Source organism: Oryctolagus cuniculus, chromosome 7, assembly GCF_964237555.1.
Source record: "Oryctolagus cuniculus chromosome 7, mOryCun1.1, whole genome shotgun sequence".
Lineage (NCBI taxonomy): Eukaryota > Metazoa > Chordata > Mammalia > Lagomorpha > Leporidae > Oryctolagus > Oryctolagus cuniculus.
The window spans coordinates 93261900-93333988 of NC_091438.1; the positions used below are offsets into that span (position 1 = coordinate 93261900).

At 38.3% G+C, this 72089-nt stretch overlaps 1 long non-coding RNA gene across 1 annotated transcript; it reads right to left on the bottom strand.

Annotated features, from left to right (window-relative positions):
• Window positions 1-1424: 1424 nt before the first annotated feature.
• Window positions 1425-14734, bottom strand: LOC127493434 (uncharacterized). The gene is made up of 2 exons (XR_007923586.2): window positions 14487-14734; window positions 1425-2739 (listed from the first exon to the last, which is right to left on the bottom strand). It is a non-coding gene; the product is annotated as an uncharacterized lncRNA (long non-coding RNA).
• Window positions 14735-72089: the final 57355 nt, after the last annotated feature.

Genomic DNA, 72089 nt, shown 5'->3' on the forward strand with positions numbered 1-72089 from the left:
TCTCTCTCTCTCTCTCTCTCTCTGCCTCTCCTTCTCTCTGTGTAAGACTTTCAAATTAATAAATAAATATTTTAAAATATATACAGTGGTTATGAAGCATACTAAAATGATAAAAATCTGGGTTTGAGGGCAGGTCTTTAGTGCAGTAGTTAAGGGACTACTTGGGACATCTACATCTCTTTCGCGTTTCTGCCTTTCAAATAAAATATTTAAAAATAAAGAACTGGGTTTGAACATTAGTACTGTTATGTAAACTGTAAGCTTCAGTTTTCTCACGTTAAGGTAGATTATTTTTTAACTGGATAAAAGTTTAAAGAATAAATTATATGATGCATGCAAAGCAATTGAACGTGAACAGCAAAAGTTACCTTTTTTATTTTAGTTATTTACTTGAAAGATAGAATTATAGAGATAGAGGAAGAGAGAGATCTCTCATCAACTGGTTCATTCCCCAAATGACCACAAAGGCAAGGCTGGGCCAGGCAGAAGTCAGGAGCCTAGAATTCCATCCAAGTCTTCCAGGTGGATGGTAGGGGCCCAAGCACTTGGGGCATCATCTGCAGTTTTCCAGGCACATTAGCAAGGAGCTGGATTGGAAGTGGAGCAGCCAGGGCTGGAATAAGGGCTCACAGAGAATACCAGCATCACAGGAGGCAGCTTTACAAACCACTGCACCACAATGCCAACCCCAAAAACTACCTTCAAAGATTGCTCCTCTCTCTGTAACTCTTTCAAATAAATAAAATAAATTTTAAAAAAGATTGCTCTACAGAGTAAGTGATGCAATTTTTGTGAAGTAAGCCATCACTGAAAAGAGCCAGTAGAGAACAAAAGGTAGCAGCTCTGGCAGGGGCAGCTGGGACTCTGGGGCAGCTGGGACTAAAGGGTGTGTTCAGATTTCTACAGAGTACTGGTTCCAGTATTGCTCGGCTGCAGCATCCGCTCACCATTAAAACCAATGACTGCACGCTGTTCTATCTCTAGTCCAGTGAAAAGAATTCATTAAAATTAATGAATGGAAATCAACTAATATCATTCAATCCGATAGTTCTGATTCAGTGGCTCATTTGATCCCCTCACTCAGCAGAGCCATTGTCTAATTATCCCCACTAATTGTTACAAAGCAGGGCCTTAATCATCAGCCAGGAAGCCAGCCCCGCCTTTTGCTGCTCTGTCTTGGTCTCCCACACTGTAATTAACAAATTGCCAGTGACTAGATCCAATTAAATGAGCTCAGTCTCTATTTTTCCTAGTCATCCATTAAGCAACAGCTTTCATGTAATATTGTCCACTTTGAAAACTCTTGGCATTCTCTGTTTTCTTCAGTATACCTTATCAACAGCGTGATTGGACTTAACAGAAGTAAGAAGCAATTTGCAGCCCTCACTTTGGGTTGAAACAATATTATAAGTAGCTTACATATATTCATTCATAATGTTTATTCTCAGGACAGCGCTATCAGGCAAGTATGATTATTAGCCCAATACTACAGATGAGGAAATTGAGGTAAGAGAGGCTTAGTGAAAAAGAAAGAAACGCTTGTGTGCATAAATTTGCTGCAAATACAGTGTTTTGCTTTAAATATTTGTCAAACAAATTGATGAGGATTACATACTGCTATAATTTTAATGATTTTGTAACTATTTCAAAATTTCCATAAGTAAAGATTTCCAGAGTCTCAAAGTAAATACTAAGTAGGAGCTTGAGTGCAAACTCAGGCAGTAATGATTCAGAGCCCACATTCATAATCAAATTCTGCTGACGGAGTGCACAGCGAAGATATCCAAAGAAACTGTCATCGCTCTAACAAAATTAAAATGATTATAGAGAAAAGAAATACATAAGTATGGAGCTTTCCTCAAAAAAAGAATCTGTCCATTCCCTGTCTTCAGGAAGGTTAACTCTCCTTCCTCTGTGCTCATCCCAAATCTTTAATGATTTGTACTTGCGTCACTATGTACAGACCACCTGTAAGTTGACACTGTGCTAAACATGGGATGCAGTCCTGTTCTCTCACAACTAACGAATCCACACATTAGGACAGTACATTGCCTTCATGTGCTTCTTAACCTCATGCCAGCAGCCAAACTCATGCTTAACAAAGCCAGTGTGGAATCAAAGCTAAAACATGTCTCACCATGAATATTAAGAATGAAAGATTCTGCCAAAACTTAGAGCACAATTATTGTACAGTGTTGCCCATTTATGATATACACTCCATCATGAATTCATAATATGTTATCACATTATAATTTTGTACACTTTATATATTAAAACACTTTATGCATATTTATATTTTATTACATTATATATTCATAACATTTATCACATTACAAGTTCATTATAACTTCTATAACTTTTCCTCATTCCTTTTTAAGCCAGTCCATTTCCATAAAAATAATTACATAGTATTCCATTCTTTCACAAATTAAAAAATATGTATGAATGTTCTATTGAAATTCTCTGTTTCATGGTTTACAGAGGTCACTTCAACAGCTCTCTTACTTGTGTTGTCATCCAAGATGGAGAAAGAAGAAATCAGAGGTCTCAAGCCACTGAGCTCCATTCCACTCAAATCCATACATTTTTCATTGTGGTGGATAAGCAAAGTATATCTCTATGAAGTCATATCCATATACTGATTAACAACACAGGTCCTGGCACCAGTGTTCCTGTTGCAGCTCCAGCTTTGCTACATATTTGTTGTAACCTTAAGGAAATTACAGTTGGGTCTCCAGCCTGGAAATACAGGAAAATAAAATGATGTCAGTATTGAACATGTACAGGCTTTTAAAAATCATTGTTCCCCAAACAATATAGTATAACGACTATTCACATAGCATTTTTATTGTAGTAGTTATCGTAAATCATCCAAAAGTGATTTAAAGCATTCAGTAGGATGTGCAAGAAAATCCTATACCATTTTGAACAAGGCACTTAAACCCCCTTGGATACTGGGGCTGCTGGAACTAACTCCCCATGAATATCAAGTAGCCACTGTATTTGATCTCTCTGTGCCTGCATCTTTTTGATAGGAAAATGAGGAATAATAACATACTTCTTCTAAGTGCTGATAGTTCCTGGTCTGCACCAGCGTGGGAACTCTGGCTCTTAAAACTTTGAAATATTTTGGCTATTGTGAATGGTGCAGCTTTTCCTTTGATGATTGTATGTGGACCTTGCCTGTGTTACTGCTGAACTATGGTCCTTTTTGCTTTCTGTTTAACTAGTGGGGAACTCTTTAATTAGTGGGGAATTATGCCTTTTACCATAACGCTAATTGAAAATGTTACCTAAAAAATAAAAGCAATTTTAAAAATATTTAAGTATTTTCATGCCAATAAATATCTGGCTACTCAAGCACCCATACACACACAACTTCCACATAGGCCCCTACCCTGGGGTCACTTCTATAACCCACAGTGCTGCAGCTAAAAAATTTAAGCCTTGGATTACCAGGGTTCTCATGGCTCTGCTTCAGATTCATGGTATGAATTTATCCCAGTGGAACACAGCCCATGCTTATAGGCTAAGTATCTTGAATTTTACTTCAACATACCTCATGAGGTTGCCGCAAGAAGTAAATAAATTTCACACTTATTACAGAACATGTTCAATAAATGTGTGGTGCCACTTTAATCACAATGATAGGTAATATAATACAACAACCACACACACATGTACACACATATACACTTACATATATTACCCCTACTTTCAGATTTCCAAGGACTCTCTATACTGTCTTCCTTAATAACTGTAATAGATTACACTCTCACCAATAGCAGATTATAGTATGTTTTTCCCTACATCCTCACCAGCATTTATTGGTTTTTGATTTCTGTATGAGAGCCATTCTAACTTGGGTGAGATGAAACCTCACTGTGGTTATGATTTGCATTTCCCAGATAGATAATGATCCCAAGCATTTCTGTATGTGTCTGTTGGCCATTTGAATTTCCTCTTTTGAAAAAATGCCTGTTTATATTCTTTGTGCCCATTTCTTAACTGGATTATTTGTTTTGCTGTTGCTGAGTTTCTTGAGTTTTTATTGATTCTGGATATTAATACTTGATCAGTTATATATTTTTTAAATTTCTCCCATTCTGTCTGTAGCCTCTTCACTTTGCTGAGTGTTTCCTTTGCAGTGCAGAAGCTACGCTTCTTAGCTTGTCTATTTTTTATTTTATTGCCTATGCTTCTGGGGTCTTTTCCAAGAAGTCTTTGTCCAAATCAATGTCTTAATGTCTTCCTCTAGTAATTTGATGGTACCAGGTCATAAATAGATTTAGATCATTGATCCATTTTGAGTTGATTTTTGTATAAAGTGTAAGGTAGTGGCTTTTTTTCACACTTCTGCACTCAGAGATCTAATTTTCCCAGCACCATTTGTTGAAGACATTGCCCTCTCTCCAGGGATTGATTCTAGCTCGTTTTTCAAAGATTAGTTGGTTGTGAAAATATGGATTAATTTCTGGAGTTTCTATTCTGTTCCATTGGTCTACATGTCTATTTATGTGCCAGGCTGTTTTGATTATAACTGCCCTGTAACAAGTCTCGAAATCTGGTATTGTGATGCCCTTAGCTTTGTTTTTTTGTTGTACAAGATTGCTTTAGCTATTCAGGGTCTCTTGTATTTCCATATAAATTTCAGCAGTGATTTTTCTGGATATGATAAGAATTGCATTTGATTGTGATCTCTTTGAATCTGTAAATGGCTTTCAGTATTATGGACATTTTGATGATACTAATTTTTCCAATCCATCAACATATAAGATTTTTCCAATTTTTGTGCCTTCTTCCATTTCTTTCTTAAATGTTTTGTAATTTTCATTGTAGAGATCTTTGACTTCTTTGGTTAAATACATTCCAAGGTATTTAAAAAATTGTGTAGCTATAGTGAATGAGACTGATCTTACAAGTTATTCTCAGCCATGGCACTGTCTGTGTGTACAAAGGCTATTGATTTTTATGTGTTGGTTTTATATCCTGAAATGTTACCAAACTCTCTTATGAGTTCCAAGTCTCTTAGAGGAGTCATCTGCAAACAAGAATAATTTGACTTCCTCCTTTGCAATTTATATCCCTCTGATTACTTTTTTTGCCTAATGGCTCTGACTAAAACTTTTAGAACTATATTTAATAGTAATAGTAAAAGTGGGCATTCTTACCCGGTTATAGATCTTAGTGGAAATGTTTCCAACTTTTCCCCATTGAATATGATGCTGACTGTGGGTTTGTCATAGTTTGCCTTAGTTATGTTATGCCCAATTTGCTTAAAGTTTTTATCATGATAGGATGTTGTATTTTATCTAATGCTTTCTCTGTTTCTATTGAGATAGTCATATTATTTTTATTCTTTAATTTGTTAATATGATGTACCACATTTACTGATTTACATATATTTAGCCATCATCTCTGCACTTGGTCCAGGAGAATGATCTTTCTGATGTGTTGTTAGATTTGATCTGCTGAGTATTTTTGCATCTATATTTATCAGGGATATTGGTCTAGAGTTCTTTTTCCTTCTTGTCTCTTTTTCTGAGTTTTGAGTTAAGGTACTTCTGGCCTCATAGAATGAATTTGGGAGATTCCCTGCCTTCAATTGTTTTCAATAGTTTGAGAAGAATTTGAATCAGTTCTTCTTTCAAAGTCGTAGAATTCAGTAGTGAAGCCATCCATTCATGGGCTTTTCTTTGTTGGGAGGGTATTTATTATGGATTCAATATGCATCTTAGTTATTGGTCTGCCTAGCTTTTATATGTCTTCATGACTCAATTTTGGTAGATTGTATATATTCAGAAATCTATGCATTTCTTCTAGATTTTCCAATTTGTTTGATATTGCTGTTTGTAGAAATTCTTGATGATTCTTTTTAATTCTGTGGTATCCATTTTTATATCTCCTTTTTCATCCCTGATTTTATTAATTTGGGGTCTACTCCCATTTTTTAAGTTAGTTAGGCCAATGTTGTTATGTTATGTCTTCATTTGTTGTTATGTTAGGTCTTCATTTCACTGAACTCTTATATTTTTTGGCTTCAATTTTCATTATTTATACTCTAATTTTATTTTTTACTTTTTCTTACTAATTTTGAATTTGGTTTGTTATTGTTTATCTAGGACCTTGAGATGCATTGATAGCTCATTTATTTGATGACTTTCCAATTTCCTGATGTAGGCACTTACTGCTTTAAACTTCCCTCTTAACACCATTTTGGCTATATCCCATAAGTTTTGATATGCTGTAGTGTCATCTTCTTTCATTTTTCAGGAATTTTTATTTCTCTTTTGATTTTGTCTATGACCTATTGTTCATTCAGGAACATGTTTTATAGTTTCCTTGTGTTTGCATATTTTCTAGAAATTCTTAAGTTGTTAATTCCCAGCTTCATTCCATTGTGGTCAGAAAAGATACATGGTATGATTTTGATTTTTTTTAATATGCTGAGACTTGCTTTATGGCCTAATACATCTCCTGTCCTGGAGAAAGCTCCATGCACTGATGAAAAAATGTGTGTTCTTCAGCTGTGGGATGAAATGTTCTGTAAATAACAGGTCCATTTGGTCTATAGCATTGATTAGTTCTATTGTTTCTTTGTTGATTTTCAGTCTAGTTGATCTGCCCGTTGAAGAAAGTGGGGGTGTTGAAGTCCCCTGTTACTGTTGTGTTAGAGTCTATGTCTCCATTTAGATCCATGAACATTTGTTTCAAACAGGCAGGCCCCCTGGCACTGAGTACATATATATTTATTATAGTCACATCTTTCTGTTGAATTGATCCCTTAAGCATTACATAATGCCCTTCTTTGTCTCATTTAACAGTTTTTGCATTAATGTCTATTTGTCGCTTATTAGGATAGCCACACCTGCTCAGTTTTGCTTTCTAGTAGTATGGAATATGTTTTCCAATCCTTTCACTTTCAGTCTGTGTGTACCTTGGTTGGTAAGGTGTGTTTCTTTTAGGTAGTAAATAGATGGGTCTTGTTTTTAAACCATGCAGCCAGCCTATATCTTTTAATTGAAGAATTTGTGCCATTTAAATTTTTGATTATTATTGATAAGAAACAATTGGACTCCACCATTTTTCCATACATATTTCTAGTGTTCATTTTTATTTCCTTTGTACTTTTACTGGATGATTTCCTGCCTTCACATTCTTTCATAATATGTGTAATACATTCTTTTTTTTTTATCTTTTATTTAATGAATATAAATTTCCAAAGTACGACTCATGTGTTACAATGTAATACATTCTTAAGAATCATTTGTAAGGCTAGACAAGTGGTGACAAATTCAATTCAGTTTCTGTTTGTTTTTGGAAGGTCTTTACTTCACTTTCATTTATAATTGACAGCTTTGCTGGCTACAATATACTGGCTTGACAGTTTCTTTCTTTTCGGACTTGTACTGTGACTCTCCATCGTCTTCTAGCATATAGGGTTTCTGATGAAAAATTATCTGTTAATCTAATTGGGGATTCTTTGAAGGTAATCTGGCATTTCTCTTGTGCACATTTTACAATCTTTTCTTTATGTTTTACTGTTGAAAGTTTAACTATAATGTGTTGTCATGAAGGTCTTTTCTGATCATGTCTATTAGGAATCCTATGTGCTTCCTGTGCTTGGATGTCCCTTTCTTTCTCCAAATTAGGGATGTTTTCTGCTGTTATTTTGGTGAATAGACTTTATAGTCCACTCTCTCTTTCCATGCCTTCAGGAACTCCTCAGGCACATATGTTTGGTTGTTTGATAGTACTCCAATAAATCTTCAAGAAATTTTTCAGTTTTTGTAACTTTTTATTTTCTATTTTCCTTTTTTTTTGTCTGACTGAGACATTTCCAAGGATTTGCCCTCCAGCTAATACATTCTTTCTTTTGCCTCACGGAGTCTGTTGCTGTGGCTCTCAGCTGAATTTTCTATTTAACATATTGAATTCTTCATTTCTAACATTTTACTTTGATTTCTGTGCAATATCTAAATTTCTCCACAAAATTTTTCACTCATACCATGTATGGATTTTAATCTAATCAATTTGTTTCTCTATGTTTCTGAGCAATTTTATAATCATTCCTTTGAATTCCTTTGCAGGCATTTCATCCATCTCTTCATCTTCTCATTCTGATATTGGAATGTTGTGTTCCTTTTTGGAATTCTTGGTATCTTCCTTGTTCTTGTTGCATGTACTTGTACTTTGAGGATTTGTGGAAACACTTGTTGGTTATCTCCTCTGATGGGTTTTAACAAACAAAATGAAACCGCATACAAATGCATTATCTGTCCCCTCATGTTTATTGCAGCTCAATTCACAAAGCTAAGATACGGAATTAGCCCAGATGTCTCTCAAATGATGCAAGGTAAAGAAAATGTGGTATATATACACTATGTAATACTACTTAGTCATAAAAAGAATTAAATCCTATCTTTTGCAACAAAATGGATGCAACTGGAAGCCATTATACTTAGTGAAATAAGCCAGTCCCAAAAAGACAAACATCATATGGTTTTCCCTCATTTGTAATAACCAATATATTTGAGTGAAATTGACAATTTAATATTTGATTGTTGTTTACAGCCCTGTTTCTACACTTGAGGAACGATATTTTTCCCTCTTACTATTTGTTGAATGCTTTGCTTAGAAAATAATAAACTGAGAGCCAGCGCCGTGGCTCACTAGGCTAATCCTCCACCTTGCGGCGCCGGCACACCGGGTTCTAGTCCCGGTTGGGGCGCCGGATTCTGTCCCGGTTGCCCCTCTTCCAGGCCAGCTCTCTGCTGTGGCCAGGGAGTGCAGTGGAGGATGGCCCAGGTGCTTGGGCCCTGCACCCCATGGGAGACCAGGAAAAGCACCTGGCTCCTGGCTCCTGCCATCGGATCAGCGCGGTGCGCCAGCTGCGGCGGCCATTGGAGGGTGAACCAACGGCAAAGGAAGACCTTTCTCTTTGTCTCTCTCTCTCACTGTCCACTCTGCCTGTCAAAAAAAAAAAAAAAAAAAAGAAAGAAAATAATAAACTGAATAAACAATAAAAAACTGACAGTATTTCATCATAAAAATTAAAAGAAAGAATAAAAAAGGAAGTAGGGTGGAGAGTGAGAGCTTGGGCAGAAGGAGGGTAGGGTGGGAAGCATCACTGTGTTCCTAAATCTGTATATACAAAACACGAAATTTGGTTCACGGTGTACAAATAAAAATATAGGAAAATATATTATGCCTTAATGTTTCTTAGTTATTACATAACATCAATCCTTAAGGCTATTTGAAAGATAAACTAAGTGCTTCTCAGTAAAGTTAAGCAATGGAAAAATTTCTGTAAAAAACTCAAGTATAAATATATGTACTTTATGTACTTGTTAATTTTAATAATAAAAAACAAATAGCATTTCTCAGAATTACAAATTTGATGGGGTTAAGAGTATATACAACAATAAGTGATGCTGTTCTATGTAGACTTAGTTATAATTTTTTTCCAGTGTAAAACATGACTCTTTCTACTATAGTATTTGCAAAATGTCTTTCCTTAGAGCCCAATGAGAATGTGATTAAATAGTAAGATCTTTAACAGCATTGGAGAGCAAAAGCAAAGTTTCTAAATCATAGTACAGAGAAAATTTTTAAACATTGGACTGGGCCAGCACCACAGCTCACTAGGCTAATCCTCCGCCTGCAGCGCCGGCACCATGGGTTCTAGTCCCAGTTGGGGAGCCGGTTCTGTCCCCATTGCTCCTCTTCCAGTCCAGCTCTCTACTGTGGCCCGGGAAGGCAGCGGAGGATGGCCCAAGTGCTTGGGCCCTTCACCCACATGGGAAACCAGGAGGAAGCACCTGGCTCCTGGCTTCAGATCTGCACAGTGTGCCGGCTGCTGCGGCCACGTGGGGGGTGAACCAACAGAAAAATGAAGACCTTTCTCTCTGTCTTTCTCTCTCTCTCTCTCTCTCATTGTCTAACTCTGCCTGTCAAATAAATAAATAAAATAAACATTGGACTGAATACTTGTTTGAACAAAAAGCTGAAATCCATAGATCAACCCTTAGAAACATTTCATTTTAAAATCCAATGGAAAAAAACGTGTTTATAAAGTGAAATCTTTTTATGATTCTCCCAGTGGTCCCCAGGCATCTAAATTCAAACAGATTTTACAGGTGTGTGTGTGCATGAACATGTGCACAGTGAAGGGGTAGGGGTAGCTGAAGCTGTCAAGGTGAATTAACCATCTATGAATTAGAAGTGTTCTTTTAAAACCAAAAACTATTAGAAGCATTAACAGACTTAACCGCAAATGTGCTATTATATTATCCTACCATCATTTTCTCTCTAAAAGCATTGATGACTGGTTTTATGATTCATAGCACTAAAAATTCATCATTGGTATTTTTATGAGGCTTAAGATAATTTTATGAAAGCTGAAACTTACATCCTAGCTATCTTCCAGAAAACAAAGGTCTGGGGATCTACCAACATCATTCCAAAACCCAGGGAAGTAGAACAAATGATTCAGAAGGGCCGAAAGCAGAGGTCCAAAAACTCTGGGAGGATCCCCTAAATCACGGTCTTTCTCAGCAGCTGCAGGAGGCCAGCCATAAAGAACAGCAGTCTGGCACTGAAGGATCCTGTTCTCCACACACCAGGTCTGCGGGGAAAGAGTATTAAAATACTCTGAATTGGCAGAAGATTCCAGATACATGCTTGAGTCTCACTATCATTTTCCTTATTAAAAGGAGTAAGAAGTAAAAAGTTTCCATTTGATGATCAGTCACTGATTATCAAGCAGATTTTGAAAATATGTATGATTCCAATGAAATGTTCTTTTTATTCCAGCTTTTAAAAAATAGCAGCTTAGGGGGCAGCATTATGGCACAACAGGTTAAACCACTACCTGAACATGGCATCCATATGAGAGCAGGGTCTAGTCTCAAATATTCTGCTTCTGATCTGGCTCCCTGCTAATGTACCCCAAAAGCAGTGGATGATTACCCAAGTTCTTGGGCCCCTGCCAAATACCTGAGATACCCAGATGAGGTTCCAGGCTCCTAGTTTTGCCTTCCCCAGCCCCGGTCATTGAGACCATTTGGGAAGTGAACTAGCAGATGAAAGATCTCTCTTTGTCTCAATCTTTCTCTTTCTTTCTGTAACTCTCCTATCAAGTAAATAAAAAATCTTAAAAAAAAAAAAAACTCGACCATGGAAAATGGAAAATCAAGAGTTTGATATCAATACAGATTTTTTAAAATATAAGTTTTAAAAAATTAAAATATATAAATATGCAGCATTGTTAGGCTGAAACTATCTCCCAAAAAATAACAAGATAAATGTTCATGAAGAAAATATATGTTTACAAAGGTAAATTCCTGTTATGTTTTAATGAATATTACAGTATAAATGTGCACCTAAAAGAATAAAATACTGGGGTCAGTGCCATGGCACAGCAGGTTAATCCTCTGCCTGCAGCACCAGCATTCCATATGGGCACCAGTTCTAGTCCCAGCTGCCCCTCTTCCAATCCAGCTCTCTGCTATAGCCTGGGATAGCAGTAGAAGATGGCCCAAGTTTTTGGGCCCCTGCACCCACATGGGAGAGTGGGAAGAAGCACCTGACTCCTGGCTTCAGATCAGCACAGCTGTGGCTGCTGCGGCCATTTGGGGAGTGAACCAATGGAAGGAAGACCTCTCTTTGTCTCTTTCACTGTCTGTAACTCTATCTCACAAATAAATAAATAAAATCTTTAAAAAAAAAAAAGAATAAAATACTGTTTCAAAAAAGTCAGATCGCAACAAGTCACTCCCTTATTCCCTCTTTCCCTTCCTAAAATGAAAAAAATATTAATCAAAAGATCTTAGAAATATGAAACATAACTAAAAGGTAGACTGAATATTCAAAGCAGAGAGAACAACAGTGAACAAAATAGAGAAGGATCTTATGATAACATAAGTCAAGAAATGTGTGTCCTAACAAAAAGCCATAGGTTGGGCCAGAGCTTCTCTGATGCTGTGCCATGGCATGCTAGGGTGTCAGGAAGGTATGGCGAAACACTGAACTCTCCTTGGTCAATTGCCAGGGATCTCTGTCAGCTAGAATAGGGGGCAGGTTACTTCTGCTGGACAGTTAGCTGCTCATTTACCCTGCTATAAATACTATGATTTTTTTTAATTTGTTCTAAGTTGTGAGAAATATTGGAAAGGGAATCAGAGTCAAGTTTCAAACCTAGAACTCACACCCTTATTTTTTATTTTCTGCCCAATACTCTATGCCTTTTGAAATTTAGCTTCCCTGCCAGGAGAGCAGCCATTTTCATCATCATAACTTTCTAATGGCTACATTCTGTCTCTTTAACCAGACAGTGAGTACTCTGTGATAATTTATCAAATTATATACTTCGGGTTTTTGTGTCCTTCAGCACATATATTCCCATTTTGAAAGTTTTTTAAAACTCATGATTCTTTCTGCCTTGTAAAAAAAATGACTCACAGGAGCAAAATTGAAATCAGAAAGGCTAGTTAGAAGATATGTTTGCTTGATTGTAGATCATTTTCTAGTTCTAAAGATGGAACAAAGAGCAAATGTATTCCTCCTATTGCACGAACATTTATGCAGGAGGTGGAGACTCCCAAGGGAGTAGTACACCAAGAGCCAGTGTTAAATGTTTCCTACCATCTCCCTAGGATCAGTGAGCAGGAAAGTGAAGGGGCTCAGACAGGGTATGGGAGAGCTTGCATGATTGACTGTGAAGGAGAGTGGGTTGAGAACTTTCTAACAACACTGGTCCTGTGGTCAGCGAAGAATAAGATTGATCCAGAGAGTCAGCAGGTGCAGAATAAGTGGTATCTTGTTGCCTCCAACTTCCCTGAAGATACTGCCAAAGACAGCTGATTTTATGGACCTAATTTGGTGTCATGTCTTTATATATTAAGGATCTGCCCTTGGGCTGGCACCGTGGCTCACCAGGCTAATCCTCCACCTTGCGGCGCTGGCACACCGGGTTCTAGTCCCGGTCGGGGCACCGGATTCTGTCCCAGTTGCCCCTCTTCCAGGCCAGCTTTCTGCTATGGCCAGGGAGTGCAGTGGAGGATGGCCCAAGTACTTGGGCCCTGCACCCCATGGGAGACCAGGAGAAGTACCTGGCTCCTGCCATCGGATCAGCACGGTGCGCCGGCCGCAGCGCGCCGGCCGAGGCGGCCATTGGAGGGTGAACCAATGGCAAAGGAAGACCTTTCTCTCCGTCTCTTTCTCTCTCACTGTCCACTCTGCCTGTCAAAAAATAAATAAATAAAAATTTAAAAAAAAAGGATCTGCCCTTCACAAGAGTAATCTATATATCCTTTGAAAGCATCCTATTGCATTTCAATAATATTCTTATTGCAAACATAGCATTTGCACTTAAATTCAAAGTAATATGGTACATTGTTAATTTTCTTTCTATTTTCTAGAGGCATAATTTAATTCAATTATGTGATGAAAGGAAGAAAGTGTCATTAAAATCTGGCATTTAAATGAAAAGCAGGCCTCCAAATACATCTACTGATATTGAAGTCTCTGCAGAAATCCAGATGGGAGATAATAGACTAAGGTATAAGCAAAAGTGATAAAATGGATGAATGCACACAAAATATATTTTGGGAGTAGTAATGACAAGACTGCATGAGAGGTGAAGGAAATAGAAAACAAAAATAATTTCTAGGTTTCTATATTTTAAACCGGACAGAACATGGTACCATTTATTGAGATTGGGAAGGTATGTTTCAGACCAGGGTACAAGAATATCAAGAGTTTTGTTTCGAATGTTGTAAAATGTCTAAGAAGAGATATCACAGATGGAAATATCAGGTGGGAAGCTGGACATCTGAGCTCAGAGGATCAGTGAAAGGCCTGATACAGAGACAAACAATTCGAGATAGTTGAAATGTAGACAATATTCAAAGCCATAAAAAATAGTAAGATAACAGAGGGAGAATTGAAGAGGAAAGCCACTAACATGTTGAGCACAGTAGAAACAAAGAGATTGCTACATAAATACAACATAGAGATCATTAATTAAATTATTAAGTACCTCCATTTGTTATTCAAAAACATGTTTACCTAAAATAAAGATTTTTTTCTTGTTTTCAAAAGGGAAGTGACAATTTTTCTTGTTATTACAACAGCACATATTTAAAACTTCAGTCATGTGCATAATTGCAAGAGTAGTGGTAGGGCATATCCTCACACAGGCACCAAGTCAGGCACAGTAAGTAGCTACAAATCATTAGTGAGAGAATTCTTTCCTACCTAGAGCACTCTTCCATGTCTTGGAGTTAGGCTACAAAGTCAGCAAACCTCAACTCCATTTACTCCTCTATTAAAAAAAATCAGGATTAACCTGCAGTCTAATTAAAGCTAGTCACCAACTCCCGGCTTGAGAGATATCCACATTTCCTTTAGAACTAACAGAAGAGACTAGTTAACTAAGGGTGTACATTCCTAAGAGCCAAAAATGTGAGTTCTTAAATACAAACCTTGCAGGCGCAGATCTATTTCAGCCACTGCACTTGGAGGAAATGGAGGTGAGGAGGAGGACACAGACACTTCCCTGGCCAGGCAGAACGAAAGCGGTAGCAAGGACGAAACTAATGTGCCTGGCGGTGGGGGAGCCCCTGGAAGCACAAAATGTCATCCCACCTGTGCTGTTCACAAACCTGAGGCTTCCGGGTTGTTTTGAAGGTCACAGCGTCTGGTGTGACAAGGTAGAAGACAATTAGCATTTCAGGATTGCGTAAGAAACCCTGGTGTTTCCTGCCTAATCAGACTTGGTGCCTATCTGCTTTTTCCCTTATATTAGAGAACATAAAGATTTTAATCTTCGCTCCCTTCCCCACCCCCACCCCCGGGGTTCTTAGAACAACCCTTAGTTAACAATTCAGCTAGCTGTTAATGTTTCAAGGAAGCATAGGATTAGAGGTATGTGAAAAGTGTATATACCTGAGGGAAGACTGGGGCAGTTCAAGGATGTTGAAAATCAGCAATAACCTAAAGCAAAAACTATCAAATGTTGAACAAAATCTACCCTATCTGAATTCTAGTAGTTAATTGGCTCAAATGGAATCCACTGAACTACCCCTAAAAATTAAAAACACCTGTTATTTCATTCCCTATGAAATCTAGTATAAATTTAAGACCAGTATGTCCCTCTAGTTGTACAAATGTAATTACACTTAGCAAGTTGAGATTAACAGAGATTTTAATTGCCTGTATATCAAAAACAAATATTTATAACTGGGTCTGAAATGTTAAGTAATTCATCAAAACTATACTTCAAATTTACTTAACACAATTCTAAGATAATACCAAGCCTAAGGCTTATCTGTGTTCTCAACTTGCTGAGCCTTCATTGATTAAGTGATAAATTAAACTGTTGACTGTTAGTGTAAACTCAAGAATAATCACTGTGGAAACCAATATTTGCAAGTCTTTTATAAGCTGATTTTAAATACTCAAATATTTTATTTTCCAAACATTTTGAAAGTTGTAAAAGGCTTAATATTAGAATGCTATTGAACCACTGGTTTCTTTATACATCTGATTATTTCAAAATTACATATTTTAACAGTTATATAGACACACTGTATGGTGCATGTGGGTGCAAAATATTATCTACTACATTATTAAAAGTACAATGATTCATATGTCTTGACATTTTAGTCGTATTTCAAGAGGTGTACAGATGAGTGTCTTTCTTCCATTCCTAACTTCTTGAGAATTTCTTCCAGGATTAAGCTGCTCCAGTAATCATTGCTCTATAATGTGGCCTTTGTTCTATAACAACCAAAATCATAAAATTTCTTTATTAAATAAATCTGTGAATTTTTACATTCTTCCTTTCACTGTTCCAATGTTTTTCCAGACCTTTCAATTTTATCACAGAATTTTTCTATGAGTCAACATTAACCAAATTCCTGAGACTCATGCTTGGTTTTTAGACAGCGTTGCTTCCCAAAATTTTCACCAGTGATTTACTATTGTGCTAAAAACTAGAAAATCCTGTTTGAATTTATAAGTAAATTTTAATATTCTGTATCACACATGTGAGTATAATGTGAGTTTATATGTGTGCACATATACACATATATGTCCAATGTTGCTAACAATTGCTAACTTTCCTAGCACTTATTAACTTTACTAGCTCATAATGTAATATATTGCAATGTATTATAAGAGTAATATACATATCCCACAAGCAATTATGTTGTCCTACCTTGACTTTCATTTTAGATTCTTATCAGTTCTATATTTTGGCTTATTTTCTAAGCCTGTTATTCATGAGTCAGAATCACAGAACCTGCTGCCCCTACATAAACAGAATATAATTTAACTGTGCAGCCAAACCTTGACTGGTAGGGCGAGGTGGGTAGGTGGGGGAAGCGAGAGCTGCCAATTTTTTTTTTATCAGTTGAGCAGCAACTGAGCCTCTACTGTTGCTGAACAGGCCGGCCATAAAGACCTCTGGCATGGTTCCATTGCCTTGCAAGCTCTTTGCTGGTGAGGGACCATGGTCACACGGTCTAGTGAACACTGTGCCCATGAATTTATGCTCACGAAATAAAGGATACTTCTGCAACCCTATGGAGCACTGGCAAGGGATCTCACTCATCTTTGCACACTTACTTCCTAGCACACAACTTGTCTCACAAATGCTTGAGGAACGCATAAAGATAATGAAGACAGTGTCAATAGTGTATTCAATACTCCATTATAATCCTGTACCTCCTTTCCATCAATTTAATAACTCAAAATGTTTTCGGTTTCCGTAATTCTTCTCACTTCCCAATCCCCCTAAATGCTTCAAATGAAAACTAACTTGTCATGGCCTTCAATTTTAAACATGATCTAGGCTCCAACTACCCTATAATATTATATTAAAGACACAAATCAAAAGGGTAAAACACTTATCATTTACTAGAAAAGTCAAGTTCTGAGAAAAACAACTATCATTATTTCTCAGGTCAATAAAGAAAAGGAAAGGCAGCAGAGGATTTGAATAATTTGATAAGCTTGATTTATTACTATATAGTATTTTGCATCTGACAAACACCCATTCTTTTCAAACAGCATGGAATTGTATTTAAAAAAAAATAGAGTGAATTGGAAAGGAAATTGTAATAAACGCACGTGAGAGACCCATATGGAGTTCCTGACTCTTCCTGGCTTCTACCTGCTCCAACCCTGGCTGTCTCTCTTTTCTTCCCTCCTGCACTCCTCTGTCATTATGCCTTTTAAGTAAATAAGCCTTCATTATTAAAGAATTATCAAAATCACCACAGAAAAGGCTGAGAAAACATAGACTGATTCCAAGAAATAAAATCATAAAAATTTGTCCCATCCTAAAAGTCATCAGGCTTTTAACAGCTACCATCATTAACAGTATTGGCACTTCATAGCACTTTGACAGTTAACAACTACCTCACTCCATTTCATAATCAAAGAAGCAGACAGGGGCAGTTAAGTTGTCAGTGTTCCCAAGGATGATGAGTGGCAGGCCTAGCATTGGAAGATGGACTATGAAGAGATGACAAACCTCATCTTCATAACCTCTGCATTAAGTGCAGGAATGACTTGCCGTTGACAGAACATTGCTTTGAAGAATTAAAGAAGAAATAGCATAGGATATTTCAGTAAAACTTGAAAGGCATTTGATAAAATAAAATTATCAATTCCTGAAGGAAAAATGATAAAAAAAAAAACACTTAACTTCCTTTACATGAAAAAAAAAAAAAAGATTTCTCAGAAGCCAACAGCACAGTATTCAAGGTGAAACAGGAGACAAAGTTCCTCCAACTGGCATTAAGGGAGGAGATGTCCACAGGTATGTTTAGAGCAAATAGTCTAACCCAGAACAAATAAGGTTACTAACTAAACAGATTCCTTCTTTCTGGAGGATTTCTCAACAGTCTCATTATGCTAATGTTTTATTCTGTGACTCTCCTGCCAGGGAACTTAGTGTGCTATTTCCTAAGCCTCTCTGATACCTGAACACTCTGTTCCCCTCTGTGGGAACCGCTGTCCATAGCTGCAGTTTAGAAAAGGCTGCATTACAGCACTGAAAGCATCCTCACTAATTACTGAGACACAATAAGGATTCCCACCATGATGACTGTGGTTCAGCATTATTCTAGGTGGCTTAGACAATAAAACGAAATAAATATAGATAATAACCATAAATAAATGCAATGAAAGGAAAATAAGAAATAACTATTGGGAAGAATTTACAACTTATTACTTGTAAATTTTATGATTTCTCACATAGACAATTCAAGATTAAATTATGAAAAGCTAAAAAATTAGTAACTTAGATTGTTAGATATAATTTAAGTATTTATATAAATTGATCTTTACTTAAAAGAGCTTACAACTTTTCCAGATGTAGTTAGTGAGCAAAAAAAAAATCAGGATAAGAAGGAAGTAAAATCATCAAAAGTGCATAAAGTATTTAATAATACCTTTAGTCTTATCTCAAGAGTAACAATAGAAACTAGAAGAAAAGTACATTTGTTTTGCTTATGAATTTTATATTGTCATGGAGAATTGCATCAATCCATGGAAAATACCATTAGACATAATTCTGCACCCAACTAGCTGTGCAATCTTTGACAATGTGGCTTTCTGCAGTCCAAGATTTTAAAGAATCTCATGATTAAAAGGAAAATTTTAGGTCACCTAGTACAGATCAAAACATCACCCAATTATTTATACCCTGATTCTTCATGTCGACACCGGAGAATTTATCATATGAAAGTCCAAAACTGCACAATAGTGCTCATTGCACACTTCAGGATGAAACTAACAATGTCAGTATGCTTAAACATCTACTGTTCAGAGAAATTATGGTGCACCAGCTTATGGAATACTCAGCTTTTCTTAAAAATTATTTGAGCCTCTTTAAAATTATAGAAACCTTTTTATTTTTATGAAGTTCAATTTATATATTTTTCTTTTGTGACTCGTACTTAGTGTTATATTTAGGAAACCATTGCTTAACTCAAGGTCTTGAAGATTTACTACTATGTTTTCTTCTTGAGTTTTATGGTTTTGACTTTCGCATTTGGATCTAAGTTCCATTTGGGGTTGATTTTTTAATAGGATGGGAGGAGAGGTCCCAAGTTCATTCTTTTGAGTGTGGGTACAGTTGTTCCAGTGCCATTTTTAAAGAGGTTGTTATTTCCCCTCTTGAATTGTCTTGGCTGAATTTCTTAGGAACTCAATCACTCAATAGCAAAAAGAAAACAATCTGATCTTAAATCAGGCTAAAAATCTGAATAGACACTTCTCAAAAATGACTTACCTCAAACGGTAGAGTTAGAAACATACCAGGTGATTCCAATTCAATCCCATCAAGGTGGCATGTACCAATGCCATCTCACTAGTCCCAGTGATCAATTTCTGTTCACAATTGATCATAATGATAGGACTAAGAACCAAAGGGATCACATAAACAAGACTAGTGTCTGCAAATACTAGCTGATAGAATAAAAAAGGGAGAGAATGATCCAACATGGGAAGTGAGATACACAGCAGACCCATAGAATGGCAGATGTCCTAAACAGCACTCTGGCCTCAGAATCAGCCCTTAAGGCATGCGGATCCGGCTGAAAAGCCCATGAGAGTATTTCAGGCAGGGAAAGCCAAGACACTATGGGGAAAAAAGAAAAAAAAAAAAACCTAAATGAAAGATCTCCACGAGTGAGATCCCAGTGGAAAGAACGGGTCATCAAAGAAGGAGGTACCTTTCTCTGAAGGGAGGAGAGAACTTCCACTTTGACCATGGCCTTGTCTAAATATGATCAGAGTCGGTGAACTCAGGGGGCTTCCATAGCCTTGGCAGCTCATGACAAGAGCCTAGGGTAATTACTGAGGCCATAAAAAAGAGTGTCAATTTGTTAAGTCAACAACAGGAGTCACTGTGTACTTACTCCTCATGTAGGATCTTTGTCCTTCATGTGCTGTACATTGAGATTTAATGCTATAACTAGTACTCAAACAGTATTTTTCACTTTGTGTTTCTGTGTGGGAGCAAACTGTTGAAATCTTTACTTAATGTATGCTAAACTGATCTTCTTTATATAAAGAGAATCGAAAATGAATCTTGATGTGAATGGAAGGGGAGAGGGAGTGGGAAAGGGGAGGGTTGCGGGTGGGAGGGAAGTTATGAGGGGGAAGCCATTGTAATGCATAAGCTGTACTTTGGAAATTTATATTCATTAAATAAAAGTTAAAAAAATGACATTACAAATGGCTGACAGAAAAATGAAAAAATTTTCAATACCACAATCCATTAGTGAAATGCAAACCAAAATTACAATGAGTTGCCACCTCACACTCCTGTCAAAAAGACAAAACATGGCAAGTGTTGGATAGGATGTGACAAAAAAATCCTTACATGCTTCTGTGGGAAAGTAAATTAAATTAGTATAATCATTATTAAAAATGGTGTGGAGGTTCTTTAAAAAAATGAAAAGTAGAACTACAATTCCAGCAGTCTCACTACTGAGTATGTAGCCAAGGGTACCGAGATCAGTCTAAGAAACATCTGCACTCCCACATTTATAGCAGCACTATCCACAACAGCCACCGTATGGAGTCAATTTAATTCCATACATGGATGAACGGATAAGGAAAATGTGGTGTTTAGACACAGTGTAATAGTATTCAGTCATTAAAAAAAGAATGAAACCTTGTCATTTACAATAACCTTCATGAGCCTGAAAGACATTATGTGAAGTGAAATGTCAGATACAGAAAGTGAATGCTGAATGATTTCACTCACATATAGAATTTTGAGATTTTGATCTCATAAAAGTAGAAGGGAGGCCGGCGCCACGGCTCAACAGGCTAATCCTCTGCCTAGCGGCGCCGGCACACCGGATTCTAGTCCCGGTTGGGGCGCCAGATTCTGTCCCGGTTGCCCCTCTTCCAGGCCAGCTCTTTGCTATGGCCCGGGAGTGCAGTGGAGGATGGTCCAAGTGCTTGGGCCCTGCACCCCATGGGAGACCAGGAGAAGCACCTGGCTCCTGCCTTCGGATCAGCGTGGTGCGCGGGCCATTGGAGGGTGAACCAACAGCAAAGGAAGACCTTTCTCTCTGTCTCTCTCACTGTCCACTCTGCCTGTCAAAAAAAAAAAAAAAAAAAAAGTAGAAGGGAAACATGATTACCAGGAGCTATAGAAGGTAGAGGAAAGATGGGGAGAGGTTGATCCATGGACAAATTTCTTCAGTTAAATAGGAAAAATAAGTTGTGATACTCTATTGCATAGTAAAGGGATAACAGTTAACAATAATGCATTGCATATTTCAAAACAGCTAGAGAGAGGACTTTTTAACATTCTCACCACAGAGAAATTATAAATGTTTAAGGTATGAATATACTAATTATCCTGACTTGATCATTATACAATGTACACATGAATCAAAGCATGATACTGTACCCCAAAACTATGTTCAATTATTATGTCATTCACAAATATTTTTTATTTTTTACTTTCTAATTTTAATTTTTAAATAGTTTTGACCGATTCAACATAGTTTGTAGACACAATTCTAAGAACATGATATTCCCTTCCTCCCTCCTTCCCTGCCTCCCTCTCTTTACTTCCATTTTTTTTTAGTTTTTGAGATCATTTAAATTTACACTTTTAGTTTTTAAGATCTTTTAAATTTACATTACAGTAAAAAGGCTTAAGCCTTCATCAAATAAGAAATTTAACAAGTAAAAAGCAAAAAGATCCTAGTTTAGTGGGAATATAGACAACAGCATTAAACAATATTTGAATGGAAAAGTTTTAAAAGCAAAGAATTCAGTGTTCATGTGAGAAAGTGCTTGTACTGTGGTGGCAAAGTAAACCAAGAGGCTGGCACCATAGTGCAGAAGATCAAGCTGTCATTTGCAACATCAGCATCCCACATCAGAGCACTAGTTAAAGTCCCAGCTACTGCACTTCTGATCCAGCTTCCTGCTGCTGCACTTGGAAAGGCAGTGAAGGATGGCCCAAGTGATTTGAACTCAGCTACTCCTGTGGGAGACCAGAATGGAGTTCCCGGATTATTGCTTCAGCCTGGCCCAAAGCTAACTATTCAGCTATTATGGGTCTCTCTCTCTCTCTCTCTCTCTCTCTCTCTCCCTCTCAATCTCTGTGTGTGTGTGTGTGTGTGTGTGTGTATGATTCTTTCAAATAAATAAATCTTTTTCTTTTTTAAAGTAAGCTAAGTGGCCTGCACTGTAGCATAGCGGGTAAAGCCACTGCCTGCACTGTCGGCATCCCATTTGGGTGCTGCTTCTAGTCCCAACTGCTCCACTTCCGATCCAGCTCTCTGCTGTGGCCTGGGAAAGCAGCAGAAGATGGCCCAAGTCCTTGGGTCCCTGCACCCACGTGGAAGATCCGGAAGAGGCTCCCAGCTCCTGGCTTCACAGCTCCTGTGGCTGTGGCCATCTGGGGAGTGAACCAGAGGATGGAAAACCTCTCTTTCTCTTTCTACTTCTGCCTTTCTGTAACTCTTTCAAATAAAATAAATAAATCTTTAAAAATAAAGAAAAAAATAAGCTAAATAACTGCATTCAGAGGCAGACATTTAAGTATCCCATATCGGGTGCCTGGTTCACTGACTAGCTCCAGCCCCTGACTCTAGCTTCCTGCTAGAGCAGACCCTGGACGGTGGCAACGATGGCTCCCACCACCCATGTGTGAGAACTGGATTGAGTTCTTGGCTCCAAATTTGGCCCAAATCCTAGACATTGTAGGCATTTGGGGAGTAAACCAGAGCATGGTAGCTATCTCTGTTGGCCTTTCAAATGAATTAGAATGAAATAAAAATAGATAGAAGAATAAAGAAAGAAATTATGTGTCATGTGATCCCGAATTTACAAACCAACACACTCAGAACCCTGCTCACTCCCTTGGCCAGTTACTTCTAAGCAGGCAAAAGCTTGAACAACCACTCGTGGAGCTCTGTATACCAAAATATTACAGTTGTTTATCTGCTTAGCAAGATTATATGTGATCTGTATTTTCTTCTCAGAATCTCCATGCTTATAAAATCTACAAAATACTCTGTAATGAGAAAAAATAGTGTTTTAATTGATCTGGTAAAACTGCAATGCCAATTCTCTTAATACTCTTGAGTAATACACCTCCTGGTGTGTTGTCTATTTCCTGTGAAAAAATCTCCCATGGAGTTGTCTAAAGATCTTCAGAAACAGCTCCAAATATTAGAAAATGTATCTTCACACTTAGCCATAATCTAATATCCTTATAACTTTCATTCAGTAATTTTGAAAGATCATTTCATCCCTGCCATAAATAATAGCTCTTCAAAAGTTTTTACGAAATCAAGGATATCCCCTTTGATTCTTCTTGACGCCAGATTAAATATCCCCTGGTTCTTAACATCATTCCACTTTGAGGCTTAGATTTGAAACATTTCTATGAATAGGCATTTTTAAAGATTTATTTATGTGTTTGAAAAGTTAACAGGGAGGGGCAAGACACAGAGACAGAGACAGAGAATGAATATCCCACCCACTGGTTCACTCCCCAAATGGCTGTAACAGCAGAGGCTATGCCAGGCAGAAGCCAGGAACCAGCAGCCCCATGCTGTTCTCCAACATGATTGCAAGTGCCCACGGATGTGAGCCAGCTTCCACTGCCTTCCCAGGTGCATTAGAAGGGAACCACATCAGAAACAGAGCAGCCAGCACTAAACCTGTGCTCCGATATGGAATGCTGGTATGGTAAGTGGTGCTTAACTCTCTGTGCCACAACACTTGCCTAACCCTTCATTCTTAACAAGGTGGATACATGCCTGGCCACTGAGTAGTCCTTAAACTGGAGTACACATGATAAAAGAAATGGCTGTAGACCATCACTTTCCTATGTAGTATTCTTGTTCAGATTTAGATTTGCAAAAAACACCACCTTTGCTAACTGAATATAGCAATGCTTTTCAGACAAAAGTTTCAAATTAGTAATCTGCTTTTGAGAGGATTTGAGCTTTATTATTAAATGTCTAAGCTGAACTCATGGCATATCACAAATCTGAAAGTTATTCAAGAAGCAGAATAAAAGGTAGTTCATCTCTGTTTTGTTCTGTTCTCATAATGATCCCATTAACAGCATGAGGAATTGGAAAGAACTACTCTACTCACCTTTCTGTGGGAGAGGAGAGAGAGAGAAAAAAAGAGGCCCACTGTTAATTAGAAATTTCTCAGCCCCGAAGAGCTATAAAGATTCCCAGTAACAGAATATCTTAACAAAAATTTCCAAAAGAAGCAAACAAAAATATATGATATCCATGCATGCTTGTAAAAGCTATTTACTCGTGCCCGCAGAGTACAAAAATAAGCAGACAGCAGAAAACAAAACTATGGAATTGAAATACAGGACTGTGGAAAATGCGGTAATATTCAACAATGATAAAGGCTAACAGACAGTAGCACAGCTGCACTTCTAGACAAATGGGTGAGTGAGAGTCAATGCAGGACAAAGGAGAAAGGCAGAGCCCTCTCTTATCCTGAAGCCCTTGACTCTCAGTTTCTGCCACCCTTTGGTGTATAGGAAGGTGATTTCACAATGCAGTGTCCTGAGTTGTCTTCAGACCCCTGTGATAATCAAGAATATCAAAATCTTCTCCCAAATGTTGTTTTCCAGTTCTCCCCACAATAGGGCATCAATATCTCTCCATCTGTTCAATCAACTCAGTGTTCAGACATGCTGTGAGGTCCTTCTTGGGATCCAAATCTCCCTACAGCTGTTGTCCCATTTCTCTTTTTCAATTCATGACACAACTTAGGAAAATACCTCATGACGTTCTTCCTCCATTTGTCCACCTTTACTTCCCTTTTCATTTTAATATTGTTATTAATTTTTAATTACATAAATAGTACTTATCCAGTGTACCTAGGGAATAAATGTAGGATAACAGTATTTTATATAAGGTAATCAATGCTAACATGGCTGTATCCATTCACATCCTCTTCCATGTGCATACAGGTATTATGTGCATGTCTAAGAGAATTGCAAAAGCTTTATGGAAAAATGAAATTAAAAGACAGTTTAGAGAGAAGGTGCTTAGTTTTACTGTTGAGATGTCCAGATCTTATATTGGAGTGCTGGAGTCTGATTCCCATTTCTGGCTCCTGACTCCAACTTTCTGCTAGGCATATCCTGAAAGGTAGCAATAATTGCTCAGGTAATTGTGTTCCAGCCCTGGCCATTGTAGCCATTTGGGGATGGAGCTAGCAAATGGAAGATTCTCTCTCTCTCTAACATTGACTTTCAAATAAACAAATAATAAAAAGATGAAAGGAACCTTTAAAACAGTGGCACATTAATGGTAATTAATGCAAAGCTCAGTACAATTCACTGAAACAAAGAGAAAAAACTCAAGGTTAATTCCAAAATAAGAACAGCATATAAAGAACTGAGTTAAATATAAAATTCAACCATTTGAACACAGAAAACCTTATCCTTAAGAAAACAATGCTAAGTACACAAAAAGATATTCTCTCTTTGTAGCAAGTTCAGCAACCTAAAAAGATATTGAACAAACAGATGCTAAGCACCAGAAACAGAAACACTCACTCATGAAATAGGGTTTAGAAATGGGCATTTGTTCTAGCCCGCACCCCATATCTGAGTGCCCAGATTCAAGTCTCAGCTCCACTTCTGATTCCAGCTTCCTGCTAAGGTGTACCCTATGAGGCAAAAGATGATGATTCCTTTCTCTGAAGGGAGGAGAGAACCTCCACTTTGACTATGAGCTTGTCTAAACAAGATAAGAGTCGGAGAACTCAGAGGGCTTCCATAGCCTTGGAAACTCATGACTGGAGCATAGGGAGATTACTGATGCCATAGACAGGAGTGTCAATTGGTAAAGTCAACAACAGGAGTCACTGTGCACTTACTCCTCATGTAGGATCTCTATCCTTAATGTGCTGTACATTGAGATTTAATGCTATAACGAGTACTCAAACAATATATTTCACTTTGTGTTTCTATGGGGGTGCAAACTGTTGAAATCCTTACTTAATGCATACTAAACTGATCCTCTGTAAAAAAAAAAAAAAAGAAAGAAAAAAGAAATTATCAATTCCCAACTTGACTCTCACTGGGATTAAACATGACAATAGGTCTGCTCTGATTTCATCATCATTTAAAAAAATCATCTATTATTTTTCACTTTATGTTTCTGTGTGGGAGCAAACTGTTGAAATCCATACTTAATGTATACTAAGCTGATCTTCTGTATATTAAGATAATCGAAAATGAATCTTGATGTGAATGGAAGGGGAGAGGGAGTGGGAAAGGGGAGGGTTGTGGGTGGGAGGGATGATATGGGGGGGAAGCCATTGTAATCCATAAGTCGTACTTTGGAAATTTATATGCATTAAATAAAAGTTTAAAAAAAAAATCTTACACCAAAAAAAAAAAAAAAAAAAAAAAAAATGATGATTCAAGTCTTTAGGACCTTGTCACCCATGTGGAAGACCCAGATGGAATTTCTAGCTCCTGATTTCACCCTGACTCAGGCCCATCCTTTGCAGCATTTGCGGAGTGAACAGCACAAAAAAATTTGTTGTCTCTCTCTGCCTTTCAAAAATATAAACTAAATTTTGAAAACTAAGTTTTAATAGAATGGGAGCTAAGAGCCAGGACTGCTGCAACAGAATCCTGAGGTTTAAATTCTGACTCCACTGTCTATTATGCTGTGTGACTTTAGGCAACTTACTAAACTTCTCAATGCTTTATATTCTTTGGTTATAAATTAAAATATAGTTAGTAAGAGTTTCCATGTCATATATTTATTGATAAATTTAAATTAAAAATTTATTTAAAGTACTTAGCACCTGGCACAGAGATAACATTCAAACAAGAATTTCCTATATTTTTTAACAACACAATGCTTTGCTTTATTTTTAGAAAAAAATCTGATGCATTACAAATACAAAGATATTCTATATTTTATGCTACAGAAACAATTTTTTTTAACTTTTTATTTTACATTTTAATTAGTTTAAGTATCAGTGTGCTTTGTAAATACAATTCCAAGAACACAATGATATTCCCTTCCTCCCACCCTTACTCCATCTCTCTCTCTCACACACCCTCCTTCCTTTTCCCTTTCTATCTTTTTTAGTTCTTGAGATAACATATTTTAAGTTTACATTACAGTAGAAAGGCTTAATACTTCACTGAAAAAGAAGTTTAACAAGTAAAAAGCAAAAAGGTACTAGTTTAGTGGGAATATAGACAACAGCTATAAATAATGATTGAAAAAAATGACCATTTCACCCATATATAGTAAATTTTCAGGTAATCACAGATAATTAAAACTATAGCAGTATAATATTGATAACCATTGATTTCACAAAGGTATAAAACAAAGTTTAACAAAAATATATTTACAGGGCCAGCACTGTGGTATAGCGGGTGAAGCCATCCCCTGCAGTGCCAGCATCCTATAGGGGCACCAGTTCAAGACCCAGCTGCTCCACCTCCAATCCAGCTCTCCGCTATGGCCTGGGAAAGCAGTAGAAGATGGCCCAAGGCATTGCGCCCCTGCACCTACAAGGGAGACCCAAAAGAAACTCCTGGCTCCTGGCTTTGGGTTGGCACAGCTCTGGTCATTGTGGCCATTTGCGGAATGAGCCAGTGGATGGAAGCTCTCCCTGTCTCTCTGCCTCTGCCTCTTTGTAACTCTGCCTTTCAGATAAACAAATAAATCTTAAAAAAAAAAAACACTGTATTTGCATGAATACTGAAACACACAGATATTTCTTTCCTTTTTCTTTTTTCTTTTTTCTATTTGTTTCTTAAATTTTAGCTCCCATATATAAGGAAGAACACGCAGCATTTGTCTTTCTGGATCTGACTTACTTCACTTAGTATGATATTCTTCAGTTGTGTCCATTTTGCCGCAAATGGTAGAATTTTATTCTTTTTATAGGTGAATAGTATTCCAGTATGTATGCATACCAAGGTTTTCTTATACATTCATCTGATGATGGACACCTTGGTTGATTCCCAATTTGGGCCATTGTGAACAGTACTGCTAAAAACATGATGGTGCAGGTATCTCTTTGATACATTGTGTTCAAATCTGTGTATACACCCAGTAATGGGATTGCTGGGTTATGTGACAAGCCTATTTCTAAGAAATCTCCATACTGTTTTCCACAGTGGCTGCACTAATTTACATTCCCAACAACTGTATATGTGTTCCCCTTAATCCACATCTTTGCCAGCATTTGTTACTCTCTATGTTTTGTATTTTAGCCATTCTGCTAGGGGTGAGGTTGTATCTGATTGGGGTTTTTTTTAATTTATTTAGTTAATATAAATTTCCAAAGTACAGCTTATGGATTACAATGGCTTCCCCTGCCAACTTCCCTCCTACTCGCAACCCTCCCCTCGCTCACTCCCTCTCCCATTCCATTCACATCAAGATTCATTTTCAATTATCTTTATATACAGAAGATCAATTTAGTATATATTAAGTAAAGATTTCATCAGTTTGCACCCACATAGAACATAAAGTGTAAAATACTGATTCAGTACTAGTTATAGCATTACTTCACATTGGACAACACATTAAGGACAGATTCCACATGAGGAGTAAGTACACAGTGAGTCCTGTTGTTGACTTAACAATTTGGCACTCTTGTTTATGGCGTCAGTAATCTCCCTAGGCTCTAGTCATGAGTTGCCAGGGCTATGGAAGCCTTTTGAGTTCGCCGATTTCGATCTTATTCAGACAGGGTCATAGTCAAAGTGGAAGTTTTCTCCTCCCTTCGGAGAAAGGTACCTCCTTCTTTGATGGCCCTGTTCTTTCCACTGGGCACTCACAGAGATCTTTCATTTAGGTCTTCTTCTTCTTCTTTTTTTTTATTTCCCAGAGAGTCTTGGATTTCCATGCCTAAAATACTCTCATGGCTCTTCAGCTAGATCCGACTGCCTTAAGGGCTGATTCTGAGGCCAGAGTGCTATTTAGGACATCTGCCATTCTATGAGTCTGCTGTGTATCCTGCTTCCCATGTTGGATCGTTCTCTCCCTTTTTGATTCTATCAGTTAGTATTAGCAGACACTAGTCTTGTTTGTGTGATCCCTTTGACTCTTAGACCTATCAGTGTGATCAATTGTGAACTGAAATTGATCACTTGGACTAGTGAGATGGCATTGGTACATGCTACCTTGATGGGATTGTATTGGAATCCCCTGGCACGTTTCTAAATCCACCATTTGCAGCAAGTCCGATTGAGCATGTCCCAAATTGTACATCACCTCCCTCTCTTATTCCCATTCTTATATTTAACAGGGATCAATTTTCAGTTAAATTTAAACACCTAAGAATAATTGTGTGTTAATTACAGAGTTAAACCAATAGTACTAGAACAAAAAAAAATACTAAAAGGGATAAAGTATTACATTGTACATCAACAGTCAGGACAAGGGCTGATCAAGTCACTGTTTTTCATAGTGTCCATTTCACTTTAACAGGTTTCCCCTGTGTGCACAGTTAGTTGTTGCCAATCAGGGAGAACATATGATATTTGTCCCTTTGGGACTGGCTTATTTCACTCAGCATAATGTTTTCCAGATTCCTCCATTTTGATGCAAATGACCATATTTCATTGTTTTTGACTGCTGTATAGTATTCTATAGAGTACATGTCTCATAATTTCTTTATCCAGTCTATTGTTGATGGGCATTTGGGTTGGTTCCAGGTCTTAGCTATTGTGAATTGAGCTGCAATAAACATTAAGGGGCAGACAGCTTTTTTGTTTGCCAATTTAATTTCCTTTGGGTAAATTCCAAGGAGTGGTATGGCTGGGTTGTATGGTAGGGTTATATTCAGGTTTCTGAGGAATCTCCAGACTGATTTCCATAGTGGCTTAACCAATTTGCATTCCCACCAACAATGGGTTATTGTCTCTTTTTCCCCACATCCTCTCCAGCATCTATTGTTGGTAGATTTCTGAATGTGAACCATTCTAACTGGGGTGAGGTGACACCTGAATTTGGTTTTGATTTGCATTTCCCTGATTGCTAGTGATCTTGAACATTTTTTCATGTGTCTGTTGGCCATTTGGATTTCCTCTTTTGAAAAATGTCTATTGAGGTCCTTGGCCCATCTCTTAAGTGGGTTGTTTGTTTTGATGTTGTGGAGTTTCTTGATCTCATTGTATTTCTGGTTACTAATCCTTTATCTGTAGCATAGTTTTCAAATATTTTTTCCCATTCTGTCGGTTGCCTCTTCACTTTCCTGTTTCTTTTGAAGTACAGAAACTTGTCAATTTGATGCAATCCCAAATGTTAATTTTGGCTTTGACTGCCTGTGCTTCTGGGGTCTTTCCAAGAAGTCTTTGACAGCACCTGTATCTTGCAGGGTTTCTCAAATGTTCTCTAATAATTTGATGGTGTTGGGTTGTAGATTTAAGTCTTTAATCCATGTTGAGTGGATTTTTGTGTAAGGTGTAAGGTAGGGGTCTTGCTTCATGATTCTGCACGTGGAAATCAAGTTTTCCCAGCACCATTTATTGAATAGACTGTCCTTGCTCCAGGAATTAGTTTTAGATCCTTGATCAAATATAAGTTGGCTGTAGATGTTTGGATTGATTTCTGGTGTTTCAATTCTGTTCCATTGGTCTATTCATATGTTTCTGTACCAGTACCATGCTGTTTTGCTAACAACTGCCCTGTAATATGTCTTGAAATCTGGTATTGTGATGCCTCTGGCTTTGTTTTTGTTGTACAAGATTGCTTTAACTATTCGAGGTCTCCTGTGTCTCCATATGAATTTCAGCATCATTTTTTCCAGATCTGAGAAGAAGGTCTTTGGTATCTTGATTGGCATCGCATTGAATCTATAAATTGCTTTTGGGAGAATGGGCATTTTGATGATATTGATTCTTCCAATCCATGAGCATGGAAGATTTTTCCATTTTTTGGTATCCTCTTCTATTTCTTTCTTTAAGGTTTTGTAATTATCATTGGAGAGATCTTTAACATCCTTGTTGATGTTTATTCCAAGGTATTTGATTGTTTTTGTAGCTATTGTGAATGGGATTGATCTTAGAAGTTCTTTCTCAGCCGTGGTATTGCCTGTGTATACAAAGGCTGTTGATTTTTGTGCATTGATTTTATATCCTGCTACTTTGCCAAACTCTTCTATGAGTTCCAATAGTCTCTTAGTAGAGTTCTTTGGGTCCCCTAAATAAAGAATCATATCATATGCAAAGAGGGGTAGTATGACTTCTTCCTTCCTAATTTGTATCCCTTTAATTTCTTTTTCTTGCCTAATAGCTCTGGCTAAAACTTTCAGAACTATATTGAATAGCAGTGGTGAGAGTGGGCATCCCTGTCTGGCACCAGATCTCAGTGGAAATGCTTCCAACTTTTCCCCATTCAATAGGATGTTGGCCATGGGTTTTTCATCAATTGCTTTGATTGTATTGAGGAATATTCCTTCCATACCCAGATTGCTTAGAGTGTTCATCATGAAAGGGTGTTGTATTTTATTAAATGCTTTCTCTGCGTCTATTGAGATAATCATATAGTTTTTCTTCTGCAGTCTGTTAAAGTGGTGTATCACATTGATTGATTTGTGCACATTGAACCATCCCTGCATACCAGTGATAAATCCCACTTGGTCTGGGTGGATGATCTTTCTGATGTGTTGTTGCATTCTATTGGTGAGAATTTTATTGAGGATTTTTGCATCTATGTTCATCAGGGATATTGGTCTGTAATTCTCTTTCAGTGCTGCATCTTTTTCCAGCTTAGGAATTAAGGTGATGCTGGCTTCATAGAAAGAATTTGGGAGGACTCCCTCTTTTTCGATTGTTCTGAATAGTTTGAGAAGAATTCGAGTTAGTTCTTCTTTAAATGTCTGGTAGAATTCAGCAGTGAATCCATCTGGTCCTGGGCTTTTCTTTGTTGGGAGGGCCTTTATTACTGTTTCAATTTCTGTCTCAGTTATGGGTCTGTTTAGGTTTTCTATGTCTTCCTGATTCAATTTAAGTAGGTTACATGTGTCCAGGAATCTATCCATTTCTGATAGATTTCCCTTTTGCTGGCATACAAGTCCTTAATATCAGACAAAATAATCTTTAACACTAAAACTGTTAAGAGAGACAAAGAGGGGCACTATATAATGATTAAGGGATCAATTCAACAGGAAGATATAACGATTATCAATATATATGCACCTAATTACAGGGCATCGGTTTATTTAAAAGATTTGTTAAGGGACTTAAAGGGAGACTTAGACCCCAATACAATAGTGCTGGGGGACTTCAATACTGCACTCTCAGAAATAGACAGATCAACAGGACAGAAGATCAACAAGGAGACAGTAGATTTAAACGACACGATAGCCCAAATGGATCTAACAGATATCTACAGACCTTTTCATCCTACACTTAAAGCATTTATATTCTTCTCAGCAGTACATGGAACCTACTCTAGGATCAACCACATACCAGGCAATAAAGCAAGTCTCAGCAAATTCAAAAGAATTAGAATCATACCATGCAGCTTCTCAGACCATAATGGAATGAAGTTGGAAATTAGCAACTCAGGAATCCCTAGAGCATACGAAAACACATGGAGATTGAACAATATGCTCCTGAATGAACAATGGGTCATAGAAGAAATCAAAAGAGAAAGCAAAAACTTTCTGGAAGTAAATGAGGATAACAGCACAACATACCAAATCTTTTGGGATACAGCAAAAGCAGTGTTAAGAGGAAAGTTTATAACAATAGGTGCCTACATGAAGAAATTGGAAAGGCATCAAATAAATGAACTTTCAATTCATCCCAAGGATCTAGAAAATATGCAGCAAACCAGACCCAAATCTAGTAGGAGAAGAGAAATAATTAAAATCAGAGAAGAAATCAACAGGATTGAATCCAAAAATAATTACAAAAAATCAGCCAAACAAGGAGCTGGTGTTTTTTTTTTAAATAAACAAAATTGACACCCCATTGGCCCAACTAACCAAAAAAAGAAAAGACCCAAATCAATAAAATCAGAGATGAAAAAGGAAACATAACAATAGACACCACAGCAATAGAAAGAATCATCAGAAATTACTACAAGGACTGGTATGTCATTGGGGTTTTGATTTACATTTCCCTGATGGCTAGTGATGTTGAGCACTTTTTCATATATTTGTTGGTGATTTTTATTTCTTCTTTTGAGAACTGTCTATTGAAGTTGTTTGCTATCAACAATCAAGGATATTGAAACAATAATCAAAATTCTTCCATCAAGGAAATGTCCTGAACCTGATTGGTTCACTGCTGAATTCTACAATGCATTTAAAGAGGAACTAACTCCAATACTCTTCAAACTATCCCCAAATATTGAACAAGATGGGACTCTTTCAAATTCTTTTTATGAGGCCAGTATTACTTTGAAATCAAAACCAAACAAAGACACAACACAAAAAGAAAACTACAGACCCATATCCTTAATGAACACAGATGCAAAGATTCTCAACAAAATAGTAACAAATTGAATCCAAAAACGCATAAAAAAAATCATGTCAGAATCAAGTGGGATTTATCCCATAAATGCAAGGGTAATTCAACCTTTCCAAATCAATGAATGTTACAAATCACATCAATAGAATGAAGAACAAAAACCATATGATCATCTCAATAGAGGCAGATAAAGAGTTTAATAAGATTCAAAATCCTTTCATGATAAAAACCCTCCACAAATTAGTTAAAGGAGGAATATTCCTCAAAATTATAAAGGCTATCTATCACAAATCAGCAGCCAATATGGGGAAAAATTGAAAGCATTTTCTTTCAGATCTGTAAAAAGACAATAATGTCTATTTTTATCACTCTTATTCAATATAGTGTGTAAATTTTAGCAATAGCAGTTAGGGAGAAGAAAGAAATAAAAGGCATTAAGTTGAAAAAGAGGAAGTCCATTACCCATGTTTGTAGATGACATGATGTTGTACAGAAAATCTAAATTCGCCACCAGAAAGCTGTTAGAACTGATAAAACAAATTCAGGAATGTTGTAGGCTACAAAATAAACATATAAAACACAGTTGCTTTTTTGTATGATAATAATGAATTCATAGAAAGAGAAATCCATTCACAAATATTTAGGAATATCAAATCAAAATTTTTCCATGCTTTCTTTTTCTCTGATTTCATTCACAATATAAATTCACAAATTGTACAAGTGACTGTGATTGTGGAAAAAAATGATCCAAAAAAGAAAATATTGAAACTATACAATTTATAGATAGCCATTTCAGAAGCATCATCTAAATCTGCATCTAGATCTAGATCTGCATATCAAAGTCCCTGATTTCAAGACACTCAAAATCTAGAGAAGAACACAGATGAGGCCAGCACTGCGACATAGCAGGTAAAGCCACCATCAGCAGCATCAGCATCCCATATGGCTGCCAGTGCAAGACCCAGCTGCTCCACTTCCAATCCAGCTTCATGCTAATGTGTCAATGGCCGGGATAATAGCAGAGGATGTTTTGGTACTTGGACTCTTGCCACCCATGTGGGAGACCCAGAAGAAGCTCCTGGCTCCTGTCTTCGACCTGGCCCAGACTCTGCCATTGGGGAGTGAAACAGCAGATGGAAGATTCTCTCTCTCTCTCTCTCTCTCTCTCTCTCTCTCTCTCTCTCTCTCTCCTTTCTCTCTGTAACTCTGACTTTCAAATAAATAAATAAGCATTTTTTAAAAAAGAACACAGTCTAATGCCATTGTCTCCTAATTTAACTCTGCTTCTATACTTGTAGCTCTCCAATCCACCCAGCAGACTGAGCATTCTCTGTAAAAGACAGATTTATCAAGGACCTACTCTGCTTCAAGGCCTTCATGGCCATTAGAATAAAATGCAAACCTCTAGGCATGCCATTTGGAATTCCTCAAATAGTTCCTGTCACTTCTCCAGCTTCATCCCTTGTCATCACCTCAGCATCCCCCTTCCTCTTGAACCTACTTTCCCAGCCACAGTGAGTGACATATACTCTTTGAGGTGTCAGACTCTGCTATGTGTCTCCCTCTACCTGGAAAAGCATTCTTCTGTTCCACCTGATGAATTCTCCTTCATCCTGCAAACAGGTCAAGCATCACTTCTGTTGTGGAGCTTGTCACAGAATCTCCCCACATACACATCATTTTCTTTTCATTCCCCAAAGTGTCCCAACACTGTGCCACCATTGAGTCTTAGTGTCACTGTGTGACGTACGTTGTGCCACTTCCCATGCATGACTGAGACATTGCCTGTCAGTGAGATCTCTCAGGGAAATTGCCTTTGGCCCAGAAGAATCTCTTTTCCCCAGGGAAACTGAAAAGAGAAAATCTCAAGGGTCCCCTGCCCCAGGATTCCTGCAGTGACTTTAAGGTAACAGGTGAACTCTTCCTGTCTCTCCCTTACTTTCCCACAGGCTTGTAAGAGCACACTTTCCAGTAAACTTCCCATGTGCTAAGCCTCAGCTAAGAATGCATTTCCCAGGGATTCTAACCCATGTACCTTGTTTGACCCTTACCTTTTTGTGCTCACCTTCACATAGTAACTTTAAGCATGTTAAGGCAAAGATTAGGTGTGTTTCTGTATTCCTTAGTGTGGGCTGTCCATAAAGGATTGCCACAATGATGAAAAACCAATATAATATTAATAAAGTTATAATAAGTTTGATATTGATCAACAGTGGTAGTAGCCACATGGTGTCTCCTAAAGTAATCTCCTTGTATTTCATACTCATAAAAGGTGCACACTTTAGCCAGTCCCATAGCCATCCAGGATAGAAACTAAGTTTCTCAGCTTCTCTTAAACCTAGCTACAGTCTTGTGATTAAGTCTTGGCCAACAATATATTAATAAAAGTGATATATGCAGAGGTAGGCATTTGGGCTAGAGAGTAAGATGTCAATTATAATGCCCACATTCCATGTCAGAGTTCCTGGGCTTGATTCTCAGCCCCAGATACCAATTTAAGCTTCCTGCCTATGCAGACCTTGGCAGGAAGTAGTGATGACTCAAGTAGTTGGATCTCTGTCACCTATGTGACAGACTTGGATTGAGTTTCAGTCCTGGCTCTGGGCCCCCAAACCCCAGCCATTGTATAATTGTAGGCATTTGGGGAGTGAACTAGTAGATGAGAACCACTCCCTAAAATAAACCAATAAAGTGACATTCGCAAATTTTGACTCTTGCCCTTCAAATAAGTGTGCCTCTTTTGTCCTCACTGACTGTAATGTAGATGTAGTGATTGTGGTTTGGACATTTCTTGATAATTTCAACAGGCCAACACCTTAGGATGGCAGAACCTGGGTCCTCAAAACCATGGAGCAACAGCAGTGCATTTGGCTCAGAATGTTAAATGAAGAAATAACAATATCAATCTGTGTAAGAACCCATATCCTGGAGCCTGTGTCACAGCATGAACCCTGCTTACAATCAACGATTTCAGAAAGCTGTGTTGCCTACAGATAAACTTGCTAAATGCCAATCTGTCAAATTTATAAAATACAGCTATTAACAACAAACCTTTTCTTTTATATATTTATAACATTGTTGACAATTTATTACCCTGTAATAAATGATTGGGGAACTGTTCCTCTAATCTTCATGGGCCTTCAGATTCTCCCCAGACCCCATCTGCTCCCTGCTTCTCTGCTCCTTAGTCTGCTGACTCACAGGAATGAACAGCTAAGACTGTGCTGGAACAGACTATTTTCACCCCTTCCCTGGCTCATTTCAGCTTATTTCATGAGGAGTTGGGGCAGAGACAAACTTAACATTCCTTTTTAAAAAGCTGTTATGAAGACAAAATGAAAAATATTCAATGCCTTGCATGAATTGTCACAAATTGTTAAGACTAGATTCCAAGATGGCTCAATAGGGAAAAAGACATGCTGATTTTGACCAGGGGAAGAGAACAGAAGAAAAGCAGAGGAGGGGCATTCTCAGGGGAGCATTGGAAAGAAGTTTGCAGTGGAAATTCCACAGAAAGGAGATGCCATAGAGCAGCATGTACGGTACAAACATGCAGCAGTGACTGGGGACATGACCTGTGCCCCACAGCCAGGGGCTGGAGGAGATGTCAGGTTCTGAGAGTGAGGTGAGAGCAGACTGCAATAGCCCTGTCACAGGTGCTATTGCCAGAGGGAGAACCTTACAGACCACACTGACTTTGAGGCTTGCCTAGCAGGGCTCCATGAAAGAAAAGCGTATTTCTTTCTCCTCCTCACCCAAGGGCATGCATTGACAAGCAGGACGAAAGCTCCATATTAATGCCAGTAATGGCTGTGACAGCTCCTACACATGCAACTAGGGGATTTTGCTAAAGGGAATATCTGTGTTACCCACTGACTTTGAGTCTGGCCTGGAGTACTGGCAGGGGGCTGAGCACCTACGTAGGACTGTGAGGCACTTCCATCCCCCAAACCTATCACAGGCTCTGGGGCTCAAACTGCCAAGGTGGAGTACCCACAGGCAGCTGGCTCTGGGAATGCCTCTGTTCTCTACGTGGATGGGGCAGGTACGAAGGGCTGAGTGGAGCCCCTGCACCCATGACTAGGAGATTGTGCACTACAATTGCAGGAATTCTATGACTGCATGATAGGGAATGAGCAGTAGCTGGGTCTCTGGACAATCACTGTGTCTGGCCAAGGAGACTCAGTTCCATGATTGCCTGTGGTTGGTCATTGCAGAAGGATCCCTGTTCTCACTGAAGACTGCACAGATCCTTTGTAGGGTTCATGCATCTGCATGGGTTGGGGGTTGTATCCACTGTGGACTAACACCAGGTGTTGATCACGTTGGAAGAAAGGATGATCATATACTCCCCACTGCTGACAATAGAGGAGATATACCACATCCAACTTGGGTGTCACCCTGGGCTCTTGCTTCACCCTTGAGCGCTAACCAGAGCTCCATGGCCCCACCCAAAACATGCCTCTGAATATACACTACAGGAGCAGACCCTCCACTAAGCCATAGAGGCATAGTTCAAAGATAAAATCCATAGAGGAGAAAACCAACAAGTGTTTCTACAAATGCCTAAAAATAAACACAGAAATGCAAGAAAAAAGAACATGGAAGACAATATGACTCCCCAAAAAGAATAAAATAACGCTTCAATATTAGATTGTGGAGACAAAGAAATTGATGAAATGCCTGTAAATGAATTCAAAAGAATGATCTTAAGTCTACTCAGAAACACAGATATATAAATTCACAAAAAGATATACACACACAATATGGATGGAAAATTTGCAAGAGATAGAGATATTGAAGACAATAAAACTGAAATATCAGAAATAAAGAATGCAATATGTCAAGTAGAAAATGCAGAAGAAAGCCACAACAGATTTGGTGAGGCAGAGAAAAGAATATCCAGGCTAGAAGAAAATCCTTGGAAGTATCTCTAATAGATAAAAAAAGAAGAAGAAAAATAGGAAAAACTGAAAATCATATTTGAGATTTATGGGATACTATCAAATAACCAAACATACATGCCTTAGTAGCTCCTCAAGGTGTGGGAAGAGAAAATGGATGAGAAGGCCTATTCAGTTAAATAATAACAGAAAACTTCCCTAAATTGGAGAAAGAAAGAAACATCTAATTACAGGAAGCACATGAACTCCTCTTAGACAAAATCAGAAAAGATTTTCACCATGACACATTGTAGTCAAAATTTCAAAAGTAAAGCATAAATATAAAATTCTAAAATGCATTAGAGAAATACCAGATTACCTTCAGAAGATGCCCAATTAACTAACTGCTTATTTCTCATTAGAAAACCTACAGGAGAGAATAGAGTGACATAGTCCAAATCTTAAAATTAAAAAACTGTCAACCCTGAATATTATACCCAGAAGAGCTCTCATTTATAAATGAAGGTGCAATAAAGGTCTTCCAGAGCAAACAGAAATTGAAAGAATTTGTCACCACTAATCCAGCATTAAAAATGATTGCTAAGGATGTACTAAACACATAAAAATAGTCATCATTATGAAAGAATGTGAAGGCAGAAAATCTCCCAGTAAAAGACAAAGGAAAACCAAAGCAAACAAAAGGAATATTTATGGAAAAATCAGGAGAAGTAATTTTTTACTTATCAATAATAATCTGGAATGTATGACTTCAATTCTCCAGTTAAAAATGCAGACTGGTTGAATGGATTAACAATAATACCCACCAATTTACTGCCTACAAGAAACACACATTGTCAACAAAGATACATACAAACTGAAGCTGAGAGGATAGAAAAAGATATTTCATGCTAATGGAAAGGGAAAATGAACAGGTGTAGGCACCCTAATATCAGACAAAATAAAAATGTTAAATGAGACAAGAGGGCATTATATAATGAGTAAGAGAGCTACTCAACAGGAAGTTGTGACTATAGTAAATGCATAGGCACCCAATGCCAGGGTACCTGGCTATTTAAAACAAACATTAATGGATCTAAAAAGAGACATAGATTGCATACAATAGTAATAAGGAATTCAATACCCCATTTTCATCAATGGACAGATCAACTAGACAGAAAATCAAAAAAAAAAAAAAAAAAAAAAAGAGCTGAGGGACATTATGGACCAAATGGACCTAGCTGATATCTACAGAACTTTTCACACCACAATTGCAGAATACACAGTCTCCTCAGTACATGGAACTTTCTCTAGGATAGACCACATGCTAGCCCATAAAGCAAGTCTCAACAATTTAAAAAAAAATCAAAATCATACCATGCATCTTCTCTGACCATAATGGAATGAAGCTGGAAATCAAAAACTCAAGAATCTCTAAATCATATGTGAACACATAGAGACTGAACAACATGCTCTTGAATGAACACCGAGTCAGAGAAGAAATAAAAAGAAAAACCAAAAAGTTTCTGGAAATGAATGAAGTTGACAATACATCATAATAAAATGTATGGAATACAACAAAGCAGTGTTATGAGGGGAGCTTATAGCAATTGGTGCCTCTGTGAAGAAATTGGAAAGGTCCCAAACAAATGCACTATTAAGGCAAATCAAGGACCTAGAAAAACAACAAGAAACCAAACCCAAAATTAGTAGGAGAAAGAAGTAATTAAAATTAGAAAAGAAATAAACAAAATTGAAGCAAAAATACAAAGATCAGTGAAATGAAGAGCTGGTTTTTTGAAAAAATACAACAAATTGATGCACCATTGGCCCAACTAACCAAATGGAAAAAAAAGAGGGAGAATACCCAAATCAATTAAATTAGAGATGAAAAAGAAAATGTAACAACAGATACCACAGAAATGAATCATCAGGAATTACTACAAAGAACTGTATGCCAAGAAATTGGGAAGCCTAGAAGAAATGTCTAGATTCCTGGACACATACAACCTACCAAAATTGAGTCAGGAAGACATAGAAAACTTAAACAGACCAATAACCAATACAGAGATTGAATCAGTTATAAAGTCCCTTCCAACAAAGAAAAGCCCAGGTCCATAAGGCTCCTCTGCTAAAATCTACCAGATATTTAAAGAACTAATTTCAATTCTTCTCAAGCTATTCAAAACAATTTAAATGGATGATATACTACCAAACTCCTTCTTTTTTAAGATTAATTTTTATTTATTAAAAAGGCAGAGTTACAGAGGGGCAGAGGAAGAGAGAGAGAAAGAGGTCTTCCATTTGCTAGTTCAGTCTCCAAATGGCTGCAACACCTGGAGATGGGCCAAACTGAAGCCAGGAATGTGGAGATTCTTCCAGGTCTCCCACATGGGTGCAGGGGTCGAAGGACTTGGGCCATCTTCCACTGTTTTCCCAGGCCATAGCAGAGAGCTGGAGCAAAAGTGGAGCAGCCAGGACTCTAACAGGTGCCCATCTGGGATGCCAGCACTGCAGGCAGCAGCTTTACATACTACACCACAGTGCCAGCCTCCCAATGTCCTTCTATCAATCATGCTTCATTTTAATTCCTAAGCCAGAAAAATATAAAACAGAGAAAGAGAACTATAGACCAATATCCCTATTGAACATAGATGAAAAAAATCCTCAACAAAATATTTGCTAATTCAACCCAACAACACATCAGAAAGACCAATTAATTGGACCACGTTGGATTTACTCCTGGTAGGCAGGGATGGTTCAACATAAAGAAGTCAATAAATGTGGCACATCACATTAACAGGTTAAAGAATAAAATTATATGGTTATCTCAGATGCAGAGAAAGCATGTGATAAAATACAACATTCTTTCATAATATAGACTTTAAGCAAATTGGGTATAGAAGGATCATTTCCCAACACAATCAAGGCAAATTATGACAGTCCCACAGCTAGCATCATATTAAATGGGAAACATTAGAACATTTTCACTAGGATCTGTAACCAGACAAGGATACCCACTTTAACCACTATTATTATATACAGAACTGAAGGTTTTAGTCAGAGCCATTAGGCAAGAAGAGCAAACCAGATGGACACATATTGAAAAAAAGGAAGTCAAATTTTCCTGTTTTCAGCTGACATGATTCTATATACAGGGGAATGAAAAGACTTCATTAAGAGACTATTGGAACTCATAAGAGAGTTTGGTAACATTGCAGATTATAAAATCAAAACACAAAAGTAAATAGCTTTTGTATATACAGACAATATAATAGCTGTGAAAGAACTTGTAAGATCACTCCCATTCACTAAAGCTATAAAAAAATTTAATACCTTGGAATAAATTTAACCAAGAATGTCAAAGATCTCTGCATTGAAAATTACAAAGCATTAAAGAAAGAAATGGAAGAAGACAAAAAAATGGAAAAGTATTCTATGTTCATGGATTGGGAGAATTAATGTCATTAAAATGTCCATAGTACTGAATGCAATTTATAGATTCAATGCAATCACAATCAAAATACTAATGACATTCTTCTCAGATCCATAAAAAACAGATGCTAAAGTTCATATGGAAACACAAGAGATCCCAAATTGCTAAAGCAATTTTAAACAACAAAAACAAAGCATCACAGTAGCAGACTACAAGATATACTATAGGCCAGTTGTAATCAAAACATCCTGGTATTGGCTCAAAAATAAATATGTATCCTGCCGGCACCGCGGCCCACTAGGCTAATCCTCCGCCTTGAGGTGCCGACACACCAGGCTCTAGTCCCAGTCGGGGCGCCAGATTCTGTCCCGGTTACCCCTCTTCCAGGCCAGCTCTCTGCTATGGCCAGGGAGTGCAGTGGAGGATGGCCCAAGTGCTTGGGCCCTGCACCCCATGGGAGACCAGGAGAAGTACCTGGCTCCTGCCATCGGATCAGCGCGGTGCGCCGGCCGCAGCAGCCATTGGAGGGTGAACCAACAGCAAAGGAAGACCTTTCTCTCTGTCTCTCTCACTGTCCACTCTGCCTGTCAAATAAATAAATAAATACGCAAACCAATGGAACAGAATAGAAACCCCAGAAATTAACCTACATATATACTTATCTTTGACAAATAACCTGAAATCAATCTCTGGAGAAAGAACAGTCTCTTCAACAAATAGTGCTGGGAAAATTGCATCTACAGATGTGGAAAGATGAAACATAATCCCAACCTTACACCTTATAAAAAAGTCCACTCAAAATCTATTAAAGACCTAAATATACAAACTGATGCCATCAAATTACTAGAGAACATTTGGGAAACTTTGTATGACATTGGCATATGCAAAGACTTCTTGGAAAAGACCACAAAAGCACAGGTAAAACAAAAATAGACAAATGGGATTACATCAAGATAAGAAGCTACTGCACTGCAAAGGAAACACTCAACAAATTGAAGAGGCAAACAATAGAATGGGAGAAAATATTTGCAAACAATGCAACTGATAAAGGATCAATTTCCAGGGTCTATAAAGAGCTCAAGAAATACAACAACAACAAAACAATCTAGTTAAGAAGTGGGCAAAGAACACAAAGAATTTTCAAAAGATGAAATTCAAATGGCCAACAAACACATAAAAAATGCTCAGGATCACTAGCCATTAGGGAAATGCAAATCAAAAGCACTAATGAGGCTTCATCTCACCCCAGTTAGAATGACTGCCATCCAAAAACCAAAAAATAATGCATACTGGCGAGGATGTGGGGAAGAAGGTACTCTAATCCTTGGTTGGTGGGTATGTAAACTAGTACAATCAGTTTGGAAGACGATATGGAGATTCTTCAGAGATATGAAATTAGATCTACCATATGACCCAGCCATCCCAGTCCTGGGAATTCATCCAAATGAAATGAAATAAGCATATGAAAGAGTTATAAATATACCCATGTTTATTGCAGCTTAATTCATAATAGCTATTATATGGAAACAACTAGTTGCCCATCAACCAATAACTGGATAAAGAATATTTGGTGTATATATGCACAACGGAATAATATTCAGCCATAAAAAAGAATGAAATCCTGTCTTTTGCAACCAAATCAATGCAACTGAAAATTATCATACTTAGTGAAATAAACCAATCTCAGACAAATATCATGTTTGCTCTGATATGTGCCAGTGAATATAGAGTGCCACAAAGACATTTAGGAATGGAATGGTCATATTGGAATGTGATTGTCATTTTTAGCCCTTGTTTATACTCCCATGGAACTGTGGTCTTCCTACTTTTTACTTGTTACATACTATGATTAGTAGTGAATTACACCTATGAACATGGATTAAAATTAATTATTAGTGGATTAAAATTATGGCTTTGCAAAAACTGATGGAGGGAGGGTGGGAGGGTGGTGGATTAAAGGGGAGCAGGGGAGTGAGGGAAGGGGTATTGTTTTCTTGGAACTATACATATGGGTTACATGAAATCTGTTCTCTTTGTATTAATAAAAAGTTTTAATTGTTAAAAGTATTGAAATTATCCTATCCAACTAAAGTTCTGTGGAACACACAAGTCTTAACTGCTAGGCTAAATACCTGCCTCCACAAAACACTTTCAACAGCTGTCTCTTCAATGTGATATTGGTTCGCCACAATGTAAACTTTGAGGAGAAGATATTTAGGGGACTTCATAGTGGCAGATGTAAATAAGTCTATGTGGTTGATATTCTATAGGGTAGGTCAACCAAAGAAGACTGGGCATGTGGAAAGAAGCTAAGAATTATGAGAAGATGAAGAGATGTGCTAGAATGGAAAAGGACTAGGATTAAACTTTGCCTGCTTTGAAACTCTCAACATGCTATCAAGGATATTATTATTGAGACATACTCAAGAATAATAATGAAGTGTTTTTTAAAAGAGAGGAAAAAGGAGGAGAAAGATCAAGAGAGGTGAGATAAACTCTCCAGTTCTCTTCAAACTTTAACAGGAAACAGGAGCCGTGATTGGAGAGGATTCAATTTTTGAATATTGTAACTCAACTATAATAATAGTGCTGCTGAGCATTTTTAAAAACAAGCAAACAGCATGCCTGTTAAATTATTGGGTTTTCAAATTCTAGCAACTCACTGGAAAAAGCAAACTTGATCTCCATTGAATTTCTCTTAAGTGGATTTTTTCTTTCATAAAAGAAAATAAATTATCAATCATCAGACACCATCACAATACAAGGTTTCTATGGAATGAACTAACTTAGGAACACTTTGGGTTTGGTGATTATTTCAAGATATTTTTCAAATATCTGTGGCTCTACCAAACCCAAAACATGCTTTGTATTTTACCAAACCCCAAATAAGTTTTTCCAAGTACTTTTTTACATTTAATTTTTTAAATCATGTGTACTTTGTGTGAAATTCAATTCATATGTTTCTGATTTGTTTATATACAAATAATTAAAATTTGTTTTGTAAGAATTATTTGGTGTTCTCAGAGGCATTTATGAACTGTTTAAAGTATTTTAATACTGTTTTAAAGTCTTTTTTCCTAGAAATGGCAAAATTATTTTTTTCCTTGAATTCACTTAGAAGTTCTCCTTATTCTGAGTTTCCTTGTGCCTACAAAGCAATTAAAATATAAAATCAAGCATTTGGGGATTTTTGTTTGTTTTTAATTACAAATATAAGGAAGGAAGTTCCACTAGGGAAATTTTCTTATCCATTACTGTTTCTTTTAGATGTCTTTTAATTTTATTTCTCTCCTAGTTTGAAAATTATTAGGTATGATTAATGAGAGAATTTAGTTCAAAGGATTCAAGCTCCTAGAATAAATGGAAACTTTGGCAGAATCTGTTAAGCATAGGTAGAGGTAAGTAATAATTTTTTGAGGTAAGTAATAGTTAAAGAAGTAACCATGCTTCACCATAATGTTACGGAAAATGCCAAGTCCAAAAAGACACTAAGAAAAATTAACCGAAACAGTGTTTTTCAATGGTTTAGTTCTCTAAAACAAGATACAATCAAAGGATCTAATTTCCACTCTATTCTGTTCATCTGCTTCTGTCACACACAACACACAGAGACACATAAACATTTTTAAAAATACATTTCCTTTGAAGATATAGTTCAGTATAATCAGTAGTTCTATTCCAACATTAATTGCTTGCCTCTTTAGTATTCCATTCCTCTGATGAAAATCCTTTCTAGTCCAACATTACTAGGGCTCAACTCTCTAAACTTCTATCCTTTTGCCTACATATCTTTTTTAAAAAAAAGATTTATTTATTTGTTTATTTGAAAGTCAGAGTTACATAGAGAAGTTACACAGAAGTTAAACAGAGAAGCAGAGGCAGAGAGAGAGAGAGAGAAGGCTTCCATCCAGTGGTTCATTCCCCAATTGGCCAAACCGGCCAGAGCTGTGCTGAACCAAAGCACAGGTGCCAGGAGCTTCTTCTGGGTCTCCCACGCAGGTACAGGGGCCCAAAGACTTGGGCCATCTTCCACTGCTTTCCCAGGCCATAGCAGAGAGCTGGATTGAAAGTGAAGAAGCTAGGACTTAAACCAGTGCCCATATGGGATGCCAGCACTGCAGGCGGCGGCTTTATCCACTATGCCACAGCGCCAGGCCCTAGCCTACATATCTTTATTCTTTTTTTTTTAACTTTTATTTAATGAATATAAATTTCCAAAGTACGACTTATGGATTACAATGGCTTCCCCCCATACCGTCCCTCCCACCCACAACCCTCCCCTTTCCCACTCCCTCTCCCCTTCCATTCACATCAAGATTCATTTTCGATTATCTTAATATACAGAAGATCAGCTTAGTATACATTAAGGAAGGATTCAAAAGTTTGCTCCCACACAGAAACATAAAGTGAAAAATAATAGATGATTTTTTTAAATGATGATGAAATCAGATCAGATCTATTGTCATGTTTAATCCCAGTGAGAGTCAAGTTGGGAATTGATATATTTTTTTTTTTACAGAGGATCAGTTTAGTATACATTAAGTAAAGATTTCAACAGTTTGCACCCCCACAGAAACACAAAGTGAAATATATTGTTTGAGTACTCGTTATAGCATTAAATCTCAATGTACAGCACATTAAGGATAGAGATCCTACATGAGGAGTAAGTGCACAGTGACTCCTGTTGTTGACTTTACCAAATGACACTCCTGTCTATGGCATCAGTAATCTCCCTATGCACCAGTCATGAGTTTCCAAGGCTATGGAAGCCCTCTGAGTTCTCCGATTCTTATCTTGTTTAGACAAGGTCATAGTCAAAGTGGAGGTTCTCTCCTCCCTTCAGAGAAAGGTACCTCCTTCTTTGAAGACCTGATCTTTCCACTGGGATCTCACTCACAGAGATCTTTTGCCAGAGTGTCTTGGCTTTCCATGCCTGAAATACTCTCATGGGCTTTTCAGCCAGATCCGAATGCCTTTAGGGCTGATTCTGAGGCCAGAGTGCTATTTAGGACATCTGCCATTCTATGAGTCTGCTGAGTATCTCACTTCCCATGTTGGATCACTCTCCCCTTTATTTATTCTATCGGTTAGTGTTAGCAGGTACTAGACTTGTTTATGTGCTCCCTTTGACTCTTAGTCCTTTCATTATGATCAATTGTGAACTGAAATTGATCACTTGGAATAGTGAGATGGCATTGGTACATGCCACCTTGATGGGATTGAATTGGAATCCCCTGGTATGTTTCTAACTCTACCATTTGGGGCAAGTCAGCTTGAGCATGTCCCAAATTATACATCTCTTGCCTCTCTTATTCCCACTCTTATGTTTAACAGGGATCACATTTCAGTTAATTTTCAACACTTAAGAATAACTGTGTATTAATTACAGAATTAAACCAGTCATATTAAGTAGAACAGACAAAAAAACTACTAAGAGGGATAATGTATTAAGTTGTTCATTAACAGTCAGGGCTATGCTGATCAAGTCACCGTTTCCCATAGTGTCCATTTCACTTCAACAGGTTTCCTTTTTGGTGTTCAGTCAGTTGTCACCGATCAGGGAGAACATATGATATTTGTCCCTTTGGGATTGGCTTACTTCACTCAGCATGATGTGTTCCAGATTCCTCCATTTTGTTGCAAATGACTGGATTTCGTTGTTTCTTACTGCAGTATAGTATTCTAAAGAGTACATATCCCATAATTTCTTTATCCAGTCTACCGTTGATGGGCATTTAGGTTGGTTCCAGGTCTTAGCTATTGTGAATTGAGCTGCAATAAACATTAGGCTGCAGACCGCTTTTTTGTTTGCCAATTTAAATTCCTTTGGGTAAATTCCAAGGAGTGGGATGGCTGGGTCGAACGGTAGGGTTATCTTCAGGTTTCTGAGGAATCTCCAGACTGACTTCCATAGTGGCTTGACCAGTTTGCATTATTCTTAAACTCCATAATTTCACCTGATATCTATCTGCATCAAAAAAATCATGAATAAATATTGGAACTAAGAACCACAGCCCTGACATCTCTTTGAATATTAAATTTTACTCACATTTCTGCTTTGTGACATACCATTCTAGCAGACCAAGAAAATCCTTAAAGATTCAACCTATGAAGACTTAGAGAAGTTATCATCACAAGATCATAATTCCTAAATACATGTCACATTATCGCATTATGCACTGCTTGGGATATCATGTCTCTCCAAATTTAATCTACCCATGTAGACTTGGAGTTACCTTCTCTGTGGGAAGCAACTGCTTTATAGCACACAGTTTGTGAAGAGGAAATTAAGGAATTTGCAAAGCATTATACTTCAACACCAGAAGAGGTATACAAATATACTCCTCCCAGTAACCATAAATTATATTTAGAATATATTTTGTTTCAAAATGATATACTATTGCCTGGAATTTCTGACCCAGGATTCCGCCATTAAGTGTCTGGCTGACAATTATCTATCAAATGCACAATTTATGATCATACAGTAGCAGCAGGGTTAAGGGCTGTGAGGTCAGTTGTGGATTAGAACACCATCTTGGCTACTCCAAGTTCAGTGCCATTGGCTGGGTCACTTTAACTCTGTTGAGAATAATGGGGTCATTGAGAGAATTTAATGTTCTTAAAACTATGTTTATTTTTATTTTATTATTTGAGAGGCCCAGAGAAAAATAGACAGATGGAGAGCTCTGATCTGCCTGTTCAGTTCCCAAATGCCTGCAATGGCTGGCCTGGACTATTCTGGGCTAAAGCTGAGAGCCAGGAGCCACTATTCAGGTCTCCCATGAGGGTGACCAGAACCCAACCGCTTAGGCCATCACAGCTGTCTTCCAGGGTCTACAGTAGCAGAAAGTTGAGGACTAGAGTAAAGGAACAAATTCAAATCCTCCAATATGGGACATGGCATCTTAACCAAGCGTCTTAACCTCTAAGTCAAATACCTACCCTGGCATTACCTATATTATCTCATGTGATTCTCACAACAATCCTGTAATGACTCAATAGGCTACATTGTAATAACTTAATAGATATTTCAGAGTTTAAAATATCTAATAGTGCTTGTCACATAATAAACTCCCTGTGATGTGTGAGTGCACACAGTCCCGGATATGCATAAGCAGAGTAAAATGTATATATGGATGTTTAGTAGCTAAATACATGTCTTGGCCTTAATAAGATCTGTTCATACTGTTTACAATTGCCTCTTGCATCACTAAGAGGTGAAGTATAGAATCCTAATGACTAGCTTTTTCTATCCTTTCACAAGTCAAAACAAGAAAGGCTTACCCTAAAGGCTAAAGATAAATGAACTTAGTTATTTCACATTATAATACAGTGTGTGTGTGTGTGTGTGTGTGTGTGTGACATTGGGGAAAAGAAAACCTGATCCTAAGATAGGTGGATTTGTCTCCCCCCAAATCCCTCTTTTTTCCTCCCATTTTTAATAATGCCTCCACTATCCATGCTGCTTAAAGTACTAAGAAGGATGGATGGCTGTCTACATCAAAATGCATGCAATAGTCTTGTTGGTTAGAAAGTCAGGAAAGACAGAGGAGAGGAATCCTCCTTTGGTCAACAGACTGGAGGTTTCCTGCAAGAAGCTGGTAGAACACTAATGCCAAAGCTTTCTGCTATGTAATTGTTGTTTCTATTGTTTTACTTTCCATACAACATTGAATTCTTAGTCACTAACTCACAACATAAACAAATGTGGCCACTAGAGTACCCTGAAGAATCAGAATGCAAAGACAAACAGACAGGCAACAATTCTGTTCACATGTCTCACTGTCGGCTCTGAAGAGTAAATCCTGGGTACTGGACTCCCTGACCCACGGGAACCACCCAGTGGTTTTCCTTTCTCTGATGACTTTTTCAAAACTTTTTAAAAATTTATGTTTTGCAAGGAGAAAGAAAGAGAGAGAGAGAGAGAGAGAGAGAGAGAGAGAGAGAGAGAGAATGCTCCCATTCCTGATTTTACTCTTCAAGCAACACCTGAGAGTTGGAGACCCAATCCAAGTGTCACACTTGGGTGATAGGCTCCCAATTACTTGAGCCAACACTGCTACTCACCCTAGTCTGCATTAGTAGGAATTTGGCATCAGGAGTCCTAGCTGGGACTTGTACCCAGGTACCTACTGTGGGAAGGGAGCGTCTTAAACATTAACATTGCTATCAGTATTTCACTACAATTATAATAGTTATATACTCTTAGATGATTATTTGGTTATTTATATTTCTATTCTAAATTGTTTATGTTTGGCAACCAAATTGTCTACCTGGAAAATTCCACTTTTTCTATGAAGAGTTTACTTAGTATTTATAAAATATTTTTATTTCTTCATAACCATTTTAACTTCTAATTCACATTTGTAACGTGTGGCCTAACCTTACACTTAAAAGAACTTTGAGATTTTATTCAAATAACAATATATTCAGTTTTTTTTACTTTTTAAAAATTGTGAGGTAGTAATACAAAGAGTGTTCATATACCCTTCACCCCATTTCCCCTACTAACATTTCATATTAGTATCTTTGTCACAAGTAATGGACCACACCCAGCTTCTCTTTTTTTTAATACATAAACCTTTTATCCTTCCTATCCCTTCAAGCCTCTAGTAAACAACATTCTATGTCAGACTGAGTTGTGTTTTTATTTTAGCTCCCACATATAAGTGAGAACATGCAGTATTTGTCTCCATGTCTAGCTTATTTCACTCAGCATAATGTTTTCCAGTTCCATTCATTTTGCTGCATGACAGGATTTCAATCTTTTTTAAAAGTGAATTCTCATTGACAATGAGCAAGTTTCCAGCATTTATTTTCACGTTTCAACTTTCATTAAACTATTTGAAGAGTCATTGACTCTCTAATACGTGTTTGTCAAAACTCAAAACACCTTAAAAGTTCTTTGTGTGTACAACATTATGGTAGGTACTACAATATGTTTTTTTAAAAGATTTATTTTATTTATTTGAAAGACAGAGTTACAGAGAGAGGTAGAGACAGAGAGAGGTCTTCCAACCACTGGTTCACTCCCCAGGTGGCCACAACAGCTGGAGCTGTGCCGATCCAAAGGCAGGAGTTTTTCTGGTTCTCTCACATGGGTGCAGGGGCCCAAGAACTTGGGCCATCTTCTACTGTTTTCCCAGGCCACAGCAGAGAGTTGGATCAGAAGAGGAGTAGCTGGGACTAGAATTGGCACCCATATGGGATGCCAGTGCTGCAGGCCAGGGCATTAACCTACTGCACCACAGCACTGGCCCCAAGTACTACAATATGTTAATACATTTTAGATTAAAACCAAAATCACAACAGCAATGCCCAGGTATTTCAAATCCAACAATAATAAAATCTCTATAATTCACTTAATAACATAATTTCATATAGTATAATAATTATTTTCCCTATATGAATATTTTTATCACTTTGATATTCTAAAATCCATTCTACTCCCTTAATATCCCAGTTTAATTATTTAATGCTCTGTCTTTGTCTAGGGTATAGATTAATTTGCTTGTGGTGGAACAATGGCAGGGAGTCTGTGATATTACCTGACATACCAGTCACCAGAGGAATTTCACCCTCATCTTAGACAACACTGACAATATAGCATATCTTGAACACTCCTGTAGCCATCCCCTAACTGCAGACATAAATACTGCCTGAAATAGTCTCCTGTCCAACAGAAGTCAAAGGGAGCTGTGGGACTCAAAGCAGGGTCAAGAGACAACTACTCATTCATTTTCTCTACTTTTCTGTGTTAAGGGTGATTATTATTTTTTAACTTTAATTTAATAAATATAAATTTCCAAAGTACAGTTAATGGATTACAATGGCTTTTCCCCCCATAACTTCCCTCCCACCCGCAACCCTCCCATCCCCCGCTCCCTCCCATTCCATTCACATCAAGATTCATTTTCAATTATCTTTATATACAGAAGATCAATTTAGTATAAATTAAGTAAAGATTTCAATAGTTTGCACCCACACAAAAACACAAAGTGTAAAGTACTGTTTGAGTACTAGTTATAGCATTAATTCGCATAGTACAACACATGAAGGACAGAGATCCTACATGGGGAGTAAGTGCATAGTGACTCCTATTGTTGACTTAGTAAATTGACACTCTTGTTTATGTTGTCAATAATCACCCTAGGCTCTTGTCATGAGTTGCCAAGGCTATGGAAAGGGGTGCTTATTATGCAAATGCAGATTGATTGCTCTGTGATAAATATATTAACTCATTCATGAGGGCAGAGCTCTCTCATAACCAAATCACTTCCTAAATCTCCCACCTCTTCTTATTTAAAATCAAAGATGTATTTATTTATTTATGTTTATTTATTTATTTATTTTAAAAAGTTACAGAGAGCAAGAGAGACTGAGGATTGAGGGAGAGAGCCCTTCCGTCTGCTGGTTCACTTCCTAATGGCCACCATGGTTGGGGCTGTGTCAAGCCAAAGTCAGGGGTCAGGAACTCCATCCAGGTGTCCCACAAGGTTGCAGGGGCCCAGACAGTCACGCTGTCTTCAGCTGCTTTCCCGGGTGTGTTAGCAAGGAGTTGGATTGGAAATGGAGCAGCTGGGACTCAAACCAGTGGTCATACAGAATGCCAATATTCCAGGCTGTAGTTTAACCTATTATGCCACTATATTGGCCCCATCCCCATCTCTTAATTCCTCAAAGTGAGGATTAAATTTAACATGAGTTTTTGTGAGAACATTCAAACACAGAAGGGTACAATTCATCATGGGATGTCAAAGCCTAAGTGGGATGAGGAGAGCATCCACATATCAAAGCTAAGCACAGTGAGTACAGCTTCTTCAGTAGTAGTGTGGGCCGTTAGAGATTTCTTCCATACAGAAAGTTGAGCCAATAGGTAAATACATGGAAGATATTAGAAACTAGCTCTCTCACAGCTGATGAGAAAAATAAATATAGAAATATGGATAGGGAAATTACATGTATGCAAAAAGAAAAAAAACTAGAATAATCCTTGAGATTCACAGGGAGATATCCCTGTGAACTCATAGCTTCAACATACACATACAGACAGATACAGAAAAAATACAGAGGTAAATGTATAAATATATATGTAGTATTCCTCGTATCTGTCCACTCAAAGGGAGCAGCAACACTAAGGTAGCAATGAACTCACAAGGAACCAAGCTTTTCACTTGTAAATATTATTCTCTAATAAAAGGAAAAAGTAGAAATGAGCAATGCATTCTTTTTTAAAAAGATGTCTTTATTTATTTGAAAGTCAGATTAACAGAGAGGGAGAGATAGGGAGAGAACTCTTCCATCCACTGATTCACTCCTCAAATGGCCACAACTATCAGAGTTGGGCCCAGCCACAGCCAGGAGCTTCACTGGGTCTTCTAAGTGGGTGGTAGAGGCTTGCACTGTTTTTCTTGGGTCATTAGCAGGGAGTTAGAGTGGAACTGGTGAAACCAGGACATGAATCAGCACCCATATGGGATGCCGACATCATGGGCAGTGCTTTACCAGTTACACCACAACGCTGGAAGAAGTGGGCAATTTTAAGCTGGTGGAGGAAAAGGGTGAGTCTGGGACCTCTTTTTGTGCATAAAGTACAAGAAACCCTCAAGGAATAATGGGATGTGCCAAAAAGACATGGAAGCAGCTGGAAGGGGGCTCTTCAATCAAAAGGGAGGGACAACTTGAGCTTTGAAATAATTATAGAAATGGACTATAATCCTTTGAATAAGACAGGAATCCATGAGTCCATACTAATAGTAGGTAATAAGTTTTATGAGGAATCGAATGTCTAGCTTGTTTCAAAGTACATTTCCTTAAAACCTTTATGAATTACAAAGAGTAACTGATTATGATTAAAAGCAGCAGCCATGGAATACTAATCAGCCAAAAAAAAAAAGGAAGGAAGGAAGGAAGGAAGGAAGGAAGGAAGGAAGGGAGGAAGGAAGGAAGGAAAGATGGGGCCAGTGCCATGGTTCACTTGGTTAATCCTCCACCTGCAGCACCGGCATCCCTTTTGGCCCTGAGTTCTAGTCCCGGTTGCTCCTCTTGCAGTCCAGCTTTCTGCTGTGGCCCAGGAAGGAGGATGGCCCAAGCGCTTGGGCCCTGCACCTGCATGGGAGACCAGGAGGAAGCACCTGGCTCCTGGCTTCAGATTGGTGCAACTCCAGCTGTGGCGGCCATTTGGGAAGTGAACCAATGGAAGGAAGACCTTTCTCTCTGTCTCTCTCTCTCTCTCTGTCTATAACTCTACCTGTCAAATAAATTTTAAAAAAGAAAAAGAAAAAAGAAAGAAAAGAATGAAATCCTGTCATTTGCAACCAAATGGATGCAACTGGAAACCATTATACTTAGTGAAGTAAGCCAGTCTCAAAAAGACAAATATCATATATTTTCCCTGATCTATGGTAATAGAGTACAAAAAATGTAGTGTATATGAACAAAATTGACATTTTGAGTATTATTGTTTAAAGCCCTTATCTCCACTGTTGAGGAACAGTTTTTTTTTCTTCTTGCTATCTGTTGAATTCTTTACTTAGTTGAGAGTTAATGCAATGATTATAAAATAAACTGAAAGTATGTCATTGTGAAAAATAAATGAAAGAATAAGAAAGGGAAGAAAAGGGGAGTAGGAGCATGGGCAGAAGGGAGCACAGGGTGGGAATTATCACTACGCTCCTAAATCGTATCTATGAAATACATGAAATTTGTTCACCTTATATAAATTTTAAATTGGAAAAGCTATCAGAATACCTACCTTCTTAATCAAATGATAAAACTATCATCATTTTCAGAGCAAGTGAAAATCATGATGGGATACAATGACAAAAAGAAGCATCACAACTGTGATATTCCTGTCTCAGATGAATCAACTGAATCTAATCAATTTAACAGAGAAAGAGAGAGAGAGAGAGAGAGAGAGAGAGAGAGACCGACCTGCTTGTGGCACAGTGGGTTATGCTGCCATCTGCATTGCCCAGTTTTTTATCTTGGCTGCTCCATTTCTGATCCAGCTCTTAACTAAGGTGCCTGGGAAGGCAGAAAAAGATACCCCAATTACTTGGACACCTGTCACTCACATCGGAGACCCTGATGGAGTTCCTGGCTTTTGACTTTAGCCTGCCCCAGACCTGACTGTCATGGTCATTTGGGGAGTAAAACAGTGGACATAAGATTCTCTCTCTCTCTGTCTTTCCCTCTCTCTGTTACACTACCTTTCAAACAAATAAAAATAAATCCTTTTAAAAAAATAAAACAAAAGAAAGGGGCAGGTTAAAGGCCCAGGTTGAGATTTCTGCAGTTATAGCCTCTGCTCCCAATTCCAGCTTCCTCCTAATGTGCACCCTGGGAGGCAGCAGATAATGCCTCAAGTAGTTAGATCCTGGCCACTCATGCTGGAGTCCTGAATTGAGTTGCCCACTCTTGGTTTTGGCCTGATATAACCCTTGCTGTTGTGGGCATTGGGGAATTAACCATAAGATGGGAGTGCTCTCGATAGATAGATGACAGATAGATAGATAAATAGATAGATCTTCTTCTATCAAGTAAATAAAAGAAGCTACACTGAGAATGTTCCACAATGTGGAACTATATTATATTCTTCCTGGACAGGAAAGTCAAGGGACGAACACGGAAAAATTGAAGGAAACTAAAATGTCACCCATGATAACGAAATGTAACATGTGGCTTGGATATGCATCCTTTTAATTCAAAAGGGCATTTTCCAGATAACTCATGAAACTTTTACATAGTGTTTCAGAACTAGATGGAAGAAATGTGGCAGTGTTAATTTCCTCATATTGATGGTTTGATTGTCATTCATTAGGAGAAAATCCTCATTTGGAGAAAATGCACTCTAAAGTGTCCAGTGATGATAAGGCATCATGAAGACCACTAGCTTTCAAACAAATTCGGGGGTGGTGGTAGTTCTTTGTACTCTTCCTTCAACTTTTCTGTACATTTGAGATTGCCTCAAAATAAAATATGTTTTATAAAAACACTCATGTAAATGCCCTAAAGAACAGGAAGTGCTTTCAAGACATCATGAAAGATAGAAGCAAAGATCTCAGAACAAATCAGTGATGGCTGCAAGCTACCTGCAAGCTTGGTGTGGAGGTCTGTAAAACGAAGTATGCATTATTGCTCACTGCATGTCTGTTTCCTGTTCCACTGGCTGGCTCCCATCACCATTGCACATCCTACTATAATGAACCCTGTCATAACATGTGCACATTCAGGATTTTGATGGTGTTAACAAAGTGCTCTCCAGAAAGATTTAACGACTTTTTCTCTTACCACCCTGTTCCTTTTCTCCCAGTTCCCTTATCCCTGGTCTTTACCAGCACCATTATCACATTTCAGTGAAATGTGTAGAATTAAAAAAAATAGATAGAGTCCTCTTTGGGGAAAAATGGTAGTACTTGTAGTAATATCTTTGAGCACCAGTGTTTTGGGGTTTATTTTTCAACTTGATTTGTTTTTCAGAGAACACTGTTGCCTTACAAGGCTGATTATCTGCCAGTCACCAACAGAACGGCTACCACCTTCCTCCCTGCAGTTGTCTGGCTAAAGTAAAATGCCCACAAAATAGAGAAATACTGACTGCCTTGGATTTTGTTCTGAGTTCCACACCAATCATCTCAAGTGTTGCAACTCATTTCTTTTTGCCAAAATCAGCTCATTGAGCATTCACCAACTGTTTTTAATTAGTTATGGTTGGTGGTATTCGCCTTTTGCCCCCTCCTCTTTAGAAACAAAAATTTCCAAAACAATTATCTATGGGCTGGAAGTCTCACGCTTTTGCTAAGCCTGAGGTGATTTCTTTTGGTTCGTGCTTATTTTGGAAAGTCTGTAAAACATTTAGTTCTATCTGAGAATCAGATAGCCAAATAAATATAGGTGCTGTTTTTCACAGCATAGTTGTTAAAATATTGTACATTCTTTGGGTTATTCTAGATAGTAGTAAATTTTATTAATACAACAGAATATTTATCAGTTATTGACTCTACTCATGTGATTTCTTTTATTTGACAGGTAGAGATATTGACAGTGAGAGAGAGAGAGACAGAGAGAAATGTCTTCCTTCCGTTGGTTCACTCCCCAAATGGCCACTATGGCTGGCGCTGCGCTGATCCGAAGCCAGGAGCCAGGTGCTTCCTCCTGGTCTCCCATGCGGGTGCAGGGCCCAAGCACTTGGGCCATCCTCCACTGTCTTCCTGGGCCACAGCAGACTCGACTGCAAGAGGAACAACCGGGACTAGAACTCGGCACCCATATGGGATGCTGGCACCGCAGGTGAAGGATTAACCAAGTGAGCCACAGCGCCAGCCCCTCCACTCATGTGATTTTAAAAATTAATACTCAGAGACACAAGACAAGGCAATTAGGTTTCGTTATCCCCTATCTTAGTAATGCTTTGACTTAAAATTTTTTTGACTTTACAGTAATGCAAAAGGGATACATATTCAGCAGAAACTGTACTTCAAATTTTGAATTTTGATCTTTTCCTAAGATAATGATATGTGGTAGATACTCTGTTACCATACCAGGAAGCACAGGAAGTTGCAACTCCCAGTCATTGAGGTGTTCATGAGGGTAAAAAAAAATGATACTCCATAGTACACTAGGTTGCCAGTATTTTTTAGGATATCGTGTTTTTTTTACACATCCCATAGTGCCTACAAAATGTCAATGTGTGTTTTCCACTTTGATGAAATGAAGAAGGGGAAATAAATTTTTTCTTAAAATGAAACTTAAGATAATTGCCCATTATGTAGATAGCAAATCACTAATGGCCATCCCACATGACTTAGCCTAAGGTATCAATCAGTGATGCAGTGAAATCATCAACATCAGTTAAATTCACTATCATCAAAAGATAAACGAGAGCTATTAGGTAATATGGAAAAATTACTTGGCTGTGGAAGACTCTAGGTGGTGAAGCTGCCCTAACCTCAGCTGCAGGGAGATCCCAGAAAAACAAAGGAGGACCATGTCCCCAAGGGTCTGACTGAAAGAGAGATTTTCAGTGGAGAAGTGACAGAAAATAGCAGACTCTGTGGGATAGCAAGGAAAGAGGATAGATGCAACACCTTGGCCACTCACATAACTAGCCACACCCTGCATCTATGCAGCTGGTTGCTAGCTGGAAGTCACCATCTTCCCATGTAAGGTAGGAGGAAGTTGCCACGTGTCCCATCACTGGCAGCATTAACTGAGGGAGAATTCCATACTCCACCATTGACTTCAACTCCAGCCTGGGGAACTGACAACAACTACTGGGTCTAAGCAACTACTTTGCTCCAAAAAGAAAGCCACATTGCCTTCCTTCCCTTCTCCACAATACAAAGCACCAAATTCAACTGGCTGTGTAGAGTCCTGCAGCTGCTCCACTACTATCAGAAGCGACAAGAGCCTGAGTCAGGGAAACTTACTGGGTGGAGAGCAGACAGCCTGCACATCCTGTAACTGTGGGAGTTACAGGCATAAGCACCAGAGCTGTACAAACTCAGTCCATGTGATCCAGGGGGTTCCCCTGAGCATCCTGGGGCTAGCACCAGAAGCATTCGACAAAATATCCATCCCAACCTGAAGAAGTTCCCTCTGGATCTCCTGGCTCATGGTGCTGAGAGCCCCAGGCACAAACCCCAGTATCACCCTTGCATGCCATATTTCTTATGAGGGCAGTTCCATATTGTAGCTGGACTGTTGATGTTCGTAGTGCAATCTTTGGAGTAATTCACACTTGCAGCATCTGGAGTACTCCATCTGCATCAGTCTGTATCAGGCAGGAGGCTACCACGATCTCCAACACCTGTCTCTCATCCAGGGATATCTGACTAATAATTCCACTGTATCCTGCAATACAAGTAGCTTAATAATCAGTACTAATTTCCTCAAACCCACTTAAATCTACCTGGAGGACCTACAGAAGAACCTGCCTGCATTCCACCTCTCTAGCCCCATACTTACAAGTGCTACATTTTCTGTATATCTGATAGTCACCCTGTAGTAATGGAGTACTACAACTTCCAGGTTGGGGACTTTTGGTATTTTAATGCCCAGCACCAGTGGTACTCTCCCAACAGGAACTGGGGATTGGCCCATCAATATCATTTAGTCCTCAAGCCACAGCTACTGGTTCCACATCACTCAGACTTGCTAGTGAAACAAGGGGACAGCCCATCTTGTGTACCACATCACTTAGAACGAGGCACTAGCTCTCACAATCCTTAGTATGACTGACACTAAATTCTGGGGACTGATGATACATATCCTATAAAGCCCATGTTCACCTCAAAGTCAAACTTCTACGCCTATGAACTACTGCAGACTAAACCACAGTGTAACTAATAGACACAGCTGACATTGATTAAAGCAAAAAAATAACTCAGAAGTTACACTTCTGGGCTCACCTAGAACCAAAGCCAAAGCAACAAGCCCACTGATATCCCACAATCCATTTAAATAATAAATGTATTTCTAATAAAACCTACTCCATGAATTTGGAAAACATTATGCTGAGTGAAATAAGCCAATCCCAAAGGGACAAATACTACTAGTACTCCTTGATAGGTGACAACTAACTGAGCACCAAAAAGGAAACCTGTTAAAGTGAAATGAACACTATGAGAAACAGTGACTTGATCAGCCCTCACCCTGACTGTTGATGAGCAACTTAATATGTTATCCCTCTTAGTATTTTTTTTGTTTGTTCTACTTAATACTTTTGGTTGAATACTGTAATCAATACACAATTCTTCTTAAGTGCTGAAACTTAACTGAAAAGTGATCACTGTTAAATATAAGAGTGGGAATAAGAGAGGGAAGAGATGTGCAATTCGGGACATGCTCAAGCTGACTTACCTCACACGGTAGAGTTAGAAACATACCAGGGGATTCCAATTCAATCCCATCGAGGTGGTGTACCAATGCCATCTCACTAGTCCAAGTGATCAATTTCTGTTCACAATTGATCATAATGATAGGACTAAGAACCAAAGGGATCACATAAACAAGAATAGTGTCTGCAAATACTAGCTGATAGAATAAAAAAGGGAGAGAATGATCCAACATGGGAAGTGAGATACACAGCAGACCCATAGAATGGCAGATGTCCTAAACAGCACTCTGGCCTCAGAATCAGCCCTTAAGGCATGCAGATCCGGCTGAAAAGCCCATGAGAGTATTTCAGGCATGGAAAGCCAAGACACTCTGGGGGAAAAAAAAAAAAACCTAAATGAAAGATCTCTGCAAGTGAGATCCCAGTGGAAAGAACGGGTCATCAAAGAATTAGGTACCTTTCTCTGAAGGGAGGAGAGAACTTCCACTTTGACCATGGCCTTGTCTAAATATGATCAGAGTCGGTGAACTCAGAGGGCTTCCATAGCCTTGGCAGCTCATGACAAGAGCTTAGGGTGATTACTGAGGCCATAAACAAGAGTGTCAATTTGTTAAGTCAACAACAGGAGTCACTGTGCACTTACTCCTCATGTAGGATCTTTGTCCTTCATGTGCTGTACATTGAGATTTAATGCTATAACTAGTACTCAAACAGTATTTTTCACTTTATGTTTCTGTGTGGGAGCAAACTGTTGAAATCTTTACTTAATGTATACTAAACTGATCTTCTGTATATAAAGAGAATTGAAAATGAATCTTGATGTGAATGGAAGGGGAGAGGGAGTGGGAAAGGGGAGGGTTGCGGGTGGGAGGGACGTTATGGGGGGAAGCCATTGTAATCCATAAGCTGTACTTTGGAAATTTATATTCATTAAATAAAAATTAAAAAAAAAGCAAATAAATAATTTGTAAAAAAAAAAAAAGAGAACTGTAAAACAAACAAACAAACAAACAAAAAAACCTACTCTATAAGAAAGAAGGGACTATTACACCACCTGAACAGATACCAATGTAGGGACACAGTAAACATAAAGAAGCAAGGTAGCATGACATCTCCAAAATAATACAGCAGTTCTTGAGAGACAGATTCTGATTTGAAGGAAATATAGGATATTCCAGAAAGATAACTTAAAATAAGTATTATAGGAAAATTCATTGCAGTGCAAGACAATACAGATAGACAAAGAAATGAGGAAATCAGTAGGCAATATGAATTAAAAACTCATCAATAATAGAGAAATCAAGAAGAATCAAACATAAATGTTGGAGATGAAATCAAGAGATGTATAATTTGGGACATGCTCAGGCTGACTTGCCCCAAGTGGTGGAGTTGGAAGCATACCAGGGGATTCCAATTCAATCCCATCGAGGTGGCATGTACCAATGCCATCTCACTAGTCCAAGTGATCAGTTTCAGTTCATAGTTGGTCATGGTGAAGGGACTGGGAGTCAAAGGGAACACATAGACAAGTCTAGTACCTGCTAACGCTAACCGATAGAATAAATAAAGGGGAGAGTGATCCAACATGGGAAGTGAGATACTCAGCAGACTCATAGAATGGCAGATGTCCTAAATAGCACTCTGGCCTCAGAATCAGCCCTAAAGGCATTCGGAGCTGGCTGAAAAGCTCATGAGAGTATTTCAGGCATGGAAAGCCAAGACACTCTGGCAAAAGATCTCTGTGAGTGAGATCTCAGTGGAAAGAACAGGTCATCAAAGAAGGAGGTACCTTTCTCTGAAGGGAGGAGAGAACCTCCACTTTGACTATGACCTTGTCTAAACAAGATAAGAGTCGGAGAACTCAGAGGGCTTCCATAGCCTTGGAAACTCATGACTGGAGCATAGGGAGATTACTGATGCCATAGACAGGAGTGTCAATTGGTAAAGTCAACAACAGGAGTCACTGTGCACTTACTCCTCATGTAGGATCTCTGTCCTTAATGTGCTGTGCATTGAGATTTAATGCTATAACGAGTACTCAAACAATATATTTCACTTTGTGTTTCTATGGGGGTGCAAACTGTTGAAATCCTTACTTAATGCATACTAAACTGATCCTCTGTAAAAAAAAAAAAAAAAAAAAAAAAAAAAAAAGAAATTATCAATTCCCAACTTGACTCTCACTGGGATTAAACATGACAATAGGTCTGCTCTGATTTCATCATCATTTAAAAAAATCATCTATTATTTTTCACTTTATGTTTCTGTGTGGGAGCAAACTGTTGAAATCCATACTTAATGTATACTAAGCTGATCTTCTGTATATTAAGATAATCGAAAATGAATCATGATGTGAATGGAAGGGGAGAGGGAGTGGGAAAGGGGAGGGTTGTGGGTGGGAGGGACGGTATGGGGGGGAAGCCATTGTAATCCATAAGTCGTACTTTGGAAAATTATATGCATTAAATAAAAGTTTAAAAAAAAATCTTGAATCAATGACAATAAAAATACAATTGAGAACTTCAACAGCAGAACACACCAAGTGGAGGAAAGAATTTCTGATCTAGAGTCCAAGACTTTTGAAATAACCCAATTGGACAAAAATAAATAGAAAAGAATTACAAAGAATGAAGAAAGTATATATGAAATATTTATACCATTAAGCAATCATATAATCATATTATAGGGATTCCTGAAGGAGAAAAGGGAAAAGAGGTTGAGAACCTACTAAATGAAATAATAGTTGAAAAATTCCCAAGTCTTTAAAGAGAAAGACATTCAGATACAAAAAGTGCAAAGGATCCCAAGCAGACTCAACCAAAAATTTTCTTGTAGGCATGTAGTAGCAAAATTTACAGAAATTAAGAAAAGGGAGAGAATCTTAAACATAATAAGAGAAAACCTCAAGTTCCAATTAAACTAACAGCAGACTTCTCAGCAGAAACCCTATAGTCCTAAAGTGGGTGGGATGATATACTCAAGCTTTTAAAAAAAAATTCCAACCAAAAATATTATATCCAGCAAAGCTATTATTTAGAAATGAAGGATAAATAGGGTAATTCTCAGATAAACAGAAATTGAGAGAATTACCACAAGACCAGCCTTATAAGAAATTCTGAAGGCAGTCCTACAATTGAAGTAAAAATCAGGAAAACACATGACACTACCAAATTCTCTAACAAGCAGGTACAATCAGTAACAATCAATAAATGCTGAGTGTTAATTCTTACCGGTCAATACAACTTTTGAATGTAAATGGATTAATTTCCCCAGCCAAAATTTAGGTTAGCTAAATGGTGAAAAACCAAAACTCCACAATATGCTACCTATGTGAAACTCACCACATGAGTAAAGATACATAGAAAATGAAGAGCAAGAAAAAGATATACCAGGCAATTGGAAATCAAAAGTGAGCAGGAGTAGCTATACTAGTATCAGATAAAACAGACTTTAAATCAAAAACTATAAAAAAGAGACAAGGAAGGACATCATATATTGATAAAAGTATCTATTCAGCAAGAATGTATGACAATCATCAAAAATATATATGCACCCACACAAGACCACACACACATATATATAGCCAATACTATTAGACCTGAAGTGAGAGATAAACTCCAATACAATAAGAGTGGAAGACTTCAATATCCTATTGTCACCAGTGGACAGATTACACGGTTGAAAATGCACAAAGATACTTTGTAACTGAAACACATTATTGAGCAAATGAGCCTAACAGACATTTACAAAACATTTCACCCAACAGCTACATAATACACATTCTTCTCATTAGCACATGGAACATTCTCCAGGATAGACCATATATTAAGGCACAAAACAAGTCTCAGCAAATTTAAAAAGACTGAAATCAAACCACAAAGGAATAAAACTGGAAGTCAATAATGAGAAGAACAGCAGAATATTTACAAATACATGGAAATTAAACAACATGCTACCAAATTACAAATGGGTTATTGGATAAATTGAAAAGAAAATAAAAAACTTTCCTGAAATAAGTGAAAACACAACGTATCAAAACCTGAGGAATACAGCAAAAGCAATTTTAGGATGGAAGTTTATAGCATTAAGTGCTTACCTGAAAGAAGGGTCTCAAATAAATGACTTAAAAATGCATCTATTGGGCCGGTGCCACGGATCAATAGGCTAATCCTCCGCCTGCGGCGCTGGCACCCAGGGTTCTAGTACTGGTCAGGGCACCAGATTCTGTCCCTGTTGCCCCTCTTCCAGTCCAGCTCTCTGCTGTGGCCCGGGAGTGCAGTGGAGGATGGCCTAAGTCCTTGGGTCCTCCACCCACATGGGAGATCAGGGGAAGCACCTGGCTCCTGGCTTCGGATCAGCGCCATGCGCCGGCCGCAGCAGCCATTGGGGGGTGAACCAACGGTAAAGGAAGACCTTTCTCTCTGTCTCTCTCTCTCACTGCCCACTCTGTCGGTCAAAAAAAAAAATGCACCTATTAGACTTAGAAAAGCAAGAACAAACCAATCCCAAAATTAGTAGGAGGTGAAAAATAATAAAGATAAAAGCAGAAATAAATGAAATTGAAAGTAAAAATATGGGCAAGATCAACAAAACAAAACAAAAAGCTGTTTATTTGAGAAAAGAGACAAAGCTTTAGCCAGATTAACAAGGCAAAAAAGAGAAAAATCTCAAATAAATAAAATTAGAGATGAGACAGGAGACATTTGCTATCAAATTGAAAAATGTTGAAGAAATGGATAAATTCCTGTGTGTGTTTGTGTGTGTGTGTGTGTGTGTGTATCCCACCAAGACTAAATCAAGAAGATACAGAAACATCTAAACAGATTCATAACAAGCAACGAGATTCTAACAATAATTAAAAATCTTCCATCAAGAAAAAATCCAGGACCTGATAGCATTACTATTGAATTTTACAAAATATTTAAAGATGAAGCAACTCCAATACATTTCAAGATATTCCAACATATTGAACAGTATGGAACTGTTCTAAATTCCAAAATATTGAACAGGATTCCAAATTCTTTTATAAGGTCAACATCACTCTGATATCAAAACCAAACAAAGATACAATAGAAAAAGAAAATCACAGACCTATATCCTTGAACATGGATGCAAAAATTTTCAACAAAGCAAATAGGCAAACCAAACCAGTAGGCAAACCAAATCAAAAACCACATCAAAAAGATGGTACATCACAATGTAGCAGTATTTATCCCAGAGATGCACTAGTCATCCAACATTCACAAATCAATAAATATCATAAATCACATGAAAAGAATGAAGAACAAAAACTACATGCTCATCTCAATAGATCTGGAGAAAGCAAGATTCCATATCCTCTTATAATAAAAAAGAAAATATTTCCACAATTTTCCACAAATTAGGTAGATGGCTTTACAGAAGTTATGTAAAGGCTATATGACCAACCAACAGCTAATATTCTTTTTTTTTGGACAGGCAGAGTAGACAGTGAGAGAGAGAGAGAGACAGAGAGAAAGGTCTTCCTTTTGCCGTTGGTTCACCCTCTAATGGCCGCCGCGGCTGGCGCGCTGCAGCCAGCGCACCCTGCCTATCCGAAGGCAGGAGCCAGGTGCTTATCCTGGTCTCCCATGGGGTGCAGGGCCCAAGGACTTGAGCCATCCTCCACTGCACTCCCTGACCACAGCAGAGAGCTGGCCTGGAAGAGGGGCAACCGGGACAGAATCCAGTGCCCTGACCAGCACTAGAACCCGGTGTGCCAGCGCCGCAAGGCGGAGGATTAGCCTACTGAGCCTAGGCGCCGGCCTCCAACAGCTAATATTCTACCAACCAGGGAAAAAACTGGCAGAAATTCCCTTCAGATCAGTGACACAACAAGAATGTCCACTTTTGTCACTCTTATTAAGTACAGTATTGAAAGTGTTAGCAAGAGCAATTAGGGAGGAGGAACAAATGCAGGGCATTAAAATTAAAGAAGGAAGTCAAAAGATCCATGTTTGCAGATGACATGATGTTGTACATAGAAAAATCTAACACTTCAACAAAAACCTATTAGAACTAATAACCAGTTCAGTTAGGTTGCAAAATAACAGTTGCTACAAAATAAACATACAAAAATAATGTTATAAAATAAACATACAAAAAGTAGCTTTTTTATACATTAATGATAAACTGAGAGATCAAGAAGGAAATCCCATTCATAATAGCCACAAAAAAATCAAATATTTAGGGAAAAAATTATCAAAGCAAATGATCTCTATAATGAAAATTATAAAACATTTATGAAAGAAATAATCAAAGACACACAAAAATAATTGATGGATATTCATTGCTCACAGATTGGAAGAAGGATATGTATTGCTCATAGGTTGGAAAGAATCAATATCATTAAAATATCTACACTAACTCAAGGAATCTACAGAATCAATGCAATCCCTATCAAAATATTAATGACATTTTTTACAGAGTTGTAAAAAACAATCCTAAGGGTCCAGTGCTGTGGCATAGAGGGTAAAGCTGCTGCCTGCAGTGCCAGCATTCTATATGGGCACTGGTTCAAGACCTAGCTGCTGCACTTCCAATCCAGCTCTCTGCTATGGCCTGGAAAAGCAGTAGAAGATGGCCCAAGTCCTTGGGCCTCTGCATCCATGTGGGAGACCTGGAGGAAGCGCCTGGCTCCTGGCTTCAGATTGGCACAGCTCTGGCCATTGCAGCCAACTGGGGAGTGAACCAGCAGATGGAAGATCTCTCTTTCTCTGCCTCTCCTTCTCTCTGTGTGTAACTCTGACTTTCAAATAAATAAATAAATCTTTTTTTTTTAAATCCTAAAATTTATATAGAATCACAAAAGATCTAAAATAATCAAAGTAATCCTGAGCAAAGTAACCAATCTGGAGGTATCACAATACCTGGTTTCTTTTTTTTTTTTTTTTAATAATGTTTTTGTTTGTTTATTTGACAGACAGAGTTAGACAGTGAGAGAGAGAGACAGAGAGAAAGGTCTTCCTTCCGTTGGTTCACCCCTCAAATGGCCGCTATGGCCGGAGCTACGCTGATCCAAAGCCAGGAGCCAGGTGCCAGGTGCTTCTTCCTGGTCTCCCATGCAGGTGCAGGGCACAAGCACTTGGGCCATCCTCCACTGCCCTTCTGGGCCATAGCAGAGAGCTGAACTGGAAGAGGAGCAACCAGGACTAGAACCCAGCCCCCACATGGGATGACAGCGCCACAGGTGGAGGATTAACCAAGTGAGCCCTGGCGCCGGCCCCCACAATACCTGATTTCAAAGCATGCTACAAAGCTATTGTAATTAAAACAGGGGTCCACAACATGGCTGCAAAGTTTAAGTTGCAACTTGCAGTAGAGGCATTCCATATTGGAGCACCAGTTTGAGTCCCTGCTGTTCTGCTTCCAGTTTAGCTCACTGCTAATAAGCCTGGTAAAGCAGCAGAAGATGACCACCATATCGGGGTCCCTGCAACCCATGTTGGAGACCTAGATGGAGCTCTGGGCTCCTGGCTTCAGTCTGGCCAAGCCCAGGCTATTACAGCTATTTGGGAAATGAGACACCAGATGGAAGATCTCTCTCTGTGTCTTTCTCTCTCCCCAACTCTCTCTATAACTGCACCAGCATCCCATGTGGGCGCCAGTTCATGTCCGGGCTGCTTTACTTCCAATCCAGCTCTCTGCTTATGGCCTGGGAAAGCAGTGGAAGATGTTCCAAGTGCTTGGGCCTCTGCATCCATGTGGGTTCCGGACCTCACCCCTGTCTGAATGGGTAAAATCCAAAAGACAGAGTAACAAATGCTGAACAGGAACTGGAAAAAAGTGAATGCAGTTCCTTGCCCATACCTGCTATCTTTTACTAACAGCCATTGCAACATAATGAGGTGATGTTTCACTGTAGTTTTGATTTGTATTTCCCTGTTGACTAATGTTGTTGAATGTTCATATTTTCTCAGATGCCTGTTGGTGATTTCCCTTGTTTTCTTCTAGTAGTTTCTTGTCTTACATTTAGATGTTTAATCGAGAATGCTTGCACATTATTGGTAAGAATAAAAATTAGTACAGCAGGGGAAACTTGGAAGATTAAAAAATTAATGGAGAAGCAAACTATGAAGTTATCCCTGGAATAAACAAAAGAATATTTTTTAAAGATTCATTTATTTATTTGAAAGTCAGAGTTACACAGAGAGAGGAGAGAGAGAGAGAGAGAGAGAGAGGTCTTCCATTCGATGGTTTACTCCCCAGATGGCCGCAACCGCCAGAGCTGCGCCAGTCCGAAGCCAGGAGCCAGGAGCTTCCTTCAGGTCTCCCACATGGGTGTACAGGCCCAAGGACTTGGGCCATCTTCTGCTGCTTTCCCAGGCCATAGCAGAGAGCTGGATTGGAAGTGGAGCAGTCGGGACTAGAACTGGAGCCCATATGGGATGCCGGCACTTCAGGCCAGGGCATTAACCTGCTGCACCACAGCACCAGCCCCCAAAAGAATATTCTTAAACAGAATTTGAGGTAAAGTTTAAAAGCAGAAGATGAATGTTTAGTTGACATGATTCAACCGTGATTCCATGATATCATGGATTTTATCATGAGGCTATAATCACCAATTGACAATTTTAGAGGGAACTATCCATTTGAATATTATGAATTTCCTTCCAATTTTTCATTTACTTTCTGAACTAAGCAATTTCTTAGACACTTGACATCTTAAAATATATTTTTTCAACTCCTTGCCTAAATGCAGAATTGACTCTATCTGTAGTCTGCTCAATACTGAGAATCATGGTTGAAGAGGAGGAATACAGCAGAATTCTCTTGCCTGGTCATTCGAATCAGCCCCACAACCTCAAGCAGGGCTGACAGAGCCAAAACATATCGATACAAATAAAAGCCTGCAAGAGACTTGGCAGGTCTTTGTGGTGTGTCTGCATGTTTTCCACTAGGCAACGCCAGCTCCACCACCACTTAGTTGCTCCTATTCTACTTGTAATCAAAACTCCAACATCTGGAAAGAATAATTGTAATTTTTACCGTTAGTCCTTAGAGGGTTCATGAAAACAGAGAAAATAAGAAGCCCCTAAGGATGTCTAAGTCATTTAGAAAATTGAGTTGTAAAACATAGTCTTTCTTTCCCCTAAATCTGTAGTTATGAGTTCTGTAGTCAAATATGCACAGTAAGCTGCTTTTTATTGGCATTTACAGTTTCCTCCAGATCTTATAGATGTTATTGACTCTTGTGTCATTGGCAGGAATAGGCTCCTAGCAAACTCTCAAAAACTAGCTTCAGGATAAGGTCATTCTTGGTTGGTGAATCCTCTGAAGCCTCTCTTTTTCTCTTGATAAATAAACACAATTTTTATTTGTCCATTTAAAATTTGTTTTAAAATAACCTAAATGATTAAATTTAACAGAAAAACATTGAAGTAAAAATTAAGGAATTGTGGACTTCAGAAAAATGCTTTTTGCAAGAGATACTGGTTCCTAACAAATCCTGCTAAGATTAAGCAACAGACTGTGGGAACCAGCAAAAGGTTGTAGTCATGTGTTTTTAACTGCAAGTTCCAGTTTTCAACACTACGGACTATTTGCTCTGACAGCTGACCCTTCCCGCAGGCTGCCACCCCACCTCGACCCCCTCTACCTGACTCTTTGGTTTATATTTTTTCTCCTTTGCTAGGGTTTGTGACATTTGATTCTGTCTCTCAACCATAATCCCCTAGCTGATTAGTCTTAATTTCACATGCAAAGAGGAACTAGAGTTAACACCAGTTCTGTTGCTATACCCAATTTCTTGATTGTTTTGTTTTGTTTTTAATTTACTTGAGAGGCATAAAAGAGAGAGAGAGAGAGCTACTTCATTTTCCAAATGCCTGAGATGGAGAATTTAATCCAAGTCTCCCAGGTGAGTGGCAAAGATCCAATTCGTTAAGCCATCACCTGCTACCTTCCACAGGGGTCAGGAGACAAAACTGAGAATCCAATCCAGATACTCAGACATGGGAAACATGATTCTTAACTGCTAGGCCACATGCCTGTCCCGCACACACCACTTATGTTCATTTTATCTCTGGCCAGCCCTTTTATTAAATTAGAATTACCTATGACAACCCTTAAACAGAGGAGTTCACAGATCACAAACTGTGCCCATTGATTACTGCCCTTTTGTAAACTAAGGGTAGATTCAAGTTTTTAAAGGGTTATTTTAAAAAAAATGACTATGCAATAAAGAGTGCACCTGGCCTGCAACATCTGAGGCTTTTATTATCCATCCCATACAAATGTTATGCCACTCTCTGCTTTACCAGAACAAGTCAATCTTGTATCATTTACGTTTCATGCATCTTCCCTGAAAAGCCTGGGAGTCCTTGTGTTGCTGAATCTCCTCCACTTGCTTCCTGTACACAAGAAATGGGACCAGAGTCAGACACACTGCACGGGAAGCTATAACCCAGCAATCAGCAGCTTGGACTGTGAATGCTACTCAGTGATCAGCAGGAGATGAACTACTCACATGCAAAGCAGGTTCTTGAATGCAGAATGAGAAGGGCCACAGAGAATCTGCTGCTTGTCATTGACCAGCCAGCCGCCAGGACACCTAGGGCAGGAATCTGAAATAGGCCAGGCCTGGTCCTGTTTGAACACAGCCTCCTACAGTCCAGGGACATTTGTACCTAAGACAGCAAGCATCCAGAAAGATGCCAAAGTTCTGGTGACAGGAAAAACGGAAGAGGAAGTAAAATAATTACCTTAATTAACTTATATGATTTAAACTGATTTAAAAATCTAGCAGAAATGAAAGCAATACTGATGTTCATACTCTGTGATTCACTGGATCAGTTTCTGGAAGTCAGTGTTAAGGAAGTATGAGTGATATTCACAGATGTTTCTGCAGCACTTTTTAAAAACAGCACACAGACACTGTGGGCAACCACTGTTTTGCCACCAGAGTACCAAAGGGTCCTTAGCAAGGATACTTGCATAAGAACATGCTGATAACCTGCCTGGTGTTGGTTATCATTGCTGTTCAAAGGGTAAAGGGAAAATCCTCTGATGTCTTAAGTGACTTTAGATCACCGAGGCACCTATCCTGAGAAGCAGCCTGATGCAAGAGCAAGAAAACAGGCTCTGGGGACAGAAAGCCCTGGGTTCCAATCCCAGCTCTGGCACATAGTCAGTTTGTTAGCTTGTGCAAATTAACACAGAGATCCTAGGTTCCCTCATCTGTAATAAGGACCAAGGGGGGACAACTTTGCAGCTTTTAAAGTATTGGATGGAATGCCCTGCAGTCTACTGCAGAACCTGAGACATAATTTTGCTCAATAAATCTGTTGAAATAAGAAAATTTACATGTTATGTCCTTAATAATGAAGAGGACTGTGGGTTCAATATTTAAGAGTAAGTCACCAAAGGTAACAAACAAGAGCCCCAGCTGAGTAGGAAATTCCCAGGAAAATATAGGAAACTCACCGTAAAGTAGAAGGACATCACCCCAGGCTGACCTCTGCTGGGGGCTGAGTCCCACAAGGGTGGGGCCCATCAAGTGCTCAGGTTGCCTTTCTGGGGCCTAAAATCTCACACCCTAGGGAAGAATGCTGCCCAGTTCTTAGCACTGGGCCACTGACACTACTGCCAGAATTATGGCAGAAAACACTGACAGAGAGAAGCCCAGGGTTCAAAGCAAGAGGGCAGCGATGTGATGGAAGCCAAAGGCCACATTAGAAGCCCTTGGGAGCCATAGAGAAGATCCAGAAAACGACCAGGAACACTACCAGGTAGGGCTCAGAGCACAGACCATCACCATGACTACCACTGCTCTTGGTTAACCTAGAAAGAAGGACCACATAGAGAAATCCTAATTTATTCAGTCACTATCTACTCAGCCTAGTATTGAAGCCATGGCTTAAGTTCCACATCTGAAATGGCTACAATTTTATAGACAAGAAAGTGATTCTATGTAATTTTTAATATTGTAAATATTTTTATTATTTTTAAATATTTAAGAGACACATAAAAATTGTACACATTTCTGGGGTGCCTTGTGATGTTTCAACACATACATTATATAATGTCCAGTCAGGACAAATACCTTAAATGCATCTGTATTCTCAAACATTTAACATTTTATGGTGAAAACATTCTAAAAACTATCTTCTGATTTGTCTTTTTTAACAGAGAAATTTATAGCCCATTAACATTATCTATAGCCAACCCACTGTGCAATAGAAACTCAATTTCTTACTCCTACCTAACTATAACTTAGCACCCATTGATCAACCTTATGCCACTCCTCTCCTTTCTGTTCCCTCTCCAGCTTTTGATAATCACCATTATAACTGTTCTAAACTTCTTATTATTGAGAAGCAGAGAGACAGACAGACAAACACAGAGATATCCTGTCTGCTGGTTCACTGCCCAAATGACCACAATGGCCAGGACAGGCCAGGCCAGGAGATGGAA